This window comes from Chionomys nivalis, chromosome 5 (assembly GCF_950005125.1).
Source record: "Chionomys nivalis chromosome 5, mChiNiv1.1, whole genome shotgun sequence".
Classification (NCBI taxonomy): Eukaryota; Metazoa; Chordata; class Mammalia; order Rodentia; family Cricetidae; genus Chionomys; species Chionomys nivalis.
This window is the reverse complement of record NC_080090.1, coordinates 79115027-79187115: the sequence shown is the minus strand read 5'-3', so window position 1 is coordinate 79187115 and position 72089 is coordinate 79115027. Positions and strand designations below refer to the sequence as shown.

At 35.9% G+C, this 72089-nt stretch overlaps 1 protein-coding gene across 1 annotated transcript; it reads right to left on the bottom strand.

Annotated features, from left to right (window-relative positions):
- Positions 1-40066: 40066 nt before the first annotated feature.
- Positions 40067-63187, bottom strand: Cfhr1 (complement factor H related 1). Its single transcript, XM_057769140.1, has 6 exons — positions 63055-63187; positions 56807-57001; positions 56262-56438; positions 44433-44609; positions 41640-41822; positions 40067-40278 (listed from the first exon to the last, which is right to left on the bottom strand). The coding sequence occupies exons 1-6, from the start codon at positions 63110-63112 to the stop codon at positions 40067-40069; spliced, it is 1002 nt and encodes a 333-aa protein (XP_057625123.1). The 5' UTR covers positions 63113-63187.
- Positions 63188-72089: the final 8902 nt, after the last annotated feature.

Sequence of the window (72089 nt, the reverse complement as noted above, 5' to 3'; positions counted from 1 at the left end):
TGTTTTCACATAAAAACTTTGTTCATTCTTGTCGCTGCTTCCACAGCTGAGGGGAGTTGAAGCATTAAGGAAGGATTAGACAAGGTTATTAACCCATGGATGGTTATATTTATTTATTTGTCTAAATCTTTATTGCACTGTTATCTACTCTGTCTATTATTAAGGTGTGTGACTGATCCTCTACACCAGTATCACCAGGCTTGCCGACTTTTAACAATGCACTAGGAGGAAACTCATCATGGATCCAAACTCTGTTACTAATTTTAGAAAAATACAGATCTTCCAGTGTTAGAAAAGACTCACATGCACCACTTCCCACAACCCTGTATACGTGAACATATAAAATCTTATTACTTATTTTGAAAAAGAAATATTTAAAAAAATTATAATGGTATACAAAAATACTTCCAGTTGTGTCTCACAAGGATATATTATAACCACTGCATTGTGCTATTTGGTAATCTGAAACTATATATTTGTGTGTGTTTTGGGTAAATTCGACTTTAAGAAACCTAACTCAAATTAACTGTAATTTGCTTGTGTGCATTATTTCCATTTATCTCTAATTACAATCTCTAAGGTCCTTATAAAACTTTCTCTTTGATACTCTTTTTTAAATCTTTTTTTCTTTATTTTATTCTTTTTTAATTAAAATTTCTGCCTCCTCCCCGTTTCCCATTTCCCTCCCCCTCCTCCCACACATCGCCCCTCCCCCCAGTCCCCTCCCCCTTTCCCCACTCTTCTCCCCCTCCCCCCACTCCATTCCCCCTCCCTCTCAAGACTGAAGAACAGTCCAAATCCCCTGCCCAGCGGGAAGTCCAAGGTCCTCCCACTTCTATCTAGGTCCAGGAACGTGAGCATCCAAACAGGCTAGGCTCCCACAAAGCCAGTTCATGTATTAGGATTGAAACCTAGTACCATTGTCCTTGGTTTCTCATTGTCCACCATGTTCAGAGAGTCCGGATTCATCCCATGCTTATTCAGTCCCAGTCCAGCTGGCCTTGGTGAGCTCCCAATAGATCAGTTCCACTGTCACAGTGGGTGGGTGCACCCCTCGTGGTCCTGACTTCCTTGCTCATGTTCTCCCTCCTTCTGCTCCTCATTTGGACCTTAAGAGCTCAGTCCATTGCTCCAATTTGGGTCTCTGTCTCTATCTCGATTCATTGCCAGATGAAGGTTCTAAGGTGATATGCAAGATATTCATCAGTATGGCTATGGGATAGGATCATTTCAGGTTCCCTCTCCTCAGTTGCCCAAGGTACTAGCTGGGGACATCTCCCTGGACACCTGCGAGCCCCTTTAGAGTCAAGTCTCTTGCCAACCCTAAGATGGCTCCCTTAATTAGGATATATATTTCTCTGCTCCCGTACCCACCCTTCCTTTATCCCAACCATCCCATTCCCCCAAGCTCCTACCATCCTCCCCTTCTCACGTTTCTCACCCCATTTCCCCTTAGCCCCATGCCACCTCACCCCCAAGTTCCCAGTTTTTGCCCGGCAATCTTGTCTACTTCCCCTATCCAAGCAGATGACTATACGTTTTTCTTTGGGTTCACCTTCTTATTTAGCTTCCTCAGGATCACAAATTATATGCTCAATGTCCTTTATTTATGGTTAGAAACCAATTATGAGTGAGTACATCCCATGTTCATCTTTTTGGGTCTGGGATACCTCATTTAGGATAGTGTTTTCTATTTCCATCCATTTGCATGCAAAATTCACGATGTCATTGTTTTTTACCGCTGAGTAGTACTCTAATATGTATATATTCCCCACTTTCTTCATCCATTCTTCCATTGAAGGGCATCTAGGTTGTTTCCAGGTTCTGGCTATTACAAACAATGCTGCTATGAACATAGTTGAGCATATACTTTTGTTGTATTATAGGGCATCTCTTGGGTATATTCCCAAGAGTGGTATTGCTGGGTCCAGGGGTAGGTTGATTCTGAATTTCCTGAGAAACCGCCACACTGCTTTCCAAAGTGGTTGCACAAGTTTGCATTCCCACCAGCAATGGATGAGTGTACCCCTTTCTCCACAACCTCTCCAGCAAAGGCTATCATTGGTGTTTTTGATTTTAGCCATTCTGACAGGTGTAAGATGGTATCTTAAAGTTGTCTTGATTTGCATTTCCCTGATCGGTAAGGAAGTTGAGCATGACCTTAAGTGTCTTTTGGCCATTTGAACTTCTTCTGTTGAGAATTCTCTGTTCAGCTCAGTGCCCCATTTTTTAATTGGGTTAATTAGCATTTTAAAGTCTAGTTTCTTCAGTTCTCTATATATTTTGTAGATCAGACCTTTGTCAGCCCTAGTTTATATTTTTATAAATAGAAAAAAGTGAATGTATATGAGGTCTTTAAAATGCCTTAGTGACTAATGATGCTTGTTCCCCGGTTGAGAACCTGATTTCTTTCCTTTGGACCCACATGGTAGAAGGAGCAAATCCATTTCACTAAGTTGTCTTCTGATCTCCAAACGTACACAGACATACACAAACACACACACACACACACACACACACACAGAGGCACTGCAGTAAATGAAATATAAAATCAGGAACTCTGTTATAATTATATAACTATATATGATAATTAACTATAAATTATAGTTAGTTATTCTGCAAATAAATTTAATGATTTTAGTAACCTCATTACTATGTTTTTATTTCATAGAGGAATTGGAAACTATTAACAAAATTATAAAGTAATTAATTAAACATTATTATGTGCTTGGTATTTCATTGATCATTTGTGCATTTAATTCTCATAATAGATAATAATTCAGTTAATATCATTGCATTTCTTTTTCTGGTGAGTATAAAGTTGAAATAAATTAAAGAATTTATTCATATTATCACAGAGCTCATAAATAAAGGTTTGAATAGCATTGTTGCTACTAACAGTGTTGTTGCCCCTCTCTGTAGATTTTGGGGACTCTCCATTCTGTATGTTAGGGGGACTTTTTCCTTTTCTTTTATTTTCACCTGTAACATTCAATGCAAGATTGATCATGTCAGTATTTTTCAACCTTTAATTCAGTTCCTCATGTTATAGTGACCCCAGTCATTGTTGCTACTTCATAAATGCAATTTTGCTACTGTTATGAGTTCTAATATGAAAATCTGTGTTTCCTGATGGTTTAGATAACCCCTATGAAAGGGTCACTTAACCTTCAAACTGGTCACTATCCAGAGATTGTGGACCAGTGATTTATTCTTAATAATAATTTTTATTAAAGAAATCATCAGAAAATTTATTTATATGAGTTAATATAACACAATTTTACAATAAAATAACCATTGTTTTAGTGTCTTTATGATGTGTATTGTGAATCTGCTTATGAGTGTGAGACCAGGGACCATTTTCAGTGTCAGCCTTTTTCCTACTGTGCTTGAAACATAGACTCTTCTTGTTCACTGCTGCATATACTAGGCTTGTAGGCCCTTAGCTTTTAGAAAACTACAGTCTGTACCTCTTATTTCCCAGAAAGCAACTCCCAGGCAAAGTTGGAACTGTGCATATGCCTCTGTGTCTGGTTCTCATGAGATTCCAGGCCATCCAGCTTACACCTGGAGAGACTTATTATCATTCTGGTAGCTGTTTTTTAATTATGAAACACAAATTAAAATTTTGATGCCTACTAGTTTCATATAAAATGTTTATTTCATAGTACAGCCTTGTGAAGTGTACATATTAATTTTAATCTACTAAATAACTATAGATGAATCTATTTTTTATGTATAATAAACAAAGCATTAACTAGAAATGGCTGATATTCAGGAGTTTTATATTTTAAATTGTAAATTATTTAAAATGCTTATGCAAGTAGTAGAGAATAGTAAAATTTTTATTGTAATTAAGTAAGTTGTAATGAGAAGTAGCTATTCAGTCATACAATAATATTGCTTGATTTGTAGACAGTGCAATGTTAAGACGATTAAAAACATTCAACTGTAGATACTACTAACAAAAATCCCTGCTTTGTAAAATTCTTTAGCTACAATAAACTATGAACATAATTAAAGGTTCTAACCTGTACTTAACTGATTGAAAAGTTCTAGCACCTTAATTAAAGACAAACAGAATACTTTTATTATGAATGTGTTGTATTTGACAGTCTCATTATCAGGAAATCTATGCATGTCTCTCCTAAAGCCACTTCTGCATGCAGATACACAATAACTACACTCATCAAATATGATGAGAGTATTGGAGTTCTTCGGTTAATAATGACTGCACTGTATCTGTGAATGAATTGAGAATTATCTATATTAAAATATATTTTCATCATCTAATAACTCCCAAGTCCTTATAAAGCATGTTGTAAGAATCAGAGTTCTAGGCAAAGCAAGTATTGCTTAAATTCAGTATTAAATTTGTACCTACTGTAATAAAAACTGCTTCCTGTTTTTAGTGCTACAATTCTGTTGACCTTTAAAACTCTTTACCATTACAATAACTGACTAATTTTCCTATAACATGACCGATACTGTATGTTATTATGCTCTCTTTAAATTGTTTAAATGCTGAGGAAGGAGAAACAGCTGCTAAAAGATATTTGCTTATAAATGCTGCAGAATTAATCCAAGATAGGTATTTTGAAAATACCTTGACTTCAAAATTGAGGTCAAAAGGTATGTTACTTTGGAGAAGAGATTTTGCTTTTGTTTCCACAGAAAATGAGATGCTGTAGATTTATTCAGAGTTAATAAAAATCAGCTTTGATCAAGGAAAACCACCTGAGAAATCTCCGGCAGGAATAGATGGCCCAGATGTCTGAGTTCTTCATCCAGAACAGGTTCAAGACTGCTGCCTGAGATGATCAAAACTCACAGGATACTTCAGTCAGGACTTGGTCATAACTCTAAATTTCCGTTAGGTCTCCATAAGAATATCAGTGCCCCCAACCAGCTGGAAGTAGCCTGGAATACTATGCCCACATTCCCAAAAAATGGACTGTGGATATTTTTCTTTTTCTTTTTCTTTTTTAAAAAAAGGAGGGGGGCAGTGGTACAGGAGAATTGTCTGTATTCTGTCAATAATGTTTTAAATAAACACTGATTGGCCAGGCAGGAAGTAAAGGCAAAAAAAAAAAATAGACAGGAAGTAGAGGTGATGCAATGAAAACAGAAAAATTCTGGGAAGAAGTTAATTCCTCCCATTCCAGCCCAAACCACCAAAGAAGCAACATGTGACATGCCCCACTGAAAAAGGTACTGAGCCACATGGCTAACATAGATAGAATAATGGGTTAATATAAGTGATAAGAGTTAATAAGAAGCCAGAGTTAATGGGCCAGCTTTATATCTGATAGAGATCTCTGTGTGTTGTAGGGGTTGCAGGCTGTGTTCCTGCCACCCCAGTTTCTGGTCGCCTGGCTAGCTTATGCTCCAAAATAACAACACACAAACTGTATTCTTTTAAACACTGCCTGGCCCATTTCTATTAATGTGTGTAGCACCTTGAGGTGCACTTACCAGGAAGATTCTAGCCTACGTCCATCCTGGGTTGGAGCTTCATCACGTCTGCTCTGGAGAGGAGAGCATGGCGTCTGTCTCTGAGAGGAGCTGCCCTGCATCTGAGCTCACTTCCTCTTCCTCCCAGCATTCTGTTCTGTTTACTCCACCCACCTAGGTTCTAACCTATGAGGGCCAAGCAGTTTCTTTTTTAATTAACCAATGACCTTCCTCCATCATTTGTGTGATTTTCTTTGGGTCTTGCCAGCTGTGGAGTACCGGGCAGGACATAAACCCCAACAAACAGGATCCCTCATGTTACAAATGGCATCCAACAAGCCAGGCCCTAATGTTACATTTTCCTATCCAGCAAGCCTTTCCTACAACCATATGAATTATTATTAAATTATGAATGATTTCAATACATACTTTATTTGAATTATTAGCACACAGTTGACAAATAATCACTGCTCCTCCAAATATTCTCTTGTGTTGTCTGTATGCAAAATGACCCTTCCCACCATCAACACATGCACATGTTGTAGTACCCAAGAAGGTTGTTTCTAATAGGGATCAGAAAATGAGTAGGAGCTTGATTCACAACCAGAGGCACTTAGTGTCTGACATTTTGCTAAACTTCATCCCTTGACATAGTTTTGGTTAAAAAAGAAAGAACTTTGAACAAGTAAATTTTCAAAATAGTTCTTAAGTTAGTATGAGTTTTGAAAGTTTTTTAAAATTATGGTATATGTGCTCTTATTTTAGAATTTGATAAGCTTGTGTACTTTTCTGTAAAATTCTTCACACTTATTCCAGTCCTACCAGGAAATCAATATGTACATATCACACACACACACACACACACACACACACCTGACAGCGAGAGCATAAACCTTTAGAGTTGAGGAAAAAAAGGTGACAGTAGAGCATGGATCATCAGCCACTACGGGGTAGCTTTTATAGTATTAGTAGTTATTTATTTATTTTTTTGGTAAAATATTAAGTAAACAGTTCTCTGATGACTATGGTATTTATTGGCCTGGGTGATTCAATTTGGTATTGTAGTATTCACTACCAGGGACATATATGGTAATGAAAGTCAAGCATTTGGTTTAGCAAATAGTTTATTAAATCATTTAAATATCTGCAAATGAAAGTCAAGCATTTGGTTTAGTAAATAGTTTATTAAATCATTCAAATATTTATCAACTATGTCAGTGATAGGCTAAATTCATCTGGTACTTAAACTAATTCATGTCCCATTTTTGTTTATTTTATAGTTTTATTTATATGGTGTCAGTATAAATTATACAGTATAGATATGATTAGTACATATAAATGTTATATTTACAAACTTTCATTTACTATGTTGTATATATATGTGAATTTCATAAGTATTACATTTTATATGCTCTATAATAAAAGCTGTTTCTAGTGTTACAATTGTTTGTATACATAAATGTATTCATATTCATGCTTACCTTTTTTTCTTTTAATAAGATATCATGCGACCAAGCCTAGCCTCAAACTCATTATAGTAGAGAATGATTTTGAAGTCCTCGTTTCCTTGGCTCCACCATTCAACTGTTGAAATTACAAGCATGTATTACCATTCCGAGCATTATTTAAAAGATATTTAAATAAAAGAATGCATAAATTACAAATATTGGTCAGGAGAGTAAAGAAATACTTCCTTGTTTGTATTTCTTGACTATTTTATATAACAATTAAATATTTGCAAATATTGTTAGATTTATAGAGTATTATAGGAAATTGTCATACACTTAATTAAGGTGTTCTCAATGTATAAAAATGCATATATTCATTACTACTATTTAGTGAGTTTGTGATATATGTGCACCTATGACTCTCAAACTATAAATTATAATACATTCTGATTTTTTCAGTTTATGCTTGTAACTTCAATCAATATTTAATTCCTCTTCTTGTTTCATCTGCTCCCTCCTTTTCTCTTTTCTCCCTCCCCACCAATCCTCTCTCTTTTCTTTATGAATAGTACCTTTAATCATACTACTGTGCCTGTGCTATTATACATGTACTTTTGAGTGGGGAATTTGTAATATTTTACTTCTTGGTTCTCAGGGCTTGAGTATTTCATGGCATGGAGACACAGATCAATGTCTGAAGAGAAGGTTCTCTCCACTTCTAAGACTTGTTGTTATGTCCTCACATGGTGAGCTGGGAGGAAGACTAGCTAATTTTTTCTAGTATCTTATAAAGTCCCTATTCCTATTCACAATGTCTGTGTTCATGTCTAGAAATCTTGATGCTTATTACTATTTGATGCTTATTACTATTGTATTAGACTTTTAGGTGTCAGCTTAAATTTTTGAGAGGGCACATTCCAATTTATACTTTTTCCTCAAATAAAAACAGTTAAGAAAGCAATCAAACACATTTTATTACAATATTAATTCTAAAAGTCTTAATATAATGACAAGTAAGTTCAAAATCTGATAAGTCTTTTCTTTTTTTTGTTTGTTTTTTTGTTTTTTGTTTTTTTGCTTTTGAGACAAGGTTTCTCTGTAGCTTTGGAGTCTGTCTTGGAACTAGCTCTTGTAGTCCAGGCTGGCCTTGAATTTACAAAGATCTGTGTGCCTGCCTCTGCCTCCTGCGTGCTGGGATTAAAGGCATGCTCCACCACCATCCGGCAAAACCTGATAAGTCAAACAACATGAAACCCTTGGGCTTGATGATCGTTTCCTATAACTCCAAGTCAAAAGTTCTGGACACATAGAACAAGGGTTAGTTCTTAAGGCCTTGGGAAGTCTCATCCAGTTGACTTTTCTGTGCACAGCCTGCACAGGAAATATCACAGTAAAGATTGTGGGAGCATTAACCCTCCCAGGTGTTCATGACTGTTCCTGTTCAGTTGTTTTCTTTGAGAAAGTCTCACACTCCAATCTTTACTAGACCTTATCACACTGGGGACGTGCTGTGTCAACCCTAATTCTAAGGCACTTCTGTGGGGCAGAATGAAGTCCTTTGATAACTAGATGAAGTAGTTCTTCCAGACTATGTCCTCTGAACAGCTGCTGGCTTTTTCCAATGAGATAACTGCCTAAGTTTATTTCCTGTGTCCTTTGACAGAATCTTGTCAAACCCACATTCTTATGTAATGTTGTCCTTGGCCTCACATGAAGTGACTCTAGAGGTTTGTGACACAATGCAAGGGTCAGAGAGCTGAGGCTACTCTGGACATAAACCTAGAAATTCTGTGGGTGCCTTGTTTTGCTCACTTGAAACAGCTATTAAATTCCAGGCCCTGTTATTTTTGGCTTGTGGTAGTCATAATGGTTTAAAAGATCTCTGGAGTGACTTCAGGCACCTTCTTATTTTGTGCAGATGAAGAGCGTCTGGCTTTCTTTTTCATACTTATTTCCCACCCTTAGCATTTTCTCATGAGAACCATTTTTATTCTTCACAATCTGACTGGGATGAGGCTCTTCCAAGGCAAGTCACACTCCTTCCATTTATTCTATCTGAAGAGAGAAATCCCTATAAATTTTATCATTAAATCAGTTTCCTCTTCTGTGATTTTAGCATACAGCCAGGAGATACAATGAAAGACCCAAAAATCCTTGACTTATAGATTTGTGCTCCCTATAACTCTAGTTTATCACTCTGAAATTTTGGCTTTTCTAAAGTCATGGACTTAAGTCTATGTAATCAAGATTGGCTGTTGTGTTACAGGTACAGCTTGTCTTCTGTTTTTTAATAAAACATTCTTTTCTTACTTTCAACTAGTCAAGAACATCTTCAACACATATTGTTCAGCCAACATTCTCCTGACTCCTTCTGTGATCTTCTACTACAATCCTGATTTCCTGAACCCTGAGAGAATTGTCCTTAGTGACACATTCAATGTGATACAGTCCTTGTCTTCCTGTTCCCAGTTTTCCAGCCTCTATCCGTTTTCCATTCTCAAAGCTGAGCCATCATGTATAGGCATTCACTAAGCCAAAAAACTGTTCTCAGTTTTGATATCTTTTGTTAGTCTGTTTCCATAAAAATACAGGTGAATGAACAATTCAAAAGTTATGTAAATTTTGTTTCTAACAGATTCAAATGAGAAGATGTTACACATTAAATTCTGGTGAGGGCCTTCTCTCTAATTCTAAGACAGCGTTTTCTTGCTACATCATCACATGGCAGAATATAGAATGAGTAGATCGATGTGCTTAGCTTCAGTGCTTTTATAAGATTGACTACCCTCATATCTGGGGACATAACCCTCATGATTTTCTACTCCCTAAAGTTTCCACATTTTAATACTGATATATGAATTGGAAAATCTTTTTTTCAAATCATTGTAGTTGTGTACTGTGTTTCATGTTTCCAATTTGTTATTACTCTTCAACATGCACAATACATTCATTACCCATAATTTTTGACTTTTTATTTTATAATTAAGTAGTGGTGGTATATCTAATATGATTTTAGTAATTCTGATTTGTGGACATCTGGTATAACTAAGAATTTTTTGTTGAATTCTTTTACATATCATTTACTTTCTGTAGAAGTTTGTTTCATACTGTAGGCTCCAATTTGAGAGACACTACTGTATTAGTTTGGTTTGTGATTATATGACAGAATACCTGTGACTGGAATAGTCTTAATGAATGAGCAGAACAGAAATTTGTTGTATTACAGTTCTAAATCTGGGAAATCCATCACAACGTTGCTCAAAGCTGCCCACACTCTTCTCATTCCATTGCAAAATGCTGGGAGCATTACATAAGGTTGTTCAGAAAAAGAAATATTTCATACAATAGGGTAAACTATGTCGCCAACAGCAAAAATCTACCCACAATAATAACAGCATTATACTTCATGAGGTGGGACCTCAGTTCTTCTTCAAGGTCCTTCCCTTCTCAGTATTGTTAGAATAGTCAAAGAATATCAAACTATATGATTTGATTATTGTTAATAGTTTTCTGTAGATGCCCATGTATACATTAATGAACCTTTATTCCTTCTGAAATCTGGAAAGAAAAACATATTGAGTGAGGTAACCCAGACTCAGACAGACAAATGTAATATGTATTCATGAATGAGTAGCTTTTGGACATAAAGCAAAGAATAAACAGCCTATAGGCCACAAACCCAGAGAAACAGGACAACAAAGAGTATTCAAAGAGAGTGAGATATGGATTTACATAAGAAGGTGTGCTAAAAGAAAGATGAGACTTATTATTAATGGAAAGAAAGATTCAATTTGACTTAAAGGATTGTTTTTTTCTCTCTTAGGTAAAACATAAATGATAATTCTATGAAGCAGTCGGTTTTAACATGAAATACAATAAAACAATAAAGAAGTCATCTTGAAAAGTATAGTTATAAGAAATACTGCTAATACAAATGTGAGAGTATGGAAAATACCTTTGTAACTTTTAATTTTTAATATGTGTGTGTGTGTATTTGTGTGTCTGTGTGTATGTGGGTTTTAGTGTGCCTGTGCTTCTCTGTGTATGGGTAGCTGCAGAAGCTATAATATTGTATCAGATCCCTGAAGGGGATGTTGTAGACTGTTCTTAACCTTTATTATAAACTTTAATTTCTTTATAAATATTATTTATATTAAGTAAATATAATCAAATAAGATCTCATAATAATTAACTCTAATAGCAATATGGAGATTTTAAGTACTAAACAGCTTGCTGTAGATGTATTTTAGAGAAACCTCATAGGAAAGGGTTTCCAGCAAAACAAAGTTCTTATATTAGTTAGTTTTAAGTCATTTTACATTTTGAATGCATTTTCCAGATCATGCAATTTGAAATATTTTGACCTAAATCCAAGGTATCTTCCATACTCTCAACATTACTTTTTTAGGAATCTTTCAATCTCTCTATTTACTTATCTTTTTTTTGTTTCTGGACTATTTATTTATTTATTAAAAATTTCTGCCTCCTCCCTGCCTCCCATTTCCCTTCCCCTCCCTTCCCTCCCATACCCTTCCCTCTCCAGTCCAAAGAGCAGTCAGGGTTGCATGCAAATGGTTGGAAATAGAAAACACTATCCTGAGTGAGGTAACCCAGACCCAAAAAGATGAACATGTGATGTACTCACTCATAATTGGTTTCTAGCCATAAATAAAGGACATTGAGCCTATAATTCGCGATCCTAGAGAAGCTAAATAAGAAGGTGAACCCAAAGAAAAACATATAGTTATCCTACTGGAAGTAGACAAGATTGCCGGGCAAAAATTGGGGACTTGGGCATGGGGTGGGATGGGGGTAAGGGGAGATGGGGACACAAAAGTGAGAAGGGGAGAATGGGGGAAGCTTGAGGGAATTGGATGGTTGGGATAAAGGAAGGGTGGAAATGGGAGCAGGGAAGCACATATCTTAATTAAGGGAGCCATTTTAGGGTTGGCAAGAGACTTGAACCTAGAGGGTTTCCCAGCTGTCCAGGGAGATATCCCCAGCTAGTTCCTTGGGCAGCTGAGGAAAGGGAGGCTGAAATGGCCCTATCCTATAGCCATACTAATGCATATCTTGCATATTACCATAGAACCTTCATCTGGTGATGGATGGAGATAGAGACAGAGACCCACATTGGAGCACCGGACTGAGCTCCTAAGGTCCAAATGAGGAGCAAAAGGAAGGAGAACATAGCAAGGAAGTCAGGACCACCAGGGGTGCACCCACCCACTGAGATGGTGGGGCTGATCTAATGGGAGCTCACCAAGGTCAGCTGGACTGGGACTGAAAAAGCATGGGATAAAACCGGACTCTCTGAACATGGCAGACAATGAGGGCTGCTAAGAAACCAAGGACAATGGCACTGGGTTTTGATCCTACTGCATGTACTAGCTTTGTGGGAGTCTAGCCTGTTTGGATGCTCACCTTCCTAGACCTGGATGGAGAGGGGAGGACCTTGGACTTTTTTTAAATTTTTAAATACCAGGCTGTTTTCATTACTGTAGCTTAGTAATAGAGTTAGAAGTTAGAGATTGTGATGCCTCCAGAAGTTCCTTTATTGTACAGGACTGTTATGGCTATCCTGGGTTTTTTGCTTTTCCATATGAAATTGAGTACTGTTCTTTCGAGGTGTGTGAAGAATTTTGCTGGGCATTGCGTTGAATCTGTAGATTGCTTTTCACAAGATTGCCATTTTTACTATATTAATTCTATGTACTCAAGAGCATGGGACATTACAATCTCACAACTATACAAATATTCATCAGAAGTTGTTCCAATATACCAGCTCATAATATAATATTAGTTAAATGACTATAATAAATTACAGTCTAATATCAACACTTTGAGGTGTGAATTGACCCTCAAACCTTTCTCTCCCATTCAGTATGTATTTTACACTTACTCTGCAGTGCTAACTAAAGGAGTGTGTGGCATGTACTCTGTTATTGCCTACCTTTGTGCTACTGTTGCAATTGAAATAGCTCAGGCTGATTGATTGTTTGCATTTTATAACTTTGTTTATCATAATGCAATCTTATTTAACTTATCTGAATTTAAATATAAACATTTTTATTACCAAGAATTCATTTCACTTTGACCATCATTAAATAAGACTGCTTTCTTAAGTATTCTGTGTCCCTCTGTAGGATAAAGTAAAGCATGGTTCTATTTATGCCATTGCCAATTTTACCTTGAACTGGACTATTATGTGGTGATTTTCTGTTCTACGGAGATGGATTTGGAAGGTCTGAGGGTACTACAGATTCCAATGTGGTCCCAGAGAGTGATCTACTTTCAAGGCTCAGTCCTTAAAGATTAGAATCTCCTGTGAGGAAAGTAGGCATCATCACTACATTCTATCTCAGTTTTCAATTTTCAGTCCTCTGATGACTTTTTTCTCATAATTTTTGCAAGATACATTTTACACATATTTAAATATAGAATTTAGCTCAGTTTTACTAATTATATAGTAATAATGCTAGAAATATAGGTTCCCATTTCCTCCTTTTGTTTTAGGGCAGATGTTTAGGATAGCATACCTATACCATGTGATGAGAAGTTGCCATGATAGAATTATGATAGCTATCTGAGATAGATAGGTGGTGTTCAGCCTTTCAGTTAAAGTCTCCAAATTTTGCATTTTGGCTTTCATATCAAAAATAAAATATTTGGATCTAATATAGGTGAGATAGCCAAGCATGAGTCATGGTTTGGATTTTAAGGAGGTTGCAGCAGGCATTCAGCAACAACATTTATCTTGCTGGGGTTCAAGTCTGAAGAGTCCTCAGAGCTGGAAGAAGCAGGATCCTGAGAGGTCCTGTGGAGTTGCCCTCATATTTTCTATGTGCCTGTCAACAGGCTTAAAAGGTGCTATGGTCTAACCATTTGTTATGGGAGATTGGTCTTCTAATACGGAAGCAGAGTGAGGGAATGGACTGGGAGGACTTAGCTCACCAGGGGATGAGGTCTATCACAGAACAATTTTCTTAGTGTCAAAACCAGGAGAAATCTCCAGCAGGCAGGGGTTTCCTGGAGCCTTCTGCTGCTTTTGAAAATTCAGTTATGTCTTCATGTTTTTCCTTGGATGCTTTCATGTCCTGTTTTAATTGTGCTGGTTTCCTCATCACAGTTGATAACCTAAGACTTTTTCTTTCCAGGATTCACCTAATGTCCTGAGTGATACTTAGGTATGCAGTATTTGTGAATTCTGACATTAATTTATCAAGAGGAAAATAAATTTAGCTGAAGTTTATTTTATTTAATGATTTAATTTAAGAAACAAAACAGTAAGGAAACACTTCCACAATAGAATGAATGGTAAATATTGGGAAGCTAGAAAGCTTAAGAGTATATGTTTTGACTTAGAGTTTATCTCCAATAAATACTATAGGTGACAGTTCTATAAACAGTCAGATATTACCAAACTCTTGTGTGAATTTGAGCTTTAACAATTTCTTATTTCATATCTGTATAATTATTAGAAGCTGTTGTCACATTTGCATGTTCTAAAGCTCTATATTCTTTTATCTATATAAATCAATCTCCTTAGATTACTATCAATTAAGTTCTTCACATAGTTTGTCCACTGTGCATTGATATGCATGCATGTAGTGGAAGCTTTTTATTCTGGGAATTGAATCCAAGCTGTTTGTTTCAGCTGTAGTTATCTGATAGAGTCTATGTGGCAGTACTCGTATTAAAATGATTTTCTACATAAAGGGTTACTTTACAGAAAACCCTCCATGTAAATTGTAAATAGATAAATGGCAGAAAAGGGGTGACACGGGACTGTTGACCACCTAGCACTGTTCTAAGAGGTGGGCTGAGAAAGACATCTCTTAGGGTGACAGATATCTACTGTATGTACATTTCTAATCCCAATTTTATATAATATTTGGGACTTAATGATAACTAATACATTCTTCAGCATAATTCCCCATGCAAGGAACAAGGAGTAGGAGTCTCCAAACAAGTTTCAAAGGTCAATTGCATGACTTCACTGCTTTACAGAAAGTGATGCTTAGAGAATGTTGTCCAATACCGGTGTTATTTAGCAATCATGCCTCAATGTTTTCTTCAGAATTGTTTTATTTGGATTAGTTTCCTGGGCTTTTTGTTTCTCTTCTCCAATGAAAACATTTTTTGAAGAAGCTAATTTATCACAGTGTACCAGAAAGTTAAATCATTAAGCATTTGAAAAATAACAATTCTTAGCTTTTAAATTCCCTACTTTTGAAGGACTAAAACATATTTTTTAGTTACTAATTCTGAAAATTGAAGAACATTAACATGAGAAATAAAGAGTTTTGAGCAAAATGTTGAACAATCTCCTTGAACCATAAACATACAGTGAAATTTGACGTAAAACAACTAAGCATATCTGTTCCCTTTCTCTAACTAAGTAGTTCTGAGTTGGGTTAGCCAGAAAATAAAGATAAGTAGCATTCCTAATTTGTGCAAAGCATATTAATAAAAAAAATAAGAGCAAAGTTCAACTTCTTTTTCTGCACTAAATTCTGGAGTTCTATGACTTATGCCAGCTGTTTTTCCCCTCACAAATATAGTCATTTTAAGCAAGATATCCAGCTGTCCTTTAAGCGTAATGACAGGCATGCAGATGTGGACCAGGCGATGACACAGCCACTCCAGTAGCATTTCTGTGTGGGTTGCTCTGTTTCCTGTCTGTGTTTAGGGTGGACTATGAAGAAACCTGCTTCTTTCTGATCCGCCACTATGAAGTGGACAAAACATCATCTGTAAGTTTCCTGAAACCCCCTCAGTACACTTTGGTTTCCACTATGCAAGGTTTTTGCTTAGCTTGAGTGGAAACAAAGAAACAAACAAATAAACAAATCAAACAAACAAGCAAGCTAAAACAAAAAAGCCAAAAACAGAAAATAAAAGAATGCTGTAATGAAACAATGGAACCTTAAATTTTCACTGAAGTTAAGAAACTATTTATTAGCTATGATTATTTTAACATAAAACATTTTTCATTGTGTCAAAAAAGTGTTTTATTAATCCTTTACATTTAGTAATCCTCTAGCTAAATATGTCCTCCAAGATAGAGTTTTGTTAAGATAGCCTAACTCTCCCCAACCCCAAATGAAAACAGATGGGTCAAGCAGATTATATTGGAATCAACTGAAAATTTTCATTTAAAATATACGCTGCTTTTAAAATTCATTTCCAGTTATCTGGAGTGGGGACTGGAAATATGCATTGCTTAAAAAGATATGTAGGTAACAGTTTAGTAACTTTTGACTGAACATCATTTTTTGATATGTTTCTTAAGTCCAGACTTCTCGAAATCAAACTAACTTAAATAAATTGCTGGATTGTGATTTCAGTTTTCAAAGAGATAATTTAACTGCACTTAGTTTTGTATGAACTTGGATTAGTAAATGGTAATATGATTGGTTACATGACATGGTCCCTGTACTTTACTTGAACTTCTTGCTCATATGTTTGTAAATTAAAAAAAAATTCATCCTTCATTACCTTCATTAGAAATGGTTTCTATGAAGTGATTCTATTTCCACGAAATTCATATGTTGAAGACCTTACTCTTAAGTTCAATATTTGAATTTGTCTTGAGACAAGGTGTTGACAATTTTTAGTGTAATAATGAAGCAACTACTGTGAGAAATGGTGTCCTATACAAGAAGAAAAATTTAAGGAAGGTGCATACATGAAGGGTTTCAAATGAACATGAAAGTGGACAGAAGAGCCAAAGACATGCACTTAGCATCGGTCTCCCCTCACAGCTCTGGAAGGAGCCAAATTGTCACCACCTTGAATTCACTCTAGCATCTGGGTCTGTGGGGCATTAGATTTCTTTGGATTAACCTGAGTTTATGGAGTTTTGCCAAAGCGGCCCTTTAACTAATCATTGGAAATCACCCAAACAAGCGGTCAGAAAAGATCTCAAATAGTTCATTTACTAATGTGAAAAAGTCAGGGCTAGAGAGATGATCCAGTGGATAACTACATGTACTCCTCTTACAAAGAACCAGACTTCAGTTCCCAGGGACTGTCAAGTGACTTGCAGCTGCATGTAGGTCTAGATACAGGAGGCCTGGAGCTATTGTCTTCTGGCTTCTGTGTGTATTTCCACACAAGTGACCCTTCCCACATGCAGAACACACAGACACACACAAATATACACACAGAGAGACACATAAACTAAAGTAAAAATTAAAATGTCCTCACTCCTCTTTTTTCACATTACTTAATTTTAATCCAGATCTTCCTTATTTTATATAATTACAACTTGAGATTTCCTAAATAGTTGGGCATAAAAGTGCTCTAATCAGATCTAATACAGTAATAAATTTAAGCATAATTGTGTATGTGTTATTGTTTTACACGTAGTTGTCAATCTTGTTCATATGACTTTTTAATTTTACAAACCTTATAGTCTTTTATTGAGGAGCAGGGACACACACACATATAGTATAATATCTTCTACATTTAAATTTAAAAATGAATTTGGAAAGTTGTCATTGAATTAAATGTAATCAATTTCTTCCTGTTTGTAGTAAATTGGCAAGAAGTTAATCAAAATACTCATAAGACCTAAAAGTAAAGTAGATGAAGCAACAGTAGTTCTGGAAGTAATAAAAGAAGAAGATGAGTGGCAACTGGCTTGTCCATAGGAAATTAAAATTTAGGTTTAGAGAGGAAGTGCCATCACAAGTGACTGCTATTGACAAAGAGACCTCCAAAGCCTTAGGAAATGAGGGATCATATGGTGCTTTAAGTGAAGCTGTATTTAGGACTTGTTCAAAGTCAGGGAAAGGAGCAGATTCCCTGGCTCTCTCCACATTTACACTGCTGGTTACCATCTGAACCCTGGGAGAAGAGGGATGTTATTTGGGCAATTTGATCTGTGTATCCTCTTCTTTCTATGGCCAAAAGTAAGTTCAGCTGGCCTAGGTGCATGCTACATCTCAGTGGACTGAGAACAAATGCTTCTTCAAATAAACATGCCTTGGGGAAATGGCCCATCATAAAAGAAAATGCTGAATATGTGGGTGTGTGTGCATGTGTGTACCCCATCTGCACACATAAGCATGCTTCTCTGTTCCCTTAACTTCCCCATTGAGGAGTTCAGGATGTTGAACACATGATTCTACTCGAACTATTGTGAAAATATTCTGTAAGTATAAGTGAAAATGTCTTTTTTATAGTGTAGGAATCTAGTACATGGAGAATGTTTTAAGTATTTATAAACTGTATCACTTTATAACATTTTATTAAATAATATTTACATTAGACTAACATTTCACAATTGTAATAATTCTGTTGAAATAGCATTGAAGGCATATTGAACGTGAAATAATGTTAGATAAATTTGATACCTTGAAGATGCGTGCAAACCAGTCAGCAATTGTAGTTTTGTCAAATGTAACAATTTTCACAATTTCTGGCTGTTCTACCTTATATAATACAAGACAAAACAGAAAAAAACAAAGTGAAATGAAGTAGTAAGTACTGGTTATAAATTAGAGAAACACTTGAGAAGTATTTTGAGTAAACTTGAAAAACCATAAGAAAGTTACATAGTGAATTAAGTGCTTAAGGACTCTAGCACAAAAGCCATGTGCACACATGCTTGCAAATAGAGAACACAGCTGAAGACTTAAACAGATACCAAGAAGAAATATCCCTCTCTTTTCTCTTTCTTTCTTGCTCTTCCACATTTCTCTTTTCATGGTTCATTCTGTACTCATCCAAAAGCCTCTGGCTATTTGTTCTCTCATAACTACAATAAACCTTTTCTCTTCAACATATACACAGAATCAGTCATATCCTTATTGTATTTTTTTCCATTCAGTATGTCTACCTTCATAAACACATGCAGGCATGCATGTATACACTCTGAATAAATAAATTAATGCGATGAAATAATAAAAATAATTATGATCATCTTTAGCCTTTAAAGCATTCCTCTCTCCCAGTTTACATTAGATAAGTTCTATGAAATTTGTTTTTAAGTTGCATATAAATATTTAGTTTTATTTTATAAAATTGAAGAGAAAATAATACTCACCATACATGAGGATTTGTCAGACCACCTGTCATGATTACATGTTGTGGAGCCTTTGATATCTTTAAGTTTGTTTTTATATCCAAGATGTCATTTATAGTCTAATTTGTCATTGAGTTTAAACCATGTGTTATTATTTTTAGTGCCAAACTCTCAAATATAGGTCTACAAAAAGACTCTAATGCAAAATAAAATGGAAAATTTCATTTCTAATGTTCAATGAACAATCTGTGTCATTTCCATAGCAACAAAGTATTCACAGGTTAATACATGATAACAAATTAAATACTGTATAAAAACATCCTTTAAAGACCAACAGTAAATAATTTTCCTGAAACAGTTACTAAAATGAAAAATACACAATTATATTGCATTTAAAGTCTCATTTATGTAAAATATTATTTTAAAAGCAGTTTTTCAACAATACTTTTCTGATATTTTTCACATACTACAAGGAAATAAAAGGTGAATATGTGTTTTTTATAGCAGTATAATAGCATTTTGTAAATTAGGATCACATGTTTAGTAGTTAAAATTACTTATAAAATATAGAAAAGTTGATTAGTTGAATTTAATACAGGTGCATGTATTGCATTGTTGCAAAGGTTTTTCTCTTTCATAATAAGAAAATCCGATAAAGCTTTCTTAATTACAATTTAATAATTTAATATAAATAAATATTACATGAGAATAATCTAAATTGCTTTTCTTTTAACAAGATATTGTAAAAGTGCAAATTATTTTGAAAAAGAAAAATTAAGAAATTAGTGAATATCTTAAATTGTCTTTTCATATAAGGTATGTTGAACAGTTCTCAGAAAATGCCACTGGCTATCTTCCTGATAAATAAGATAAGCCAAACCATTTATTATTCTTAGAAAACCTTTATAAAACTAAAACAAAAAATCCAAACAGCAAAATTTACTGCTACCCAGAATTGTTTCTTTCTTTCATATATAAAGATATTTTGGGAAATTTTCTAAGAGGGAAACATTCGGAGATGGACCTTAATTGGTAGTGTTAAAGACAAAGTATAATGTTACAACATATTCTGTTATTTAAAAAATGAAGATTTATATTCATTAGAAACTTTACCTTTCACCTAGGAGCAAATGCTTTGATATTGAAGGCAGAATGCCTTTTAAAAAGGCAGTTGGTCAAAGAGTCCTTAACTAGTTTTAAAATTATCTATTTTAAAGCATTGAAAAGCTAAATGAACTGACATAATACAATACAGGAATGAGAACCAAAGGAATAACAAAGAGTGATGTATACTTTTTCCTGAAGTTTATCACTCATCTTTCAAATGAAATAACAAGAGCCATATAAAAGGAGAATAAAACTGAACTCTTATACACCAGTATAATGGCAGCAATATAATGAAGTACTCACTAATGCTTGGAGGTTGAGCTGACCATTCATTTTATAAGCAATTAACTGGTCCTGATGTTTCTCCATTTGATGTTACATCTCCTTGTTTTCACCTATACTGTGTTTTATAAAGCATATGTAAAATCAGATTCAGAAAAAAAAGCCCATTCTCAATTTCTGTATCTGACTTTGAACATGTCTCTAAAAGGGGAAAGTGTGGAGGCCCAAAAATGTTAGCCTATTCTATCTTGACTAATGGTCAGAGAGGTAGAACTTACTTTGTTTCTTCAAAGTTATTATTTGTTTCTACCTCAAACAAAAGTCCAACCTTGATTTAGACAGAGTTTTCTCTCAAGGTTACTGTCAGCAGGTGTGACTAATATCCACACCTGGCATTTTTACCTCAAGCAAAAGTCTAAGAATCCTACTAAGTTCCTACTCTCTTAAGATGCTATCAATGGATTCCACCCAGAGAGTGGTTTGCTTACAAAATGTTTTGATCTAGGGTGTGAGCGTTATTTGTCTTGTTCTGGAAATAGAATGTTTAACTAAAAATGTAGCCCACAATATTCAACTTGTCTGTTCATTTCCTTTTATCATGCTAATGTAGTTTTTAGCTAACTATTACCTTATGGGGTTGGGGTATTTTAAACAACTGGAAATAAAATGTAGGTGATTTCAGTATTCACTGGAACTCTCTCCTGGTACTATTCTATGTTTCTGTTTTATTATTTTCCTTCATGCCTTCATTTTCTTTACTTATTTTTCTAATCCCATGCCCCTACTCTGGTAGGTGGTATCCTGCTGAAGCTGGCCTCCAACAAATGGCACCCATGATGTGGGGTGACAGGTGAACCCCCAAACGAACAGACATGTAGCCAGCAATACAGGGAGGAACGTGAAGGACCTCATAAAGAAAATCATACTGCAGGTGCAGAGATCAGAAATGAGCGCTCAGAAATAGATAACAATAGATAAATTAAAATGAAAATAGAGAACACTATCCTGGGTGAGATAACCCAGACCCAAAACCATGAATATAGTATGTACTCACTCATTAGTGGATTCTAGCCATAAACAAAAGACATTGAGCTTATAGTTTGCGATCCTAGAGAAATAAGTAATAATGTAAACCCAAAGAAAATCATATATAGATCATCCTGGAAATTGGAAGCACACAAAATCACCAGGCAAACGCTGGGAGCATGGAGATGGGGTGGGGTGGGGGAAAGGGGAGAGGGGGAGAGAAAGGGGAGAAGGGGAGGTTGGGGAGAGCTTGGGGGAGTGGGATGGTTGAGATGGAGGAAGGATAGATATGGGAGCAGGGAAGGAGATATCTTAATTGAGGGAGCCATTTTGAGGTTGGCAAGATGCTTGGCTCTGGAGGGGTTCTCCACAGATCTTTGTGGAAGTAATTACAAAATGATTGTGAACATCAGAAAACCAGAATGTCTGCCATGAGATAGCATTTTCTATATATGATGGGGAAACAGCACCCTAGAAATCTCAAAAATGATATTGCCTAAATGAGCTCACCACATTACCAATTGACATGCCAATATATATGGAGGAACTCTTACAATCACTACCCTAAGTAAAGGGTGATTGGTAATTAACACTTTCTGGGAGAAGATAATCAATTTTCTCTAAGAATATGCCTCTCTAGGTAAGTTATCCAAATCCAGGCTGTCTGGTCTAAACACATGTGTGTTCAAGCCACACTAACAGTACTCAGTATGATGTGCAAGCATGTGTGTGTTGAAAAATTATAGTCAAAGAAGAAGAAGAGGTAAGAATTTGAGAAGGGGGAAAAGTATTAGGGTAGGTGGGAGGAGAGAGATGATAAGATGACGTACTCAAGCATGAGAGATGCATTTCCAAAAGATACCTACAAGTGATCAAGATGAAGAGAATAAGACACTGAAATGTTCAGTGCCCTATTGATATCTTTATCACATTATCTCCTGTCAAGTTTCAAGGAACACTGAAGAAGAAGGGACTGAAGGAGTAGAAGAGCAAAAACATGTTGGTGAATATGAGGAACCAATATTTTCAAGACACAGTAAAAAAAATGCACATAGGAATGAAGAGTAGCAACGAGAGCAGGCACATGCCTTCACAAGTTCAAGACAGACCAATTCCACACAAACAGGAAAGGTGGGCACAGAATCCCATGCTAGTTGAAGAGTTGTGGGTAATCAATAACTATTGATAAAGGGACAATATTACTTATTTAAGCACACATCACTGGTAGATCAGTCACTCTTCATTGTAATACCCCAAATGCAAAAATAAATACATCAGAAATTGGACTGTATTGGTTGGTTTAAAAACCCAAAAAAGAAAAGAAAAAGAACCCAAATTTGGGTGGGGAGTAGAAGAGGCAGATATCTGAGAATAGTTTGGCATGAGTAAATATGATCAAAACAAGTTTTATGAAATTTTCAGTAAGTATACAAAAAGATACTCTCAAAAAATAAAATTATTTTAAATGTCAAAAATAAGGAAAGTTAAAAATAAATAAAATATTCACAAATTTGATAACAGAATTGTATCACAGATAATTAAATGATTATAAAATATATTATATAATAAAGCTATACAATAAAATATATAATTAAAAAGGAATTGTTAAGTAAATGCTATTATTAGTTTAATATTTATATATATGATTTACTCCTATGTTGATGAGTTTAGAATCCAAATCTTGACTCTCCTGATTTTTAGAGGGAAAGAAGTCAGATGAAAACTTTGCTCATTGCTGTTATGAATGTAAAATATCCCAAATATCCTTTAAATCAAAAAACCAGATTCTCACAGCCATGTGAATGCCATAGTTCTTGTTAATTTCAGTTTAGGTATTTATCTAAGAAGTATTTATGAACTAAATGCAATGACTTGGATTCAATTTTCATAAGTAGCTCAAATTATCACAAATTAAAGCATAAAATATATTAATAAAATTATATAGATAGCTTAATTAATACATATATATGTGAAGATATATATAAAATAAAATTAGTTGCTATCCAACTCATAACTTGGAATAATAACAAAGATATTCTACTGAGATGTAATGAAATTGATAAAAAATATGCATAAATCTATTGATATCATGTAGTAGAAACACAACATTTCAGTAACAAAAAAGTTGATGCCTAGAGTGATGGAGTTGATTGTAGACTGAAGAAGAATGGAACAAGAGAAATTCCTAAAATTTTAAACTTGCCTCAACTTGATAGGGTTGTAGTCATATTAGCACAATCATTTGTCAATCCCACTTACCTGAAAACTAAATAGGAGTGAACTGAACTGATTTTTTAATAAAAATCATTTTTCAAATATTAGTTCTTGGTGAGTATAAATATGTCAATTGTTTTAAGATATTGTTGAGTTACTTTAAGTAAGAAAGTAAATACAATCTACCTCGATAGGATATTTTTAAAAAAGTGAAAAACCATAGAAATATAAAAATATTCATTTATTCAAAAACTAAATTAAAATTTATCTTAAATAGTTAAATCCATATGTAACATTCAAAATAAAACCAATATTCAGTGCCTAAAAGAATACTTTTTAAATTTTGTATAAAATATGCAAAAAATAAAAACATTTTCATAATCCCTATTTTTAACTTTTTTTTTTTTTTTGGTTTTTCGAGACAGGGTTTCTCTGTGGTTTTGGAGCCTGTCCTGGAACTAGCTCTTGTAGACCAGGCTGGTCTCAACTCACAGAGATCCGCCTGCCTCTGCCTCCCAAGTGCTGGGATTAAAGGCGTGCACCACCCCCGCCCGGCCCATAATCCCTATTTTTAATGTGCTTTTCATGAACATCTGCTCAAAAAGGACAGAAACTGGTCTTTTTTGCTGAAAAACTCTTCTGTTGGTCTTATTTTTGCCATGAGAAACTTAACTGTAATTATTTATGGGCTCTTCTGTTTCTACCCTTTGATAGAGTTAAACAAGATTTTATGTAGTCATTGACTTACTAAGGCATGAAACTTCAGGCTCCCACCCTTGCACAGTGCAGCAAAGTTGCTGTGTAGGAGTCACAAATCCTCTGTTGCTGTAATAGATGAATTGCTTTCCTATAGGTGCTGGAAAGTAGGGTCTGTGACTCTTTTCATTATATAAAACTCCATTTTTGATTTGTGGAAATTCGCAAGGTTTAATTTGGAATCAATAAGGACACAAAACACTCAGACATAAACCATTTGATCAGTGACTTTCTTTTATTAATTAAGATAACTATGAGACTAGACAGTGTCTTGAAGAAGGAGACCAGTGGAATTCAGACAACTGAGGTAAGAATGTTTTTCCTCATGAAATCAAGTTATTCCTTTACAACTCACCAGAGAACTGGGTCAGGTGATTTTAAAGGTTGTGCACAAACAAGAGCCAGATATTTCCTAGCAATATAGCTCTATCTGCACAGGTCTAAAAGAGTAACTTTAGGATAATAGGGATTAAAGATGTGAATAAATTTACAGTTAGATGTGACATTGATGTTCTTTATTTTCCTTGGCCTTATTTACTAATATTTGTGGATTTTTACTCCTGAATAGTTGTGATGATTTCATTCCCCTTCCCTCTTTGAAGTAAATGTGTCCTCTGTCTTAAAAAGGAAAACTTAATTATAAGAAAGCTGTATATTTCAACTTACATAAATATATACTGTAAACGTTCAGTTTTTAAATGAAAAAAATAAAAACATTCATGTCATAAATAAATCACTTGTTAAGTGAATTTACTTTCCATCAATTAAACTACATAAAGACTGTCCTGGACAGAAAAACAAATAGAATTCAGACACCTGCAGCACATGAGCCAATTTATTCTTACAGGTCACTAGAGAAGTGGATTAGAGGTATTTCTTAATATCCAATATGATAACAACATATTCATAATTTTAATTAGAAGTGAAAATGAATAAATGAATCATCTTGACCTGGAACTTAATAGTGAAGTGATAAATTGTTCAATGTATTAACATGTTCATATGCAATATTGTTCTCTTAATATTATTTATAAATAATTAGTATTTTAAATATCAGAATAGTATTAATTTCTCCATAAATTATGGTTCTACTTCAGAGAGGCTTGCATATTTATGTTAAATGACTGCTAACAAACATGTACAGATACCAATTTCTTATAGCTTCCTTTTTATTTTAAATTTATTTATCTTAAATTTTTATTTTATAAATTTCAAGAATTTTCTAAATATATTTTGATAAATTTAAAATATATTGTTGATATTAAATTATATTATTCTATATTGTTGATAAATTTAAATTCTTTTTATCCTAAATGTTAACTATTAACCCTACCAATCTTTGAGCATGAAGGTTGTGACATCTTCTAATCTCTTTTTCCATTTCCTTAGGTTTTAAGGTTTCTATGAGAGGTGAATTTTCCTAATATTTTTCTCTTAAATATGTTTTTTATTTGCATATAGGAAAGCTACTGATTTCATATACTTATTTTGTACCTAGTTACTTTGCCCAAGGTGTTTAACAGCTAAAAATGCTTCTTTGTTGAGCACTAGAGTCTTTCAGGTAGAAAATCTATTCATCTGCAAATAAAGATTCTTTGACTGTTTCTTTTCTTGCTTGAATCTCTTTCATTTCCTCCCTTTTCTAGGCTGGTTTTCTTTTCTATATGTTGAAAAGCCACTAATGAGTCAATACATATGATAATTGTCTTTCTGGGTCTGGGTTACCTCATTCAATATAATGTTTTCTAGCTCCAACCATTTGCCTGCAAATTTCAAGATGTTATTTATTTATTTATTTGCTGTGTATTACTCCATTGTGTAAATGTATCACATTTTCCTTATCCATCCTTCAGTTGAGGGGCATGTAGGTGGTTTCCAGGCTCTGGCTATGACAAACAGTGCTGGTATGAAAATAGTGGAGCACATGTCCTTGTGGAATGATTGAGCATCCTTTGGATATATATTCAAAAGTGGTCTTGAGGAAGGTTGTTTTCTAATTTTCTGAGAAATCTCCATACTGATAGCCAAAGAGGTTGTACCAGCTTGCACTCCCACCAGCAATGTAGAAGTGCTCCCTTTATCCCACAACCTCTCCAGCATAATTTGTCATCAGTGTTTTGGATCTTGGCCATTCTTACAGATGAAATCTCAGAGTTTTTGTGTTTCCCTTCTTTGAGTTGTAATGGTAAAGGGTCACTAGATGTCTGAGTTATTGTTGGCAATGTTGGATTCCTTGGGTTGTGATTTTCCTTTTATTACTTTCTGTAAGGCTGGATTTGTGGCTACGCATTGTTTAAATTTGTTTTTATCCTGGAATAATTTGTTTTCTCCATTGATAGTGAATGATAGCTTGGCTGAGTATAGTAGTCTGGGCTTGCATCCATGGTCTCTTAGTTTCTTCAGTACCTGTATCCAGGACCTTCTGGTTTTCATGGTTTCCATAGAGAAGTCCAGTATAAGTCTGAAAGGTTTACCTTTATAAGTTACTTGACCTTTTTCCTTTGCAGCTCTTAATATTTTTTCTTTAATCTGTATGTTTTGTGTTTTGATTATTATATGACAAGGGGATTTTTTTTATCCAATGTATTTAGTGTTCTGTATGCTTCTTGAATATTCATAGGAATATCTTTCTTTAGGTTGGGAAAGTTTTCTTTCATAATTTTGTTGAATATATTTTCTGGGCCTTTGAGCTGTACTTCTCCTTCTTCTACCCCTATTATTCTTAGCTTTGGTCTTTTTATTTCTCATATTTCCTGAATGTTTTGTGATGAGAATTTGTTGGATTTGCTGTTTTCTTTGATTAATGCATTTATTTTCTCTATGGTGTCTTCAGAGTCTGAGATTCTTTCTTATATCTCTTTATTCTATTATTTATGCTTGTTTCTGTAGTCTCTGTTCATTTACCTAGATTTTCCATATCCAACTGGCCCTCGGTTTGTTTTCTTCCTTGCCTCCATTTCAGTTTTCAATTCTTGAACTGTTTCCATTACCTGTTTGATTGTTTTTTCTTGTTTTCCCAGGGTATCATTTATGGATTTACTCATTTCTTCAAACTTTTTGTTATACTTCCCCTCCATTTCTATAAGAGAGTTTTTCACATCTTGTTGAAGGGACTCTATTGCTTTCATAATGTCAATTTTTTTCTACTTCTTCTAGATTAGGGTGTTCAAGCCCTTCTGTTGTAAGATCGCTGGGTTCTGGTGTTTTCATGTTGTTTTTCAGACTGATGGAGGAATTCTTGCGTTGGTGCCTGCCCATCTCTTCCTTCAAATACTATCCGATGGATCTTCTGGTACAGGGTCAGGTTCCCTTGCTGTCCAGGGACCTCACAGACAAAAGGCCTACCTTGCTGCTGGCAGGCTATTAAAACAAAGGAGCTCCTGCCTACGCAGTTTCACTCACCACCCAGTCCCAGTGCCCAAACAGGCTGAGCTGGGGAATCTTATGGTCCTGAGGAAGGGAGGAAGAAGGGAGGGGGTTCATGGGTGCAAGCTGGGATGGGTTAGGAAGAGAGAGGCCATAGCAGAGGGGAGCAGCCTCTGCAGAATGACCAGGGAGTTAAGGGGGACGGGGAATGTCTGTGCTCCGTTTCTGGGCTCCTGCCGTGGGTCAAGAACATACTCACCCCTCTGGTGGATCTTCTGGTACAGGATCAGGACCCCTTGCTGGCCGGGGACCTCACTGACAAAAGGCCTACCTTGCTGCCGGCAGGCCCTCTGATGGACCTTCTGGTACAGGATCAGGACCCATTGCTGGCCAGGGACCTTGCTGACGCCAACATAAATATTTTAAAGGCATTTTGACTTCAAAATTTCAGTTTAAGGATAAATTGCTTTGGAAAAAAGTTCTTCTTTTGTTTCCACAGAGGATGAGAACCTGTGGATTCCTTCCAGGCTAATGTGGTTTAATGGACTAAGACCACGGAAAAGGTCTCCATGAACTCCCAAAATTTTGTCTAACAAAGAGCAGGAATCAGTTTGGAGAGAATTATACCTAAATTCCTAAATACTGTTTATAAATGTTTGTTTACATTTAAAAATGGATATGCTATAGCTATAAATGCTTTGCATTGGTTTGGAGCATTGTTTATTGATACAAATTTAAGGTCAATTTTGGTATATGTATATTTCTGCTCTTGATTAAAGTATTGTGTTTGTCCAGCTCATTTAAAAATGTAATATATAATTAAGATATCAGTTAATAGATAATCATCTGTTATAGTCAAGCTCGTAGTCATATTAGTTAGGTTTTATATATATATATATATATATATATATATACATATATATATATATAGAGAGAGAGAGAGAGAGAGATATTTCAGTTAGATAGGCATTCTTCAAATCTTTCAGAGACCTTTAGAACATGGCATTTAAAAAGTTGTAAGAACTTAAGACATATCTGCTCCTGGCAGCACCATCAGGAGGAAGATGGCATCGAAGAGACTCCTTATGGAGTTTGGTAGCCATTTTGGCAAGAAACTGCTCTTGCCTGTACTGTTTGATATTATTCTGTATGGACTGGACATGCAGGACCCATAGAAAAAATGACTACTGACATTGCCTAAAGAAGGTGAGACAATCCTTCAGGGTTCCTGCTTTATGAAAGAACTGCCAGACATTTTGCAGAACACAGAAGAAAGCAACTGTTTCACTTTGCCAGTAAAAGAAATAAGAGATCTTCAAATTTCCTGCTTCGTTGAAAAGTCTGCTGGATATTTTAGACCTACAGGCTGATGATTGGGTGCCCCAATGGTACAGAAGAACTTTGGGTGACTGTCCAGGCAGCAAAATGTCTCTGTCATTTCTCAAGTTTTGAAAGTCACTTATAGTACACTTCCTGATAACTTAGGCAATATTATATTCTTCTGGAGTCTTTGATGTTGTTGAAGAGTAGAGTTATAATTATATTTTCCTTAGTTATGATAAGAAGTAAAATAGATATAAATATTGTTGCTGTAATTCTTTCTTGAGGCCTGCTTTGTTATATGTACTTTTACTATTTAAAGTTAAAACTTTCCTTTTTATTTGAACAGAAAAGAGGAAAAGGTGTGGAAAGTCCTTCTGTATATATGTTGCTTTTATAGGTTCATAAATAAAGAAGCTGCTTTCAGCCAATGGCTTAACAGAATATATATAGGCTGGAAAAAATATACAGAGAGTAGGCAGAGTCAATGAGAAGCCATGTAGCTGCTGGAGGAGACAGAAACACTGGAACTTTGTCAGTAGACCATGACCTCATGATGATGCACAGATTAATGGAGATGGGTTAGTTTAAATATAAGAGCTAGTTAGAAATATTTTTAAGCTATTAGCCAAACAGTGTTACAAATAATATAGTTTCTGTGTGATTAATTTAGGTCTGAGTGGCTGAGGAACAAACAAGTGTCCTCTGCCAACAAAATCTTAAAACATTAATTAGCCTATAATTTTTCTCTAGGCTTAGTCATGTGACTTAGTACCTTTTATGAATGAGATATTCTCATATCTTCTGCATCTGACTAGTGACAACATCTCTTCCTTTCCTCTTCCCAGAATTCTCTTAGTCTAGTCTCTCCACCTATACTTCCTGCCTGCCTATTGGCCAACCAGTATTATATTAAACTAATATGAATGACAAATCTTTACAGTGTACAAGAACATTATCATATAGCATTTTCTCTTTTTTCTTTTCAAAACAAGAACTCTGATTCTAATCTCCTTTGTTTAGCTTTTTTTTTCTTACTATTATCAATCATAACTTGTAACCAACACTCTAAACAAAGGCAAACATCCATAACTAATTTTTGGGAAATGTGGGCAGTCTTCTAGTCTACTTCTTGAGGATTGGGGGCACTAGTAACCTTATAATCACCTACAAAAAATTAGGATTATGGTCAAGTCATGACAGGAATATTTTCTGAGGCTGGATCATCTCTTAACTGGAAGTATTAAAACAATGGCCTGTTGCTACCTCCATCATGAGGCTAATCTCAAATAAGTTCTCAGGAAAGCAGGCGGAAGGAGTCAGCCACCAATACCATGTGCCAGTGTATGCATTAAGCTGATCTATGCCAACAATTAACATAACAGTTTAACATTCATCTCATGGGATCAAAGAACATTACAGATGCTCAGTAAAGACACACTCAGACAGAAAACAAACTTTAAATAAGTTACAATATTTAAAAATATATATAGGCTTGGGAGAGAAATGAGAAAGGATATATATGATAATAGATTTTAAAAATAGTTTAAAAGTAAAGTCTTTTAAAAATAAACTAATATAAGAAAGTCACACAAACATGAAAAAATATGTAAGAAGTGTAGATTTTCTGTGCAATGTTAGAGTTTTGGATTGCTAATGAATAAACAACAACTGCTACAACACAATAGATTATAAAATCTGCTGGGTTAAACCAACCTATAAATTTAAAAAAATGTTTTGACTTCAAAATGATAATCAAAAGATAAGTGATTTAGGGAAAAGGGTTATTGGTTTCATTCTGGGTTGGTATGGGTCATGTTTGATCTGGAAAGACCCGGTAAAAATCCTGCCTACAATCATTTAAAATAAAGAAAATAAACCAGAAAATCCTACAAGACATATATATTTTACCTGCTTAAACGTAGAATATTCATCTTCCCCTGACTTGTGTACAATGTATAGGCTTTACTTGTATCAATATAAATATGTCTGTTAGTTTTAAAAGTGTATGTATTTTCAGAGCAATAAGATCAGACACCAATAAAAGCAAATGGCCTAGGTAATTCAATATTCAAAACAGCTGCAGGCTGCTGATTGGCATTATCCATCCTCAAGAAATACCCCAGTCAAGACTTAAAAATTATCATGATTTTCTCAAGGTTCCCCCAAAGATAGCAGTGCCCCAAAACAACAAAAAGTAGTCTAGAGAACAATGTACACATTCCCAAGAGAGGGGGTATGGAATGGTTTTAGTAATTCAATGAATTACAGATGTTTGCCATTGTTCAGGGGGTTGATCACAAGTTGTTATTGGACACACTTTTAAAAAAATAGCCAAACAAAAGACTTAAAATCCAAAATGCCTTTCCAAAGCAAAAAAGTGTAATATGATATAGAAATAATAAGATAAAAGTATAGAATATTAAATCTACTTTAGTCCAAAAAAGAACCATTAACCTGAAAATATTTTACAGTGGTATGGATTTTGGTTTACTGTTACAATTTGAAAATTAATTATATTATAGCATATATATGAATCTACTACTGTTTTTTATTTTTTATTGGTTTATAATAGGGAACCTGAAATGAACCTATCCTATAGCCATATTGATGAATATCTTGCATATCACCATAGAACCTTCATCTAGCGATGGATGGAGATAGAGACAGAGACCCACACTGGAGCACCGGAATGAGCTCCCAAGGTCCTAATGAGGAGCAGAAGGAGGGAGAACATGAATAAGGAAGTCAGGACCACGAGGGGTGCACCTACCCACTGAGACAGTGGGGCAGATCTATTGGGAGCTCACCAAGGCCAGCTGGACTGTGACTGAAAAAGCATGGGATAAAACCGGACTCTCTGAACATGGCGGACAATGAGAGCTGACGAGAGGCCAAGGACAATGGCACGGGGTTTTGATCCTACTTCATGTTCTGGCTTTGTGGGAGCCTAGACAGTTTGGATGTTCACCTTCCTAGACCTGGATGGAGGGGGGAGGACCTTGGACTTTCCACAGGGCAGGGAACCCTGACTGCTCTTGGGACTGGAGAGGGAGGAGAAGAGGAGTGGGGGTAGGGGGAGAGGGGCGGGAGGAGGGGGAGGGAAATGGGAGGCAGGGAGGAAGCGGAAATTTTTTTTTTCAATAAAAAATAGTTAAATAAAAAAATAAATAATACCATTCAAAATTTCCACTTTCTCCCCTCCTCTCATTTCCCTCCTGCTCCCCCACTAACTCTCCCCCCTTCCTCTCCAGTCCTAAGAGAGGGCAGCGTACCCTGTCCCGTGGGAAGTCCAAGGCCCTTCCTCTCCATCCAGGCTTAGGAAGGTATGCAACCAAATACACTAGGGTCCCAAAAAGCCAGTACATGAAGTAGAGACAAATCCCAGTGCCATTATTATTGGCTTCTCAGTCTTGCCCCAATTGTCAGCCACATTCATTGAGTCCAGTTTGATCCCATGCTCATTCAGTACCAGTCCAGCTGGCTTTGGTGAGCTCCCATTAGATCAGGCACACTGCCTCATTTTCTCCCTCATTCTGCTCTTCAACTGGACCTTGGGAGCTCAGTCCAGTGCTCCATTATGGGTCTCTGTCTCTATCTCCATCTGTCGCCAGTCTGACTATGGGACAAGGCCAGTTCAGGCACTCTCTCCTCTACTGCCCAGGGTCCTAGCTGGGGACATCCCCGTGGACACCTGGGAATCCCTCTAGAGTCAAGCCTCTTGCCAACCCCACAATGGCTCCCTTAATTAAGATATCTTCTTCCATGCTCCCATATCCTCCTTCTCAACCATCCCACTCCCCCAAGATCTTCCGAACTCTCCTCTTCTCCCCTCTCTTTTCCCTTCCCCTCTTCCCCCCACCTCATCCCGCCCCCATGCCTGGTGATCTTGTCTGCTTCCAATTTCCAGGAGGCTCTATATATGTTGTTCTTTGGGTTCACCTTATTACTTAGCTTTTCTAGGATCATGAACTATAGGCTCAATGTCTTTTGTTTATGGCTAGAATCCACTTATGAGTGAGTACATACCATATTCACATTTTTGGATCTGGGTTATTTCACTCAGGATAGTGTTTTCTATTTTCATCCATTTGCATGGAAAATTCAAGATGTCATTGTTTTTTACTGCTGAGTAATACTCTAATGTGTAGATGTGCTGCACTTTCTTTATCCATTCTTCCATTGAGGGGTATCTAGGTTTTTTCCAGTTTCTGGCTGTTACAAATAATGCTGCTATGAACATAATTGAACAAATGCTTTTGTAGTATGATTGGGCATCTCTTGGGTATATTCTCAAGAGTTGTATTGCTGGATCCTGAGTTAGATTGACTCCCAATTTTCTGATAAACCACCACACTGATTTCAAAAGTGATTGCACAAGTTTGCATTCCCACCAGCAATGAATGAGTGTTCCCCTTACTCCACATCCTCTCCAGTATAGATTATCATTGGTGTTTTTGATTTTAGCCATTCTGACAGGTGTTAGATGGTTTCTCAAAGTTGATTTGCATTTCCCTGATAGCTAAGGAAGTTTAAATGCAAATCAAAACAGAACATAATGGAGATGATTTTTATAGAGCAATAACACTTAAAGATATGAGCATTGCTGCGGATGGAAAATGAAAACAAAGAAGTTTCACACCTTATAGACCCATGAATCTTACCTGTGTAAAACAGACTGATGTTCAAAAATGGCAACTATATCCCTATACCCAAGATTAGGCTTGAATTCCTTGATCATATAATTTACAGAATTAATCTCAGGTTTTAGTGTGCACCTTGAGAAAATGAAGTTGTGAAAAGAAATTAAATTATTTTACTGTGTGTAAAGAAAAAAAGAAAAATAAATGGTTGACTAGACCAATTGAGTAAGGTTTTGTAGAATAAAATAAGAATTTACTACACTGAAACAGCAAACTGCCACCTGCTTAGGAATAATCCTTTTGTACACTGTGAAAATGTGTTGCTCTTATTGTTAATAAAGAACTAACTGGTCTATAGGTAGGAACGAGTTAGGTGGCAGAATCATACTAAGAAGATTCTGGGATGAATAACAGCAAAGTCAGGGGAGTAACTAGCCAAATGCAGAGAGAAACAAGATGAATAAGGGTACAGTCACATAGTAGAGTGTAGATAGGAAACATAGGTTAATTTAAGTGGTAAGAGCTAGTTTGTAACAACCCTAAGCTATCAGGTGAGCATTTATAATTGATAAGTCTTTGTGTGGTTATTGGGTAGCCAGCAGTCCTGATGAAAAACTCTGCCTACAGCTGCCTGCTACTCCAAAGGAACTGGCTGAAATATACTTGATGTGCTTAAAACTTAGTTAATCATTAGTAACTATATGTATGATTCAGAGAAAAATATGTAAGTTGTGTTTATAGGTAATTTCTTCTTGCAGAGAAATTTTTTGTTTCACGTGGTATTTAAAAAGGATAAGAAAAGCATAAAGACAGAGAACTATGTTTTGCTTCTTCATGTAAGTCTCCTGTGTGCTTTTAGCTCTAGACTCCATATCTCCATTCTAGTTTCCCTATCTTTTTTTATTAATTAATTTAATTTATTTATTAAAGATTTCTGCCTTCTCCCCACCACCACCTCCCATTTCCCTCCCCCTTCCCCATCAAGTCCCCATCCCTCGTCATCCCTAAGAGTAATCTGGGTTCCCTGACCTGTGGGAAGTCCAAGGACCACCCACCTCCATCCAGGTCTTTAGTATCTGAACTCCAGCACACCTGGCTCCTACAATCCTTCTTCCTCCTCTTCCACAGGATTTGCTGAGCACCACCTAATGTTTGGTTGTAGGTCTTTGCATATTTTTCCATCAGTTGATTCATTCTACCTGTGAGGCTTTCCATTCAGGTTTCTGTCAGACTTCCTGATATTTATTTGAACTATACAAAAATAAACAAATAAACTTTTATTTTTCAGTCAAGTGTAACTAAGTAATGTTAGTTGCAGGTTCTCCCTTTGTAACAATGGATGTCATCACTTTTGGATGGATACTGTATACCCCATTTGAATACGTAGTGAAGCTTACTGATATTTTTATTTCCAGTTTTGTGTTTTTACTTTATTGGGTTTTATTTTCTGAGCCTGAATTGTATTACTTATGTTATTTTACTGTTAGTTTATGTTTTCTTTGTTTTTGTTTCATTATTTGATCATGTCCTCTTTTAATTTTTTCAAACATATTTGTAAATGTTATGTTTTTAAAACTATTTTAGTCTTTCTCTCTCTCAACTTCCCTTCCTTTCTCTCTCCCTCCCTCTCTCTTTCCATCATCCCCACCCACCCCCCCGCTCTGTGTGTGTGTGGTTTCATATGTGCCAGAGAAAGGCATTAGATCTGGTAGGAGACACATGTGGTTTTAAGCCTGTAATGAAGAAAGCGTTGATCCGCTGAAAGAACCGTACATGACCTCAACTGCTGACCCATCTCCCAGCCTTATAATTGCTAATTTGAATTAATTGTTATTGTGTTGTCTAATTGGCTTTCTCTAGGATCATTAGTATGGGAGTACTAATTATGGAGGAGACATACCTATCATCTTGATTTTTCAAGATTCTATTTTTACAATTGGATCTGGTCATTTGGAGTTACATTGGTGGTTGTATCTTTTGGTAAGGATATAAGTGTCAGCTTCGTAGAGTGAGAATTTGGATCTACATTTTCAGTTACCTCAACATGGCAGGTATTAGAACATCGGGATAGTGTTTCGGGTTCATTCTTGCGGTTACTCACTGCCAATGATACCACGATTGTGGTATCAGAAGTGGTTTGAGCCCAAATGATGCAAGGTAAAGCTTCTTTTTGCATAAATTAAATTTCTGCAAAGAAGAAAGTTGTCTCATCCAACTACTCTGACTTGAACCTGTGCCTGCATTATGCATGATGCCACAATCTTGGTAATTTCTTATGGGCCTCAGCCATTTTGTGTCTGAAAGACACTGTTCTCTTTCTATCACCCATCCCAAATGGGTCTTCAAAATCTTTCCACCTCTTCTTCTGTATAGTTTCTTGAGCCCTGTAAGGAGTGGCTTAATGAAGACATTCCTTTGAGGACTAAGTGTTGTAAAATCTCTCAGACTTTGCTCATTTTCCAGTTGTAGATCTCTGATTTAGTTCCTATCTACTGCAAGAGAAAGTTTCTCTTATTGTCTAGACCATAAAGGTAATAATAAACTAAGGAGAGAGTAGGATGTTCTTTGGATTCATTTCAGCGCTGAGAGGGAAGTGGACGTGGATTCTTTCTCCTAACCAAGATATTATCTGCAGTTGACACCTTTTGCAAAGGACAGCTTAGTTTTCTTTTATAAAGCTTCATAGGGTATACTTGAGGTTGGGCACTATACCCAGCAATAAATGGACAACACAAAGCAAAATCAATGGCATTTTTAGACTTTTGTTTAATATTTCTTTGTGCTTTTTTTCAAAATTGGTTTTTGCCTTTATTTATCTTTTACATGTTATGTTTTTATGATTTTTGTGTATGTATGTATGTGTTCCTTGTAATATTTCAGTTTTATATTTTTGTATTTAATTTTCCTCCTTTTAAAATATTTGATTACTTTCTTAAGAGAGACAGATAGAAATTGCATAGGGTTTGGTGGGAAGAGGTGTGTGAAGATGTGCCAGAAGTTGGAGTACGTAAATCATGATCAACATATATTTTATGAAAACATATTTTCAATTAAACAAAAGAATGCTCTCACTACAGTTACTGAAAAGCTGAGGTTTAAAAATGAAAGAAAGTGTGAGTGATCAGTGGACCACACAGAGTGTCAAAAAGCACAGGACTACAGATGACACTATCAGTATCTCAGTATCAGTGTACTCCTCCAAGCGGCGCAGTATTCGGGTGTCTGCTGTCATTAATTCTCATAACATGGCCAAAGTATCTCAAGCACCATTGCCATATCTTGAAGGTTTTTCCATTCTGTTGATGCAGATGTTTCTTATTGTCATCTTGACCTGTACATGATATTCAGACCTAACATTCAGTGAGATGAATATACTGAAAAATACTGCTCCTACTAAATCGTAATTACTATCATAATATTCATCATTCAATCACAAAGCTATATGTATGAGTAGTTATTATTATATTATAAATTTGATTTTCATAGTTTTAAAATTATACCTATCAAATTACCACACTGGATAAGTGACTAACCTGCTTGTAAAGCAGGTCCTGCAACCACCATCTGGGCCCCTGGCCTTCCTTACATTTCTAGAAAGCAAAAGGATTTAATATTCAAGTTTATGCTGTCTCCAACCAATTGTTTAGTGCTACTATCCTGCCCTATAGTGCATCTAATCACACATTACTATAAAGGCTTGGACTTATATATCTTAATTAAGGGAGCCATTTTAGGGTTGGCAAGAGACTTGACTCTAAAGGGGTTCCCAGGGGTCCAGAGAGATGTCCCCAACTAGGTCCTGGGGCAGCTGAGGAGAGAGAGCCTGAAATGGCCCGATCCTATAGCCATACTAATGAATATCTTACATATCACCATAGAACCTTCATCTGGCGATGGATGGAGACAGAGACAGAGACCCACATTGGAGCAATGGACTGAGCTCCCAAGGTCCAAATGAGGAACAGAAGGAGGGAGAACACGAGCAAGGAAGTGAAGACTGCGAGAGGGGCACCCACCCACTGAGACGGTGGGACTGATCTATTGGGAGCTCACTAAGGCCAGCTGGACTGGGACTGAAAAAGTATGGGATAAAACTGGACTCTCTGACAATGAGGGCTGCTGAGAAGCCAAGGACAATGGCACTGGGTTTTAATCCTAGTGCATGAACTGGCTTTGTGGGAGCCTAGCCTGTTTGGATGCTCACCTTCCTAGACCTGCATGGAGGGGGGAGGACCTTGGACTTCCCACAGGGCAGAAAACCCTGACTGCTCTTTGGACTGGAGAGGTAGGGGGAAAGGAGTGCGGGGAGGGGGAGATGAGTGGGGGACGGGAAGGGAAATGGGAGGCGGGGAGGAGGCGGAAATTTTAAAATATGAAAAAAGGTGATTTGTTAAAAATAAAAAATAAAACAATTTTGAATATCAAGAAAATATGTCTAACACGGCCTTCAAGTCTAGTGTTATATTTTGTTTCTATCTGATCAACCCACAATTAAAATATCAGTATGGAAGTCCCTAGTGGGTACTCTATCTATGTTTATTTCTTCTGTCTGGTCTATATGGTTCTTATGTTAAGTTAGTTAAACACATACCTAACTATTATATGTATATAGAGAGTTGGTTGTATCATTTTCCTTTATTAGCTATTTATTTATATTCTATTTTGTCCGATGAGAGTCACTATCATTCTGTCTTTTGCCTCCTACATTCATGGGCTGTAGTTTTCTTTCCTCTGTCATTGTCTTAATGTGATTGCTCCACGTTTACATGTTTCTTCTACATCAGCTCATGATGATAAAGATAATGAGTTTTACAGGTGATTGGAATAATAGGCTCTTTCCTCACTACTGAGATTACTTTCATTATAAAGAAACCATAGGATATTTCCATGCCAAGATGCTGCCAGGATAAAATACCCAGGAAGGAGAAGGCAATGTCAGACACAAAATCTTCTGTGATCATCTTAGACATGTTGTCCTATATATTCTAATGTTTAGAAATTTATGACATGAGTGCCTTTTAAGATAACACATTTAGTTTATGGTGATTTGTTACAGTGGTGCTAACAGACAACTATATCCACTAGTGTTAAAGTTAAACACAATTACTTTTATAAATTTTTTTTTGCTAATAAGCATTTCCTTGATATTTGAATAATTGTTCTGGCAACTATCCAATTTCATGTAATAGAAACGTATAGGATAATCCATCTGCTCAATTTTTACCTTGTTATTAATAGCTATATTTTCATTTTAAAGATTACAAACATTTGAAAAGATAAAAATACCTTTAGGCATACTTTTTTAAAAAAGATTATTTTTATGATTCAAAATTCATTATGTTAGGGATAGAGGTACTGAATTATAAAGATAAACATTAATATTCTGCAGTTTACACTGGAATTACATCCTGACTATCCACACTGCACTGCAAATGTTGGGTATTTAAAATGGATTTAAACTGCAGTGTTTTCAGTGTAGTGTTTACCTGGGTTAAATAAGAGATCTGGTGAGTTACTGCCACTCATTTTCACAGTGTTGTATTATATACATATAGAGAGACCAGGAATAAAGATAAAATCTTAGCAGTATTTGCTGAATAATTATCAGATTTTCACTATTATAAACTAAATATGTCCATCCACTGTAAACTTGATATCTAAAAAGATGTAAATATCCTTAAAGATATTAAGTAGAAACTCTTAACACTATTCTCTCTAAAAATAAATGCAGGTTTTTTTTATATAAATTTGACTGTATTTGTTCTTATTTTTCTTTATTCATTTGGGCATAAAGCAGGGAGGTGTTTATTGCCTGTTTATCAGATATACAGAATATTTATAAGTCTATGTCACTGACAGAATTCTATACCCAATTAAATTTTAATTCCTTTATATAATTGTTTGAATATTTCTATGTGTCAAATTAACATGTTTAAAAATTCATACACAAAATGTTTCTTAGGTTTATTTATTAATACAAAGGTAGTATGTAGCAATTACTTATATTTATAAGTAATGTTATGTATGACAGTTTGATTATTACATTTTTGTGTGATAATACTAATTTGAAGATGAAACAATATGCTTTCTGTTCACCATGAATCAGATCTTTTGATCAAAATATATCAAGGAAGACTGGAGAGATTTTGAAAAGTTTTCGTAGAAACAGACACTGAAGTGATTGCATCTATTTTCTTGCCATTGTTGATTGTGCTAGGACACAGCACATTCTGTTCTAGGAGTTTTGATCTCACTATTTTGCATTTGTGGAAGCAGTCTCTGAGGCTCAAAATTAATAACCCTATATCAACACAAATTTATACTTATGAGAAGAAATGAGATAAGAATACTTAAAACAAATTGAAACTGTATTAGTAACATGAATGCACACATCTAAACAAAAGTTCATTCACCAACTAAACCAAAATTTTTTTTGTGCAACTAGGATAATTGATGTGACCATCAATGCAAATTGTACGAAATGGAGGTGATGTAGTTGCCTTTTTATATCCATTTTTACACATAAATTCTGTATAGTCCCCTGATGAGAGATAGAGTTTTCGATTTTCTATCCATTTCAAAGTGATGTTATGTCTTTCCATAATTTCTGTTAATATTACACATGCATCTGAAAGAAAAATTGCCAAAAGTTTATTAATATATTAAGGTACAAAGACACGGTTTTCAAGCAAAATTCCTCAAAGTTTTTAACGACCGTGAGGGGTGCACCCACCCACTGAGACAGAGGGACAGATCTATTGGGAGCTCTCCAAGGCCAGCTGGACTGGAACTGAAAAAGCATGGGATAAAACCGGACTCTCTGAATATGGCGGACAATGAGGGCTGATGAGAAGCCAAAGACAATGGCACTGAGTTTTGATCCTACTGCATGTTCTGGCTTTGTGGGAGCCTAGACAGTTTGGATACTCACCTTCCTAGACCTAGATGGAGGGGGGAGGACCTTGGGCTTTCCTCAGTGCAGGGAACCCTGACTGCTCTTCGGACTGGAGAGGGAGGGGGAAAGGAGTGGGGGGAGGAGGAGAGGAATGGGAGAAGGGGGAGGGAAATGGGAGGCTAAAGATCAATGGAGGAGGAAACAGTCCATCATGATAGGTGGTGCCCTCCCTGGTAGGCCTGGATTCTATCAGAAAGCAGGCTGAGCATGCCAGATAGCAGCACCACTCCATGGCCTCTGCATCAGCTCCTGATCCAGGATCCTGTTGTGTTTGAGTGCCTGTGCTGATTTTCTTTAATGATGAGCAGCAATATCTAAGTGATAGATAAGTAAAGCCTTACTCTACAACTTGTCTTGTTCATGGTGTTTCATCGCAGCAATAGAAACTCTAACTAAATAGGCCTCCATAGGCGTATATATGGCTCACTCATCAGGGAGTGGTGCTACTTGCAAAAAATTAGGGCTCTAGCCTTGTTGGAGTTGTTTAGTCTTGTTAGAAGTGTGTTTCTGGGGATCGGCTTTATGGTTTGCAAAGTGCAAGCCAGGCCCAGTGTCTACCACTTCCTAATAATACCTTCAGAGGCAGATAAAGAATTCTCATCTAATTTTCCACCACGATGCTTGACTGTGGACCACCATGCTCCCCCCTCCCCATTGTGATAATGAAATATACCTCTGAAACTAGCAATGACCACTCAAATGTTTTCTTATATTAGAGTTGCTTGGGGCATGGTGTCTTTTCAAAGCAACAGAACACTGACTGAGACATCAGGTATGAAAATACCATGCTGACACCAAGTTTTATGAACATCAATACATGTTAGTAAATTCTCAATAATAAAGGAAAACATCCATAATTGTATTTGTGAAATATTTTCATATGGGATCTAATAGGCTTGCTTTCCTCACATGTTGATATTTCTCAGTGAAAGACTAATAAAAGAGTGCTTTTAATCTGTGAATATTCTTTTTATCAGAAAAATATCTATATTACTAAGCCAAATCTCCTATATTTATAAGAACAAGGGACTTACTTAAACATTTTGGTGGTTCAGACCACTCTCCATTTCTACATGTTATTTTCTTGTTGCCCTGCATCTTGTACAAGGACTGGCACTGATATTCAACTGAAGATAATGGTGCATATACTTGTAATTGGAAGGAGGTGATGTCCCCATTGTCAATAGGTGGAGGAGGTCCGCATTTCCCTGTTGGATCTAAGAATACAGCATTTGAATATTTGGGAGATCAAATCAAAGTACAGGCTTAAACAGGACCAATGAAAGTACAGTGCTAAACAAAACTTTAGTGATTTCAGGCTACAGAAATGATTGCTTGAAGAAATTTAATCACATAATCTTAGAGTTACATGTTCTTGTTTTCTTCTCACGTAAAGCCCTTACTGAAAGAAAGCATGCTTGTCTCTTCTGAAGCCTTTCTGTGCTGGCAATATCTTAAGAGCTCAGAAACATACAGATGCCAGTGTGGACAGGCAGAGTTTCTTTAAGACTGTGGAATATAAGACTCCTGCTACTCACCAAGGTAGCACTTGAGATATCAGATCATGCTTATCCTCAGGGAAGCACAGCAGAGCAACCCAGACTGGCAGAGGTTTGGGTGAGCTATCACTGAAGACACAGATGCTAGGGTGGTAGAGCTAGCCCAATGGTATGTCACACAGTGGCATGGGCATAGAGAGATACTATCTTTTACCTTTGTACCTCACCATCTACTGCATGTGGGAAAACATAGTCTTGGAGACACAAGAGTGGGAGAGATAATCCTGCCCCTCAATAGCACAGCACATGGGAGGAATGGAAAAATTCCTCACCTGAGTAGCACACAAGAACTGACCCTGTTGGTGGAGACACAGATGAACTGTGCATGTGGTGGGACTGATAGAATAGTTTGCTCATATACTATGGAGTGGTAACAGTAAGGAAATATGCCACCTGCAACAGACAGGCAGGAGAGCTAGTGCAGAGGTATGATAACAGAGGAGCTGGCCCTTCCCTTTGACCAAGTATAAATCCAGAGATTGGGCGGAGATTGGGCCTAGAACCTCCCTTTGTCAAACAGTAGATCTGGCTCTGGTGGTGTAAGTCAGCCTTTATGGTGAGAAAGCAAGAAAACTTGTTCCACTCCTTAATAGCTGATCCTTTGCATGGGCTAGCCAGGACAATGAAGGAGAGTTTGTCCTTGTGAGGTTGGTGAGGGTAAGCTGATAGGCTGACTAAATCAGCCGCCATCCAGGCTCAGAACCAGGATTACAAAGTGGCCCATCCCAATATCCACCTCACCTATGAACTCCTAGAATGTGTGAAGGGGCTGAAAGTGCAGGTCCAAAGCTATAGGATCTCCATGACACAGGCAAAAATAGGAAATCGAAGAGGAGTCCCACTGAGGGCCCAGTGTCAATAGTGAAGCTGGAGCCAGAGACCATGAACCAGACCAATCACTAATTTCTACAAACACTTAAGAATTCCATAATTCCAAAGGGAAATCTATGTGACCACATGGATCACACTATAGTTTCAATAAGGAGATTTGATTTGTTTTGTGCATTTTAGTATTTTCCTACTATTAAATTTCGTTTGATGGAAATGATATCAGACAGAGGGCAGATGCAAGTGAACAGGAAGAGCAGTGGTATCATGATGAATGACATGAAACCAAATGAGTATCAATAAAATGTTAGAAATTAAATAGGGAAATATAACAATGAAGAAATTATATTTTACTATATAGACATATTCTATTACATTATTCATTTGCATTTCCAAGTAAATACTTTGAAGATCTTTTTTAAGCCTCATATAAATATATGATGTACAATTAATATTTATAAATAAATTAGTTTCTTAAGAATTAAATTGATAAATTTTTCTTTAATGGCAATGTTCCAAAAATCTGATAGAATCTTTGGTGAAATTTTTCCAACACAATTCATCATTAAATTCACCAAAATAATAAACACTCCATCAATATTATTTTCTTTTCATCTTTTTATCATTGATTCTGAACTTATCATTTAAAGGTTGATCCATCTCTGAAACACATCTGCACCACAGCGCCTGAATCACCAGAAAACAACAAATGGAAAACACAGTGAAATAGGATCAGTTCCCCAACTAGTTATAATCAGAGAGGATTCATAAAAAGCAGATTGAAATTCTTACAGTCAGACATTATGGGGAGTTGAAATAGAAGGTTTTTATGGGTTCCTTCCCTTGGAGATTTGGGATCACCAAAGAATATGGGAGGAAAGATTGTGGGATTAAGAGTAGATGAAGGTCATCAGGGGAACATGACCCATTGAATCAACTAAGCTGGGCTCACATGGCCACACAGAGACTGAAACAGCAAACTCAGAACCTTCATGGGTACAGCAGGTGTTCTGCATACATGTTATGGCTGTTAGCTTGGACTATTTCTTGGACACGAAGAGTTGAGGCGGTTGTATCACTAATTCTTTTGCCTTTTCTTGGGACTCTCTTATATCTACCGATTTACCATGTATAGCCTCTATAGGAGAAGTTTTGACATATGTTCTTGTCTCTTGAAGGCTTATTTCTTTCTGAAGGGAAATGCTGAAGTAGTGCTTCTGGAAGACAATAGATAAGTTGGGGGAGGGAGGTGGTAAGAGTGGATGGAGGGGAAATTGTAGAAGGGGTGTATTACATGAAAGAAGAATCTATTTTTAATTTTGATAGAAAAATGAAAAGTTAGAAAAATGTTTCTCATATGAATTACTTAATTTTATCTTGACCAATATAAAGTAATCAAATTACTTTATCAAATAAACATTTGGAAATAAAATGTCCTACCGTTACATTTTGGTGGTTCTGTCCAAATCCCATTTAGACACATCACTTCAACTTCACTAAATAATTGAAAAGGTTTATGACATTCATAACGTACTCTCGCACCAGATGGATATTTAGTCATGTGCTGTGTTACTATAGTAGCATTTTCCACATATGGTGGATCCCCACAGAAAGTGCCTAAAGAGAAAACAAAAGCATTATTAGCTGTTTGGTCATCTTAAATAGCCAATCAATACACAATATTCCAAATGTATTTCTTAAAAAATGACTAGATCAAGAAAATGTGGTACATTTACACACAGCCACGCACCCGTATACATACAACCCTCCCTTCACACACACAAATGAACTGTTCAAACTCGTAGTTAAATAGATAAAACTAGAAAAAAAAACCATTCTGAGTGAAGGAATTCAGACACAGAAAGACATATATGTTACATATTTTTATATGAATACTAGCTGTTAAGTCAATAATAGGTAAGCTATATTCCATAGAATAACAGAGATTAGTTGTAAAGCAAAAGACCCGAGGAAGGAATAGTCTACAGAGGATTGTAGATTAGTGTGCATAGTTATGGATATAGAAGGGGAGACAAGGAACAGAGTATAGGGTAGGTCAAGTAAAATTAAATGTCATGTGAGGACTAATATGGAAACAATATCGTAGAAGCTTCCTAAGATTCATACATATATGAAGGCAATCTAAAGGAAATAACCAAAAATGTGGGGAAACAGAGCCCTAATGGACAACTGTAGTCATCAAATGAAGCTCATCGTACTGGATTGGGTTACATCTAGTTGAGTTCACATGAGAACTTCCAAAACACCTAGGCTGTTGGCAAGGCTATATTGTTTTATACAAAGTGGAGGCAAAGATATGTTTTGAAAAGCAACAACTTCATAAATCACTGAATTAAGCAAAATTGAGCTTGTGCCTACATATAGCACCTTGAGCCCTACAGGCTAGCATCTTTGGTAAAGGAAGGTACTTTACATGTTGCCAAAGTAGAAACATAAACACCTACACTGCCACAAAGCCTTGATCTATAACGATATTCTACCTACAATGTATGGCAGTTTGATGAAGATAACTAGCATGCTGGATTGGCCATGGAATATCTAATATGAATTTTGATATTCCTTGACACTCCTCCATGACATGAAACTCATATCTGACTCTACTTGGTTGACAAAAACCTTAGACCAGATAATCAGGGACATAATACTGCTGTTAAAAATTATAATGCTCTTGTAAAATTCTATTTGGTCTTAATAATTAAAAACCCTATCATTGATGTTTTTTATTTTAGCCATTCTGACAGGTGTAAGATGGTATCTTAAAGTTGTCTTGATTTGCATTTCCCTGATCGCTAGGGAAGTTGAGCATGACCTTAAATGTCTTTTGGCCATTCGAACTTCTTCTGTTGAGAATTCTCTGTTCAGCTCAGTGCCCCATTTTTTAATTGGGTTGATTAGCCCTTTACGGTCTACTTTCTTGAGTTCTCTATATATTTTGGAGATCAGACATTTGTCTGTTGCAGGGTTGCTGAAGATCTTCTCCCAGTCAGTGGGTTGCCTTTTGCTGGAGAGGTTGTGGAGAAAGGGGTACACCCATCCATTGCTGGTGGGAATGCAAACTTGTGCAACCACTTTGGAAAACAGTGTGGCGGTTTCTCAGGAATTTCGGGATCCACCTACCCCTGGATCCAGCAATACCACTCTTGGAAATATACCCAAGAAATGCCCTATCATACAGCAAAAGTATATGCTCAACTATGTTCATAGCAGCATTGTTTGTAATAGCCAGAACCTGGAAACAACCTAGATGCCCTTCAATGGAAGAATGGATGAAGAAAGTATGGAATATATACATATTAGAGTACTACTCAGCAGTAAAAAACAATGACTTCCTGAATTTTGCAGGCAAATGGACGGAAATAGAAAACACTATTCTGAGTGAGGTGAGCCAGACCCAAAAAGAGGAACATGGGATGTACTCACTCATATTTGGTTTCTAGCCATGAATAGGGGATGTAGAGCCTATTATGTGTGATCCTAGAGAAGCTAATTAAGAAGGTGAACCCAAAGAAAAACATTTAGGCGATGAAAGGAGACAGAGACAAAGACCCACATTGGAGCACCGGACTGAAATCTCAAGGTCCAAATCAAGAGCAGGAGACAGAGCACGAGCAAGGAACTCAGGACCGAGAGGGGTGCACCCACACACTGAGACAATGGGCATGTTCTATTGGAACTCACCAAGGCCAGCTGGCCTGGGTCTGAAAAAGCATGGGATAAAACCGGACTTGCTGAACATAATGGACAATGAGGACTACTGAGAACTCAAGAACAATGGCAATGGGTTTTTGATCCTACTGCACATACTGGCTTTGTGGGAGCCTAGGCAGTTTGGATGCTCACTTTACTAGACCTGGATGGAGGTGGGTGGTCCTTGTACTTCCCACAGGGCAGAGAACCTGGATTACTCTTAGGGATGATGAGGGAGGGGGACTTGATGGGGGATGGGGGGGGAAATGGGAGGTGGTGGTGGGGAGAAGGCAGAAATTTTTAATAAATAAATAAAAAATAAAAAAAATATGGGTTAAGGAAATAGTACAAAAAAAATTAAAAACCCTGAGACAAATATTGGGGTTCATGCTGAATATCATAAAAGCAACGCATCCAAACACTAGATAGATTTTACATCTCCAAAACCTTCCTAATGATAAGAGAGTGAATTCTGTTTTACCTAACATATATTCCTTTCTAGTGTTGGTATTAAAGGCATGTATTATACTGTCAGGCCTCTAGTGTGACTGTTGGGATTAAGGGTATATGCGACCACTGCTTGGCCTATATGGTTCAGAAGTGGGACTTGCTTTGCACTCTTCTTTTATCCAAAGCTTTATTTATGAAGACACAAATCAAGTATCCAATTCCAAGCACAAGCAGCAAGTGTTTTTACAACATACTGTTTCTTTATTCAAAAGATTGTGGAGGATGTGGAATAAAATACGTTTTGGCAACATCTGATTTCCACAACAAAAATTTCCAGAAAAAACATTTGGTAATGTTCAATCACTGCATCCAAGGATGAATCACATAAACAAACCCATGGGACAACAAAACAGAATATGGAGGAAGCTGGAAGCACTCAAAATACACATTGAAAAGGACAATAGCCCCATATCAGTTATCTGAGACTCTCTTAAGAGTTTAGAAAAAGAAGAAATTAAAATAAAAGTGGTTAGATGTTTATGGGAGGCGTGTCACATAATGAACTGATATAATAAAGCAGAAAAAATTTAATCTAGCAATAAATTTAAGAACCGAAGTGAAAGACATCAGCCATAGCTATCAGTTATCTGGTGAAAGAATCTAAAATGACAAAAATGAAGAAATCTTGTATGTTAATGTGTTAAAGCATTAATATTAGTATTACTATAAAAATGTACATGTTTCCCTGATCAATTAGTATACTCCATGAAACCCCATTGAAATACCAATAACATTTTTAATATAGATGAATGGGATAACCTAAAATTTAGATGTTCATACATTAGAATGTGTACACAGCTACTAATTGAGAAAAAAGAAAAATCCTGTTGATAGCATAATACTTTATTTATGTATACAGCAGGAGCCCCTCAATAACCAGAACACTAAGACTCTGGGAAGAGCAATCAAATGAAATGTACTATGTTTCTATAGTAAATTGATCTTAATGAAGTTTCCAACATATGTTGGAGTATTGTAGCATATTTAATAAATGAAACAATTATCTTGTAATATACAAATGTAGATAATCAAAATTTGATTCATGTTCAAAATTCTAGGCAAAAATCAGTTCAAAGTCGATTAAAGACATAATATAAAAACAAGATGCTGAAACAACAAGATAAAACAACAGGAAAATATTTCATTGGGTTTGGACACTGAATGATTGGATGGAATTCCAAATCAAAAGAAAAAAAATACCAAACTTTGATGAATGGGGGTTTTCACAATGAAATACTTGTTTATAGCATAGACATGATTAATACAATAAAGGAGTAACAGCATATAGAATTGGAGAAAATTGTTATGAGCTCTTCATTGTTAAGAGGTTATAGATGTTATTTAGGGATGTCCTATGCCAAGAATACATATGGAATTGAAAATCGTTTTACAAACAAAATTAAGCAAACCAAAACTGGGTAAAATGAAGACACACTTCTGAAAGGAATAAATATACATGCGGGCAAGGAGGAAAAAGATGCTTAATAATATTACTTATCATTTCACTGCCAACCAAAGATCCAATGCGATTATTCTACCTAATCACCCAGGTAGAATGGCATTGAAAAAGGAAACCTTAACAATTACAGATGCTCATATGCGTGTGTTGTGGAAATGAAACACGAAAGATGTCAGTGGGGATGTAAGTTTGAGCTGTTACTATGGAGAACAATATGGAGATTTCATGAAAATCTAAAAATTGGTCTTTCATATACTATATCCCTCTTTTGGTATGTCCCAGAGAAAATGAATTCAACCCACTCAAAATGATGTTAAATTTATTGTACATTGCTCTGTCACAGTAACTAACGTGGGGTAAATATCTGGTTGCCCACCATTGATGAATTTATAAAGAAAATGTGGTATATTTACATGTGAAATATGGTTCAGACATTATTGATAATTTTTGTTATTTTAGTAAGAAAAGCGCATTGAAGACCATTAAGTGAGATGAGTCAAACACAGAAAGACAAGTCCTTCGTGTTCTTTTACAAACAGTGGAAAGAAAATCTAAAATTCCTCTTGATTACTTCACAGTGATTATCTAAGAAAGGTAAGCTTACATGAGGGATGTATGTACAAGGTATATGTAGGTGTGTGATATGAATGGGAATGGCCTCTGTACTGACTGTTTTTGGATGTCAACTTGACACATGACACTAGCTGGGGTCATCAGAGAGGAGCCACAGAAAATTAAATGCCTCAATGAGATCCAGCTTTAATTTCTCAAAGATCAATGGAGGAGGAAACAGTCCATCATGATAGGTGGCGCCCTCCCTGGTAGGCATGGATTCTATCAGAAAGCAGGCTGAGTTTGCCAGAGAGCAGCACCCCTCCATGGCCTTTGCATCAGCTCCTGATCCATGATCCTGTTGTGTTTAAGTGCCTGTGCTGATATCCTTTGATTATGAGTAGCAATATCTACGTGATAGATAAGTAAAGCCTTAACTCTACAACTTGTCTTGTTCATGGTGTTTCATCACAGCAATAGAAACTCTAACTGAGGAGGCCTCCATAGGCTTATATATTGCTCACTCACCAGGGAGCGGTGCTGCTTGCAAAGAATTAGGGCTCTAGCCGTGTTGGAGTTGTTTAGTCTTGTTAGAAGTGTGTTTCTGGGGATTGGCTTTAAGGCTTCAAAAGTGCAAGCCAGGCCCAGTGTCTACCACTTCCTAATACCTTCAGAGACAGATACAGAATTCTCATCTAATTTTCCAACACCATGCTTGACTGTGTGCCACCATGTTTCCCTCTCGCCATGGTGATAATGAAATATACCTCTGAAACTAGCAATGACCACTCAAATGTTTTCTTTTATAAGAGTTGCTTGGAGCATGGTGTCTTTTCAAAACAACAGAACACTGACTGAGATATCAGGTATGGAAACACCATGCTGGCACCAAGTTTTATGAACATCAATATGTGTGAGTAAATTCTCAATAATAAAGAATAACAGGAATAATTATATTTGTCAATATTTTTATATAAAAAGAATCTAATAGTATTGCTTTCCTCACATGTCTATATTTATCAGTGCAACACTTAAGTAACAGAGTGCTTTTAATCTGTGAATATTCCTTTTATTGGAAAATTGTCTATATAAAAACCACATGATCATCTCATTACATGCTGAAAAAACCTCCAACAAAATATAAAATCTCTTAATGATGAAAGGTCTTGGAGAAATCAGGTATATAAGGAACATACCTAATTGTAATAAAGACAATATACAGCAAGTCAACAGTTAATATCAAACTAAATTGAAAGTCACAGTGATCCCACTGAAATCAGGAACAAGACAACGTTGTCTACTCTTTCCATATCTATTCAATATAGTTCTTGAGGTTATAGCTAGAGAAATAAGAAAACAACAGGAGATCAAGGGGATACAAATTAGAAAAGAAGTCAAACTCTCACTGTTTGCTGATGATATGATAGTTTACATAAGTGACCCCAAAAATTCTACCAAGGGACTTCTACAACTCATAAAGACCTTTAGTCATGTAACAGTATACAAGATTAACTCAAAAGAAAAAATCAGACACCTTCCTTTACACAGATGAGAAAGAAATGGTCTGAGAAAAAAATGAGAGAATCATCACCTTTCACAATAGCCACAAATAGCATAAAATATCGCAGAGTAACTCTAAGCCAACAAATGGAAGACCTGTATGGCAAGAACTTTAAATCTTTGAAGAAAGAAATTAAAGAAGAACCAGAATAAGGAAAGATTTTCCATGTTCTTGGGTAAGTAGAATTAACATAATAAAATGGCAGTATTACCAAAAGCAACACACAGATTCCATGCAATGCCCATTAAAATTCCAGCAAAATTCCTCACAGATTTTGAAACAACAGTACTCAACTTTATATGGAAAAGAAAAAATCTTGTACAATAATGAAGATTTTGGAGGCATCACACTCCCTGACTTCAAACTCTAATTAAGAGCTATGGTGCTGAAAACAGCCTGGTATTGGCATAAAAACAGGCAGGAGGACCGAAGGAACTGAGTCAAAGATCAGTTATTAATTCCCATACCTACAAACACCTGAGTTTTGATTAAGAAGCAAAAAATATAAATCAAAGAAATAAAGCATATTTAGCAAATGGTGCTGGCATAACTAGATATCAACATGTAGAAGAATGAAAATCAGTCCATATCTATCACCATGAACAAAACACAAGTCCAAATGGATCAAAGAGCTCAAAATAATGCCAGCCACACCTAACCTCATAGAAGAGATAGTGGGAAGTATACTTGAATGCATTGGCACTGGAGACTACTTCTTATTTATAACCCCAGTAGCAAAAACATAGAGAAACAATTAATAAATGGGACCTACTGAAACTGAAAAGCTTTTGTAAAGCAATGAACATGGTCAACAAGACAAAACATTAGCCTACAGAATGGGAAAAGATCTTCACCAACCCCACATCAAACAGATGACTGTTCTCCAAAATATACAAATAACTCAAGAAATTGGTCATCAAAAGAACAAATAATCCAGTAAAAATGGGGGTACATCTATCACCATGCACATAACTCAGGTCAAATGGATCAAAGACCTCAACATAAAGCCAGCCTTTATAGAACCTTATAGAAGTACACTTGAATGCATTGGCACAGGAGACCACACCACCAGCACAGACACTGAGAAACAATTAATAAATGGGACCTCTTGAAACTGCAAATCTTCTTCTGTAAAGCAAAGGACACGATCAACAAGACAAAACAACAGTTTACAGAATGGGAAAAGATCTTCAATAACCCCCCATCAGACAGAGGTCTGATATCCAAAATATACAAAGAACTCAAGAAATTGGTCATCAAAAGAACAAACAATCTTATTAAAAAAAAATGGAGTATAGACCTAAACAGAGAACTCTCAACAGAGGAATCTCAAATGGCTGAAAGACACTTAAAGAAATACTCAACACCCTTAGTCATCAGAGAAATGCAAATCAAAACAACTCTGAGATTCCATCTTACACCTGTTAAGAATGGCCAAGATCAAAAACACTGAAGATAACTTACGCTGGAGAGGTTGTAGAGTAAAGGGAACTCTTCTGCATTGCTGGTGGGAGTGCAAGCTTGTACAGCCCTTTGGATGTCAGTGTGGTGATTTCTCAGAAAATTAGGAAACAACCTTTCTCAAGACCTAGTAATACCACTTTTGGGTATATATCCAAAGGATGCTCAATCATGCCAAAAGGACAGGTGCTCAACTATTTTTATAGCAGCATTGTTTGTCATAGCCAGAACCTGGAAACAACCTAAATGCCCCTTGACCCAAGATAGGATAAGGAAAATGTGGTATATTTATACAATGGAGTACTGCACAGCTGAAAAAATAGCAACATTTTGTATTTTTCAGGAAAATGGATGGAGCTAGAAATAATGCTATTTTGAGTAAAGTAACACAGACTCAGAAAGACAATTATCACATGTACTCACTCATAGGTGGCTTTTAAACACAAAGCAAAGAAAACCAAGCCACAAATTACAATCCCAGAGAACCTAGACAACAATGAGGACTCTAAGAGAGAGACATACATAGATCTAATCTACATGGGAAGTAGAAAAAGACAAGATCTCTTGAGTAAATTGGGAGCATGGGGTCCTTAGGAGAGGATTGAAGGGGAGGGGAGAGGTAGGAAGGAGAGCAGAGAAAAATTTAGAGCTCAATAAAAACATTTAAAAAATGGGGTACAGCCCTAAACAGAGAATTCTCAGTGAATGAATCTAAAACGACTAAAAGACAGTTAAAGAAATGCTCAAAATCCTTAGCTATTAGAGAAACTATGAAGATAAAGTTAAAGGGTAATAATATGTTCCTAGTTTGATGTGCTTAGGTTACAAAATCTCACTCTCCTGATACTTAGAGGGAAACAAGTCAACTAAAGCTTGTTGTTATGTGTTAAATTGAGAGCATAGACCCCAGCCCTTCTCATGTATCCCAGTCCCCAGGCCTGAGAGTTTTATTGGTATGAACTCCAAATCCCAGGATGCCAGGTCCTTGCCCCTCTCTGCAGGGATCAGGACCACCCCCACAGGGTATTTAAAAGAACTCCAAAAAGAGGACCACGTGGTCCCTTTTCCTTCCTCCTGGTGATCCTGTTCATAACCTCCTGGTTCCCCTTTGGGGCCACCCGAGAATGCAGAACTCCCATTAAACCTGGATATTTCTTAATTTGGCTTGTTTTAATTTGACTTGATTGGGATTTTGCATTGACAGAGAGATTGCATTAGGAAAAATTCCTGACATTATGGATTAAAAATGTCCCTAACATTCTGAAAATCCACAGGCCAGATACTTACAACCTAAATCATGCACATGCCACAGTACTTATAAATTTCAGTTTTATATATTTATCTAAGAAATACATTATAATTTTTTTTTTTTTTTGGTTTTTCGAGACGGGGTTTCTCTGTGGTTTTGGAGCCTGTCCTGGAACTACTCTTGTAGACCAGGCTGGTCTCGAACTCACAGAGATCCGCCTGCCTCTGCCTCCCAAGTGCTGGGATTAAAGGCGTGCGCCACCACCGCCAGGCTACATTATAAATTTTAATCCAATGACATATCTTTAAATTTTTGTAAATGGCTCAAAAAATGTTAAGATCTAAAAAAGTGAAAATTTTCCTTAAAATGGTATATACAACTAAATTATTATGTATCTATGTAAAGTTATGTCTCACAATAAAAGTCATTTACTATATAAGCCATAGTTTAGAAGAAAGGCACAGACATTGTACTGAAAATTTATGGAATTAAGTTTGAAACATGATACAAAAATCTATTGATATGAAGAGGTAGAAACACAGCACTATCTATAGTAACAAAAAGAAATGTTATTAACTATGGTGGTAGAGTTGAAATGAAAGGGAAAAAGAGAAATTCCCCACTATATTAAGACTAGTTTTAGCTTGATGGGTTGTATTCATATAAGCACACTCATTTTTCAATGTCACTGACTTGAACTCTAAACATATTTGAACTATGCCTGACTAGAAATGATTTTTCACAGGTAAGTCCTATGAAAGTTTGCCTGAAAACTGTCAGTTGTTTTAAGATATTTCTCAATTTCTAGGAGAAATAAAGCTAAATCAATTTACCTGGATAGGATTTTTGTAAAATGAAAATACACAGAAATATGAAAAATCAGTGTTTACATATACATCAGCACTATTAACATAAACATAGAAAAATTTTATAAAATTAAAAATATGAGCAAAACCAGCATGGTGAAAAGGATATCCAGTAAGAACTCAGTAGAAATTTCAAACAGATCACTAATATTAATCATATAAAATTTTAAATTACTGAATATAAAATTTCTTAGAGATTAAATACATAATTTACAGTATTAAAAATAATGCTAACAAAAGTTTCTCATCAGCAAAATGTTACGATAGAAGGCAATTGACAAACATTCAAAAAAGATTAAAGTTTTAAATATATATTAAATTTGTGAAAAAGAAGACTCAATATGATTATGTAACTAATTATTTCAAAATTGTCCTGAAACTTCAATATAATGTCCTTTAAATCTAACCAAAGTTATTCAAATGATGTTGAAAATCTATATTAGTAAAGAATACATGCAACTAAGACGGATCTTTAGAATTCTTACTATTGCAGCAAGTGCATTGATTAAAAAAAAAAACTGCCCTTGAAAATTGTTTATCACAAATTGACTTAGAATTATATTTTTAAAACCCAAATGATAAAGAAATAAATTCAAATCTGCACTAATATGTTTACCATTTTATAGACATTTATTTTGAAACTAAAGTATGACCCCACACAGTCACCTAAAGAACATAGAACCTGAAGTAACTGTCAGTACAAGCACTCTCTTCTTTGTAATTGTGAAGTAGGGTTTGTAGCAGTTTTCATTATATAATTCTCCATTTTTGATTTGTGGAAAATCACAAGGTTGGACTTGAAACAAAAACAAAAAGACAGAAAAACACTCATATCAGAGATAAACAACTTGATCAGTGAATTAGTTTCTATTAATTATAATAACTACAAGTCTAGAGAGCGTTTGGAGAAGGAGACAAATTCCTGCTGAGGAATGAAAGTTACGCCTCACAGGTCACTTGAGAAGTGGGTCAGTGATATTTGTTGATATCCAATGTGATAAGTGGTTTGTATAATTTTTATCAGAACTGAAATCTAATGCGATTAAATCACAGTGAACTATTCTTGTAACTTTATATTGAAGTACACATTGATCACTGTATTAAAAAATTTATATGTAATGTTTTATTAATTTTTTCCACATAATGTTCTTATTTATAAGTAATAAATACTTTTAATTTCAGAATAGTATAATTGTCTATGGAGTATGACTCTACTTCAGGGGCCCTCATGCAGTATTTTAAAAGAATTCCCCTTATACATGCCAAAACACAGAAATCTCTTATAGCTTCTATGTTCATGCATACACACATATCTTGCACAGTTTATACTTTAATTATTTTTATCTTGAGTGTCCATTAAAGTTGAGAATTTTCCTTTCTTAGGACACCAAGAAACTTAATATTCTGAAAATAAAGTATGACACCGCACAGTCACTTAAAGAACATAGAATATGAAGTAACTGTCAATAGAAACCTATTAGTCCAGAGATTGGAAAAAAAACATAAAATCTAGACAATACACCATATCTCAGAATTCCCTTCCCAGTTACACATTACAAAGGATTCAAAGGCAATTATGAGTTCTTTAAAATGAAATGTTACTACTTCAATATATGAATGATGTATGTAGCTATGATCATCATATTTGGTTAATTTTAAACTATATTTTAAAAATTATTTTGAATCCAATGACAAAGGGATTTCAAAGTTTATAGATGTGTAATTTAACCAAAGTTTACTCAGTATTTTGTTTTAATGGCTGATGGTTGTGTTTACACTGCTATATACTTGCCAAGAATCCTTAGTATTCACTTATACACACTCAAAAAGAAAAATTTGACACAGTTAATATACATGGGATGCGGACACAAGAGCATCTTGTGATCTCAAAGCCGTTACTTACTGACACGGATGCATTTGGGTTGAGGAGACCAGCCGTTCTCTGTACATGTAACTGTCTTCTGACCATTTGGAAGACTGTAGCCAGAGGAACACCGGACTCTTACAGACTGGTCCTGTATGTAGTCTCCTCTCTGTTGTAAGACTTCCCCATTCTCTATATAATGGATTCCACATACCCCTAAGGACCATAAATGTTAAATTAAAAACAAAACATTTATTTTTTAAATAAAACTAAAGTTTAACTTTACAATAGTTAAATAAGTGTGTGTGTGACATTCAAAAATGAAAACAATAACAAATGTTTCCAAAAGTAGCATTATCTTTAATTTTGGTAAATAAAATATGCAAGCAATAAAGGTATTATTATAGTCCCTATTTTTCACATACATTTTATGAAAAGCTGCTCATAAAGGACAGAAGCTAGTCTTTTTGCTCACAAACTCTTCTGTTTCTTAACAGAAGAGACTTAACTGTTATTATATATGTGAACTTTTCTTTCTAGTCTTTGACAGAATTAAACATGATTTAATACAGACATTGACTTACTGCGGCATGGGACTGCAGGCTCCCACCCTTGTACAGTGCAGCGAATTTTTTCCCAGTATGCCCTTGAAGGAGTCACAAATCCTGGTTCGCAGTGGTAGTAGTACTCCTTTCCTATTTGTGCTGGGAAGTAGGGTTTGTACCTCTTTTCATCATATAGTTCTCCATTTTTGATTTGTGGAAAATCACAAGGTTGAACTTGCAATAAAAACAAAAGGACAGAAAAACACTCATATCAGAGATAAACCACTCGATCAGTGAATTAGTTTCTAATAACTACAATAACTGTAAGTCTAGAGAATGTTCAGAGGAGACAGATAGAATCCAGATTGCTGAGGTATGTGAGGAGGTCTTTCCTCAGGAAATCAAGTTATGCCTCACATGTTAACAGAGAAGTGGGTCAGGGATATTTGTTAATATCCAGTATGATAATTGAATAATTATAATTTTTATCAAAACTGAAATATGTGATTAAATCAAAGTGAACTATTTTTGTAAATTCATATTGAAGTATATATTGTTTGTTGCATTAATGAATTTATATGTAATGTTTCATTAATTTTTTCCTTGTCATGTTCTTATTTATAAATAATAAATATTTTAATATCAGAATAATATAATTGATGTAGGAGGGTCTTCTTTCTATGTGTTGCTTTCATTGGTCAAATAAAGAGACTGCCTTGGCCTTTTGATAAAACAGCAGCTTAGATAGGCAAAGTAGACCGAACAGAATGGTGGGAGAAAGAAAGCAGAGCCAGGCAGATGCCATGGCTCTCCTCTCCGAGACGGACATAGGTTAGACTCATCCCAGTAAGCTACAGTCACGTGGTGATATGCAGATTATTAGAAATGGATTAATTAAAATGTGAGAATTAGCCAAGAAGAGGCTAGATATAATGGGCCAGTCAGTGTTTAAATGAATACAGTTTCTGTGTAATTATTTGATCTAATCTACATGGGAAGTAGAAAATTAGATCAATGTATGTCTCTCTTAGGGTCCTCATTGTTGTCTAGGTTCTCTCGGATTGTGATTTGTGTGGGTTGGTTTTCTTTGTTTTATGTTTAAAAGCCACTTATGAGTGAGTACATGTGATAATTGTCTTTCAGGGTCTGGGTTATCTCACACAAAATGACTGCACCATGGCTTAAAATTAGAGTTCTAGTTTTACACAGCTTCTTTATTTCTTTCTGTATACCTGATGTTCTCCCCAATCATTAGCCTTTTTTTTGCCATTGTCTGACTAACTTCTATACAGTGTTCAAAACCTGCCTACATGAGCCTCCATGCCTGTGACTTTGGCATGTTGGAGAAAGTAGATTGTGAGCTGAGGCCAGTTTGTGTTATTTAGTCTGACACTGTTTCAGAGAAGCAAGACAAAGCTAAAACAGCAAAAATATTTCTAGTCAAATGTTATCCTCTCCCCCTCATGACTCATTCTAATTATTTATTTTTAAATTTTATTTACAAATGGTTATATTTTATTATTGTCCCCAACCCCATCCCACCTGACAGAGATTTGCTTTGTAGTCCTGGCTGTCCTGGAAATCACTTTGAAGATGAAGCTGTCCTTGAAGTCACAAGGCTTCTGCTTCTCTAGTACTGGAGTTCAGGCATTCTCCATCCAACCTGGCTCTTCTTATGGCTTTTCAAAATAGTTTTATTTCATTCTCTTAGCTCCTTTCTCTACATTGTGCCCACTGACACCAGTGTTCTTTTAGGTTTCATGTCATGTGTTTTTTCATCACCCCATCCTCCACATTGCCTTTTCCATTTCTAGTTCAATGTCCTCTACAGAATCCCCACCCACATTTGTACGTATATACATATACAATATATCAAACAAATAAATAATAGGTATCTGCATTAAAATCAGGATGCAAATAAAAAAAGGAACATGCAGTGGTTGTCTCTGATTCTGGATTCATCCATTTTCTTATTAATTTTATAATTTCTATTATTTTGCAGATGAACAAAGTTTCATTTTGTATATATAGCACGCCTTTCCAACTTTCAATATCTGAATATTTAAATAGACTGTTATTCCTCTCCTGTACACTAAATGACTACATTTTGGAAGGTATAGTTGTACCACCTAGTACTTAGAAGTCATTGGAAAGTGAACATGAATAAAAGAAAGAGCGAGCACAAACAGAACTGTAGAAGCATTATTGATTGCTTCTTCAGAAGGTTTTTGACAATCTGAAATTTAAAAGAATTTTTCCTCATTCTTCTAAGGAAGGACCAGCTATCTCTGTGAATTTGGTTGAGAAATGGTGATAGAAAACCTGAGCAGCTGTTCCTGGATGTTGAATTCTAGTAATTTGGAGGCTAAGACTGGAAGACAAGGAGTACAAGGCCATCTAGGGTCAGAAGATAAAACTCTATCTCAAACAATTATAGTGAAGAATGGAAGAAAATTGGCAGATGTGGTTTTCAGTTATGATGTGGTGGCCTGATGGTGGTGGTACATGCCTTTTTAAAATTGATTTTATTGAGCTATACATTTTTCTCTGCTCCCCTTCCTTCTCCCCTTCCTTTCTACCTTCTCCCATGATACCCATGCTCCCAATTTACTCAGGAGATCTTGTATTTTTCTACTTCCCATGTAGATTAAATTCATGTATGCCTCTCTTAGGGTCATAATTGTTGTCTAGGTTCTCTGGGATTGTGAATTCTAAGCTGGTTTTCTTTGCTTTATCTCAAAAGTCACTTATGAGTGATTATATATAATATTTGTCTTTCTGGGTCTGGGTTACCTCACTCAATATGATGTTTTCTAAATTCATCCATTTGCCTTCAATTTTCAAGATGTTATTGTTTTCTGCTGTGTAGTGTACTCCATTGTGTAAATGTCCCACATTTTCCTTATCCATTCTTTTGTCAAGGAACATTTAGGTTGTTTCCAGGTTCTGGTTATGACAAAAATTTTGCTATGAACATAGTTGAGCACATGTCCTTGTGGTATGATTAATCATCCTTTGGGTATATACTTAAAAGTGGCATTGCTGGGTCTTGGAGAAAACTGTTTCCCAATTTTATAAAAAAATAGCCATATTGATATCCAAAGGGTATCACTTTCACTCTCACCAGAAATACAGGAGTGTTCTCTTTATCCCACATCCTCTCCAGCATAAGTTGTCATCAGTGTTTTTGAACTTGGTCATTCTTACAGGTGTAAGATGGAGTCTCAAAGTTTTTTTGATTTCCATTTCTCTGATGGCTAAGGATGTTGAGCATTTTATTAATAGTCTTTCGGTCATTTTAGATTCCTCTGCTGGAGTTCTCTGTTTAGGTATATCCCATTTTAATTGGATTATTTGTTCTTTTGATGAGTATTTCATCAAAATACAATTTCTTGAGTATATTTTGGATATCAGCCCTCGCCTTTAATCCCAGCACTCAGGAGGCAGAGGCAGGTGTGTCTCTGTAAGGCTGAGGCCAGCCTGGTTTATAGAGCTATATCCAGGACAGATGCCAAAGTTACACAGAGAAGCTCTGTCTCAAAAGTACAGAAAAGAAAAAAAGATGGGGCGAACTCTACACTACAAGTTGTGGTGGACTGTAGACATAGAGTGAATGAAAAAGCCCTTTCCATATAAATTCTTTCTGTTAAGAAAAAAGCAGAAAGAGTTTACATCACAGTTGACTTTTTCTTTTTTTGTTTTTTTTCTTTTTTTTTTTTTAAGGTTATCCAAACTGATTAATTTATTGCTGGTCTGAGGCTTGCCTTGTTTTTACACTTCAGTCATTATATCATAGCATTCTAAATAAAAGCAAAAATAAATTTTCCTTCTAATCATTAAAGAGTAATTATTATTAATTCATAATTAATATATATAACATCAAATTTTCTACATCAAAGTCAAATTACGTTTGAAAACATCTCACACTTAAAATAACATAATATAGAATTAATGAATTCTCCAAATTCTCAAAGACTAAAAGGACATTTTTGTTCTTTAAACCTCCAGTATCAAAGAACACTTCTCTCCCCAGGAAGTTTGCAGTGATTATTTGGTTGTCATTCTGCACAGGTTTAGTTGGTTTGTTTCAGTAATTCTGGGCGGTGGACAATTTCACACAATATCCAATTGTGAAAGTAAAATGTGTGCTTGGAAAGCTTGGGTATAATCCATTTCCAGAACTGAAAATACACAGCTTCATTAAGAAACTCTTATGTAACAGGTTGTCCTGTAAATCTTACCCAATCTGAATAGCATGTGGTTTTGCAAGAATCAGCATTTAAAGTTCCTAGCAGCTAGTAGTGTAAACACAGGCAGGTCCTACACTAAAAATGTATTAGGTAGTCCTTGACATATGGAAAAGCAAGGACAAAAGCAAATTTTCCTGTAAACTGGAGGGCACTTCCTTTTAATATTTAAATTCCACTTAGTGTTTATATAAACAGCTTGATTTCATTTGTATCATTTCTTAAGATTTAAGAATTAGTTAAAAATAATAGATCTCTGTTTGTAATATATACCTTCAAAAATACCTCATCAAGCAGTATGAACATAGAACATTAAATAAAACACCAAAGTATTGACTTATGACAAAAGAAAAAGTTGAGTCATCGTTAATAATATCAACACTGCTTTAGAAATATTAGCCAATATAATCATATCTCATTTTAATAATTCTTATATTTTCATTTATAAAAAAATGAATGCTTTAGTCTAAAAGGTATCTGAATATAAGAATTATAAGCCAAAATTCAAAAAATAATATTACAAAATATAATTGTAAATGTGATTCAAAAATATTAAACACTCAAACAAATTTTTAGAATTTCACTAAAAGATATAACTGAGAAACCATATCTGTCTTTCTTGTCTGGAGAGGCAAGGGTCCAGTTAGAGCTTGTGTGTTAATATTCTTCAGTGAGTAGAGGCCACAGCAAAGGCTCAAATTGCAAAGGGTGGGCTAAGTGAAACATCTGGGAAAATGATTCACATTGTGTTATTCACTGATATAACAAGTGCTAAGTCAGGCTTGGCAGTTGTTAGGGCCTGTAACCTCAGCACATGGGGGCTGACACAGGAGGATTACAGTGAGTTTACGGACAAAGCAGGGTGTTAGAACACTGTATTTTTAAAAATCCAAAATAACAAAAATAAGTTAATTGAATACTTATCACATCACTAGCTACCTATGAACTAGAAAAGTGAACCCCTTCATTGGATAAACCAAATCGTTTGATGGAATTTAACTCAATGGTAGAGTTGGAACTTCTCTTACTGACATGGGGGAAGAGCTCCCACACTCACACTATACAGGCCACAAAAAAATTTCACAGGTGTTTACGTTCCATACACACTCACAGAAAAACAGAAATTATGTGTCAAATTTTATAACCTTTTTAGTCTCATACATGCCATTCTTATGTACAAAACTTTAAAGTCATGGCAATGTCAGTTGTAAGTGATGTGTCATCTTGAAAGTTGCAGGTGAATGGATAGATCTAGAAAATATCATATTGAGTAAGGCAACCAAGACCCAGAAAGACAAGTAAATTTGTACTCCCTCATAAATGGCTTTTAGACATAAAGCAAAGAAAAATCAGCCTACAATTCACAACCCCATAGAAGTTAGATAACAAAGAGGACTCTAAGAGAGACATACGTGGATCTAATCTACATGGGAAGTAGAAAAAGACATGATCACCTGAGTAAACTGGGAGAATAGGGATCATGGCAGAGGATGGTAGGGGAGAGGCTAGAAAGAGAGAGGAGCAGAGAAAAATATATAGCTCGATAAAACAACACAAAATACTTTTAAAAAGATAACACAAAGCAGAAAAAAGACAAAGCATGATCAAGAAATGCCATAAAAAGAATTATGTCTCAAATAATAAATCCACTCACTAAAAAATTTGTAAAATTTGTCACTAAGTACAAATATTTACATATTTCTCACTAATCTTACATGAAGTATTTCAGGGACAACCATGCAGAGAAGGGGTTTGTATTTTATGATGACTTAAGCTAAATAACTATACCAAACTATGGATTGCAGAAACATATTTCAAGCACTGTTTGTGTTTTAGATTGGAAGAAACCATCAATTATGGCAACAAAATGAACTACTTGCAACTTTTAAACTTACCACCAAAGACCATTAAGTTGCAGACCAGTAATTCCTTTACATTTTTGAGACTTCATTTAAATGATTGCTATAAGAAATATTATGTGCAAATGTTCTATAGTTCGGCTTAGCCAGAAGGGAGAAAGGCAATCTGTATTAAACTTACCGTCTGCTATGCAAACAGTCCATAATATAAGCCAGATAATTCTTGCTGATAGTCTCATGGTTTGGATCTTTCTTGGATACAGAAAATTACGGCATCACCCAGCTTCTGTTAAGAACTGTGGTTGCTGCAAGGAAAGTCTTGCCCCAAAGTGAAGTTGAAGTAGGCTTAGGAATTCAGGATCACTAAATGATCCGCCCCTTTTCAACTTCTGCAAAGTAAACTAAAAACATAGAATACAAATCTAGTGGCGTGGGCGTTTGATCCCTGCCCTTATTGCACCCTGCCTGTGACCTGCTGATTGTTCTTGTAAATGCCAGCTTGTTTTCTCTGGAAACAAGTTCTGGTTTCTCGGAATGTGATAAGCAGGGTCTGGTGATTGCCTCTGGATTTTATAACCACACACTGAAAGCAATGAAGGCTCTTTAAAAAATCATTGGGGAGCTTCATTTAGGCAGGGTTTTCAGGACCAACACAAAGGACCAGTCAAGAAACCTCTGTCTTCATTTCTAAGTGCTGTGCTCTCCCAGTTTCTAACCAATGTTGGTGCCTCCAAGAACATGTACTGTATTCGTCTGTACTTAGTGTATGTAAGTGGGGAAGAAGCAATTTACTCCTTTGTTTAGTTAGAGTCCTTTATCAGAAATTTATTTGAGACATAACTTTGCACAGCATGACTCTTGATTGTTAATTTTTGTTCTATGTAGTATTCAATTTGAATATTGGACAACTAATTTTACAAATTCTGTAATATATATATATATATATATATACACACACACACATACAAACCAAAGTGGTCATCCCTAAAAACACACACACACACACACATACACACACACATATATATATATATATATATATATCAACATTAATTAGAGCCAGTAGATTGTTGGTGTACACACAAAATACATATATGATGTTGATTATAGAGGAAGAGGTCAAGATTTAGAGAGGGGCAGGAAAGACATTGGATGAACTGGAAGAGGGAGAGAGATGTGTGGAAATTATTCAAATTCATGTATAAAATTTTCAAAAATTCAAATTAGAAATTTTAAAGTAGGGGTTGAACAGTGTCCAAGAGCAGCAGGCAGGCCCAAGTGACCTCCAGGAGAAACAGCCAAACTCAAGCAACCTCTGGAAGCAGCATGCAGGCAAAGGGACCTCTGGGAGCACAACTTGACTTCTGGCATGATCAGAATTTTGACATTGATCCTACCATGAGGAGCAATCGTCTGAACCTTTGACACACAGACACCTGGAGGAAGAACCACAGGAGAAACAAACCCAACTACACCAATTGGAGGAAAAGATAAGTAGACAAAATTTAAGAACACACACAATAGCAAAGAGCAACACAGAACCACCAAAACCTAGTGGCTCTAAACAGCAAGATTTTGGGGGGCATTTAGTGCTCTAAACTTTCTTCTTAGCAATGCTTTCATAGTGTTCCATAGGTTTGGGTATGTTGTGTCTTTATTTTTGTTGAATTCAAGGAAGACTTTAATTTTTTTCTTTATTTCTTCCCTGATCCAGGGGTGGTTCAGTAGTTGACTATTCATTTTCCATGAGTTTGTAGGCTTTCTGGGGGTAGAATTGTGGTTAAATTCTAACTTTATTCCATGGTGATTTGATCAGACACAGGTGGTTACAAGGTTTTTTTTATCTGTGGAAGTTTGCTTTGTTACCGTGTATGTGATCAATATTCAAGAAGGTTCCATGAGATGCTGAGAAGAAGGTATAGACTTTCCTATTTGGGTGGAATGTTCTATAGATATCTGTCAAGTTCATTTGATTCATTACCTCCATCAGTTTTTTTATTTCTCTGTTAGGTTTCTGTCTAGTTGACCTGCCCATTGGTGAAAGAGGAGTGTTGAAATCTCCTACTATTAGAGTTTGGGGTTTGATGTGTGCTTTGAGTTCTACTAATGTTTCTTTTACATATGTGGGTATTTTTATGTTAGGGGCGTAGATATTCAGGATTGATTTCACCCTGATGAATTGTTCCTGTTATGAGTATAACGTGTCCATCTCCATCTCTTCTGATTGATTTTAGTTTGAAGTCAATTTTGTTAGACATTAGTATGGCCACACCTGCTTATTTCTTAGGTCCATTTGCTTGAAAAACCTTTTCCCAACCTTTTACTCTGAGTAAATGTCTGTCATTGAGGTGTATTTCTTGTAAACAACAAAATGTTTTTGCCTCCATTCTCTTAACCTGTGCCTTTTTATAGGTGAATTCAGTCCATTGATATTAAGTGATATTCATGACCAGTGGTTGTTAACTTCGGTTATTTTATTTTATTTTATTTTTTTTGTGGTAGAGTTTATGTGTTTCCCTTCTTTGTGTTGTGCTGGTGGAGGGTTGTTAGATGTCTGAATTATTGTGGGTGTTGTTGTGTTTCTTGGGTTGTAATTTTCCTTCTGTTACTTTCTGTAAAGCTGGGTTTGTGACTACGTATTGGTTAAATTTGCTTTTATCCTGGAATATCATGTTTTCTCCATTGATGGCGAAAGATAGCTCGGCTGGGTATAGTAGTCTGGGCTCAGACCGTTGCTCCAAATTGAGTATCTGTCTCTATATCGATCCATCTCCAGATGAAGGTTCTAAGGTGATATGTAAGATATTCATCAGTATAGGATAGGATCATTTCAGGTTCCCTCTCCTCAGTTGCCCAAGGTACCAGCTGGGGACATCTCCCTGGACACCTGCAAGCCCCTCTAGAGTCAAGTCTCTTGCCAACCCTAAGATGGCTCCCTTAGTTAGGATATATACTTTGCTGCTCCCATATCCACCCTTCCTTTATCCCAACCATCTCAATCCCCCTAGCTCCTCCCATCCTCCCCTTCTCACATTTCTCATCCCATTTCCCCTTAGCCCCAAGCCACCTCACCCGCAAGTTCCCAGTTTTTGCCCGGCAATCTTGTCTACTTCCCCTATCCAGGCGGATGACTATACGATTTTCTTTGGGTTCACTTTCTTATTTAGCTTCTCTAGGATCACATCGATCCTAATACATGAACTGGCTTTGTGGGAGCTTAGCCTGTTTGGACGATCACCTTCCTGGACCTAGATAGAAGTGGAGGACCTTGGTCTTCCCGCAGGGCAGGGAATTTGTACTGCTCTTCAGTATCGAGAGGGAGGGGGAATGGAGTGGGGGGAGGAGAAAAGGAGTGGGGATAGGGAAAGGGGAGTGGGGCGAGGGGCAATATTTGGGAGGAGGGGGAGGGAAATGGGAAACGGGTACAGGTGGAAATTTTAATTAAAAAAGAATAAAAATAATAATAATAATAAAAAAGAATTTGTTGGATTTGCTGTTTTCTTTGATCAGTGTGTTTGTTTCCTCTATAGTATCTTCAGCGTCTGAGATACTTTCTTCTATCTCTTGTATTCTGTTGGTTATTCTTGTCTCTGTAGTTTCTGTTTGTTTACTCAGATTTTCTATATCCTGCTATTTCTCAGTTTGTGTTTTCTTGGTTGCCTCCATTTCAGTTTTAAAGTCTTGAACTGTTTCCATTACCTGTTTGCTTTTTCTTGGGTATCTTTGAGGGATTTATTCATTTCTTCTAACTTTTGTTAGTCTTCTCATCCATTTCTTTAAAGGAGTTTTTCACATTCTGTTTAATGGTCTCTAACACTTTCATAATGTTACATTTAAAGTCTATTTCTTCTACTTCTTCTGGATTAGGGTGTTCAAGTCTTCCTGTTGTATGTTCACTAGATTCTGGTGTTATCATGTTGCTTTTCAGATCATTGGAGGAATTTTTACATGGATGCCTCCCCATCTCTTCCTTCAAAAGCTGTTAGTAGAGTCTTGGTGGGTTGGTCCAATCTTTGCTGTGGCTACCTATGTGCTTGGGGTTTTTTCTTGGTCTGCCCTCTCTTGGGTCCCCTCAGCACTAGAGTTGTCTCTCAGATCCTCTCCACCCTGAAGTAGGCTGTGGTGGTGGAGTTAAGGACCCCGCATATGGAAAGAATTGCTTGGGGGCAAGCTGGGATGGAATAAATAGAGAAAGGCATCCAGAGAGATGCCCTGCTGAATGGCCAAGAAGTTTAGGGGGTTGGGGGGGTGCCTGTGTTCCATTCTTGGGGTGTCCAGCCTTCCGGTCGGGCACTCACTTTCCCTTCAGGATGGAACGTCTGGTACAAGAGCAGGGCTACTTGCTGGCCAGGGATCTTGCAGACAAAAGGGCGGGCTTGCTGGGTGCAGGCTCAGTGGAACAAAGAATCCCCTGCAGCAGTTGCACTCATCACTTTGTCCCCAGACCCTCAGCCCCAAAGCAGGCTGAGTTGGGGGATCCTATGACCCCACAGATGGAAAGGGGTGCTTGGGGGGAAGCTGGAATAGAATAAGAAGAGAAAGACAGTAGGCGGGGAGAAGCCTCCGCTGAATGGCCAGAAAGTTTAGGGGACTCGAGGGTACCTGTGCTCCTTTTCCAGAGTGTCTGGCCAGCCGGTCAGGCACACACTCACCCTTTAGCATGAACTTATTTCTTATGTGAGACCAATAGTTATGTAAACGCTATGGCTGTAGAGAGGACTAAACAAATAATTAAGGACTTGATGTCTAACTGTTGGAAAATGATTTCAGAGAGCAAAGAGGAAGGTCAGAATAAACTATATACGTGTGAATTAGAATTGGAACATTTGTCTGAATTTCTCCTTAATTTGATACAGATACAAATGGGGAATTGTGGAATTTTTATAGATGTGTATTTATTCATACCTTGTCATGCACACATGCATCTCCTAATTCTTATCAGCATCTGTGGCCACATGAATTTATAATTGTGTATTTATCACTGTTCCTGGTGTATTTAAGCTGTGTTATATATATTGATATATACAGTTAAATAAATACTTAACATTTTTTTCTTTTTCATCTTTCTTTCCTTTTTCTGTTCTGAATTAAAGTTTACTTTCTTTGTATTCAGCTCCATACAAAACAAAAGTAATAATATCCTTTCATTGTATGTTACTACAATCAACAAATATTTTAATCTTAAAATAATGTGAAGACTAAATAAACAACTCTGTCTGACTACATCTAATCCTGGAACCAATGCTGTGTGACTATACTGACAGTAGGGTAAGTATAACTAGGAGCCATTATTTCTCCAGGATATGTTGCAGCTGATTTTCAGCATTGTTATTATCTTTCCAAAATTTAGATACTGAGATATAATTGGCACATGAAGGTATACCATTGCTCTTTGTTAAGAACATATTCCCTGGGGCTGGAGAGATGGCTCAGAGGTTAAGAGCATTGCCTACTCTTCCAAATGTCCTGAGTTCGGTTCCCAGCAACAACATGGTGGCTCACAAACATTTGTGGTAGGGTCTGGTGCCTTCTTCTGGCCTGCAGGGATACACACAGACAGAATATTGTATACATAATAAATAAATATTTAAAAAAGAACATATTCCCTATTACAAATCTCAATATAAAAATATCTTGATATAGCTGATTTTCACCACAGTTAATGGCCTTCACAAATCAGATGATATATCTATTTTCATATACCAGCATAAAATAAAGTAACTTTCTGTACTCTTATGTTTCCCAAAACAAATCATTACAGTAAATCTGATTTGGGCAACTGCTATGACAGGACCAAAGACAAAAAGGAGAAAAGTACAATTGGCCATTTTATTCACTTGTTTGACCATTTGTCAGTACATGAAATTCCAACATTTTAGTCTTCATGAAATGGCAAATTAATCTGTGAACAATTAAAGAAGAGTTGCAAATATAATAAAAGGCTCTCCAACACTTTGGCGTATAAATTAATTTCTAGTAAATTGTTTTACTCAGAAAAATAAAACTTTCTGTGCCACTAATAAGCTTACAATAGACTAACAATTTCCCTTGTTCTTTATTGAAACTATAATATGGATCTATCTTCTAGTAGTATTGCTAGAGAATAAATATTGTAATATACTTTTAAATAATTTTTGAGAAACACTTTGCAAGTAGAATTTTATTCCCTTATGCTACCTGATTGAAAAGTTTCTATTACATAATCAAATGTCTTTTGGTTGACCCACTCATATGTAAAATGGGAATGTTAATGTCAATATTATGTTTGTTATAAATAAGTAGGATTTTAATATGACTAAAGCTTGGAAAATGGATTACTAGCAGTAATCAAATTACTTTTTATATGATGATATAATATTATATCATATAATAAAATATGATCATCTACACAATAAAGCTTCTATATAGGCTTTATTTATTTGATTGCTATTATAAAAATTATTTAAGGTAAGGTAATAGGCATTTTTACTCTGAGGAGAAAATAAAAAATATAATCATAAAATAAAAATTTTAACTGGAAATGACAACAAGAAGACAATGAAATAAAGAACATATATCTTCCACAAGATTAGGAGACAGCAGGAATAAGAAAAGTCAATATTGTGGAAAGCAGTAAATTTCTCTTTGTAACAGACAGAGACCATTACAGAAAACCCAATGAGTCAATATGAAGAATTGTGGACTTCAGACTACATCTATTATACAAATCCTACACCCAAGACTTAAGAATTAGTGCTGAAGAGGTCATTGAAAGATTGTAAGACCCGGAGGATCAGGGGTTTTGCTTTGAGATTGTCTCCTAGTAATGCCAAAAGAAACATCTATAAAGTCACACTGATATGCATGCCTAAGAATGAGTTGAAGAGGGTTTGCAACAATGGACTGAGAGAAGCCCTTGAGTATTCAACATAATAATATTACAAAGAACTAAAATCAACCAAGAAATATTGATAGCATGAGAAATAATCTTCCCCCCAAAAAGCATACCAATTGTTTACCAATACCACCAAACGTTCAGCGAAGAAATTACACATACAATTAACACTATACACACTGAACAGTTTGTACATATTTGGAGCATGCATAAATACATACCATAAATGCATATATTTATATATAGTATTATTAACATTCATTAATGAATAAAGTAGGAATGAGTTGAAAGTGAGTAATGAGAGGTATATGGGTTTGTGGGATGAAAAAAAGGGGGGATTTATTTAATTATAATCTCAAAATATAAAAAAGAGATTAAAAACCTCAATGAGAGAATAAAGAATAATATTTTTGCATCACATGGCCTAATAGAAATGAGTTCTGGCCAGTCTGATTATAGCTAGTGATTACACATATGAAGCAGTCCTTTCAGGGAAAACCTGTTAATGGGATAAACTAGAAGTTCAGAAGGCAAATTTTATTCCAAATTGTATGTATGTGAAACAAATATTGACACAATTTTATAGCATTCTAGTGTAATTTGCCATCAGGGTATTTATTGTGCTCCAGGGAAAAATTACTGCTCTGCTTTCTGATATCCAGGCTCTGTTTCCTCTGTTGCGTGGGTTGAGTTCATAGCTTTCAAGACCAAACAGGCTGATCATTTCAGGTATCCAAAAACATAGTTTCTTCTTTCTTAACTGACACATTCATCTAATATCTTTCTCAGTTTCCTTAAGGAACTGAAAACATTTCTTATTTGAAATATCTATTCTTTACCATTTTATACCGACAGTCCAATTAATTTACCTCTGAGAAGTTTCCCCCTCCTTTGTCTATACCAACTAGGCCCTTGTCCAGCCACTGCTTCTCGCTCTAGGTGATCTGGTCTCTCTATGGATATCCATTGTCTAAATATTTTCTTAGAATAATAAGTATGGCCTTGAAAGTTTAAAATATTTTGCTTCCTAATGCTTTTAAATTCAAAATCTTTATAGTCCACTTTTTGCAGAAGGACGCTTAAAAGAAATCCCACACTAGCTCAGAATTGAGAATAATAGGCGGTTATTTATTTAGAGGTAGACTCACAAATCAGAATTCTCTGCTGGAAAGGAGAACAGAAACCGAATCCCAGAGCCAAGAAACAGACCAGACACATGCTTTACATCAGCATAAATAGTATAAGAGGCTACACACCAGTGGGCAGGTAACTACTGGCTGTAGGATTTCCTGCAGCAGTTTTCTCTTGGTTGGTGCTTCTTGCTGGCCTCAGCTTATCTCGTTTTCCCTCCTTTCAGTGTGGATTAGTTTCAGTGTGCAGTGAGTTCCTTCTGCATTCTTTATGTTACTTTATGATATTAGATGATTCCTGACTTCGGGACTTTGAACTAAATTCTTTTATTTTATTTCTTGAATAGTCTTAATTTCTGGTCTACTTTTGTGCATCAGCTCTTATGCTAATTCCTCAAAGAAATTTTCTTCACAACTCAGTGGTCCAAAATGTTGTCCTTCTGAAAATGCTCTATGAGAAAATAACCTAGATCAGAAAAATAATTACATTTTCCAGTGGAGCTGAATTCTTTAGCTAAGTGACTATATCCTTAGGTGTTTATTCATTTGTCCTTAACTTATACATTTAAGGCTCAAATGACTCCATTGATAGTTCTTAAGTGTCAATATTACAGAAGCCTATTCTTGTAGACTGAAGAAATATCTGTGATCAATATTTTATGAGATAGATGTAAGCAATCTATTCATCAATTAGAAACTACAACTTATTATGAAGGCAAACACCCATTTTTGGCAGTTTCTTCTTGATGGACGTATTAGCATATTTTGATTGAAATTGAGTTTACATAAATGATTGCATGAAAGTAAGAGTCATTTTATTTTCATGGTTTTTACCACACTTTATAAGGTGCAGAAATTTATCAAGTCTTACATTTCCCTCTATTGTTCATGACTCAATTTTAACCATTGTCCTCATTTAAGTTTCAGAAAGGGTTGACCAGAGACTATTGGGCCTGAAATGTTTTAGTACATGGCAAGACATTCATGTATGTACAGGGTAAATAAGAAACACATGGTGGCTTAAATTACCTGGTACTTATTAAGTTTCATTTAATATTTCATGCATGCAAGGATGTTTGAGTTTTTCTTTATCACTTTTTGATAGTAAATAAAGAACATTGTTAAATCAAATTTCTGGTGCCAACCAGAAATTGTATGTGTGTGTGTGTGTGTGTGTGTGTGTGTGTTTATGAGGGTATGTACATGTATGGG

Coding starts and splice junctions, on each gene's coding strand:
- Cfhr1 (XM_057769140.1), bottom strand. CDS start 63,112: ATGAGACTATCAGCAAGAATTATCTGGCTTATATTATGGACTGTTTGC. Junction 44,610..56,261: donor ACCCAAATGCATCCGTGTCA/GTAAGTAACGGC, acceptor TTTTCTCTTTAG/GCACTTTCTGTGGGGATCCA. Junction 40,279..41,639: donor TGAACCACCAAAATGTTTAA/GTAAGTCCCTTG, acceptor TTTTTCTTTCAG/ATGCATGTGTAATATTAACA.